The 59,030-nt window shown below is 25.7% G+C and overlaps 10 protein-coding genes across 15 annotated transcripts; 3 read left to right on the plus strand and 7 right to left on the minus strand.

Moving 5' to 3' along the window:
• Nucleotides 1-214: 214 nt before the first annotated feature.
• LOC107070697 (lipase 3) lies at nucleotides 215-2,974 on the minus strand. The gene is given in 8 exon segments (XM_015329133.2): nucleotides 215-663; nucleotides 735-962; nucleotides 1,048-1,206; nucleotides 1,300-1,530; nucleotides 1,532-1,541; nucleotides 1,600-1,714; nucleotides 1,821-2,001; nucleotides 2,546-2,974. Coding segments are annotated over 8 exon segments (1,236 nt in total). The 5' UTR covers nucleotides 2,708-2,974; the 3' UTR covers nucleotides 215-513.
• Nucleotides 2,975-3,409: 435 nt separating this feature from the next.
• rig (gem nuclear organelle associated protein rigor mortis) lies at nucleotides 3,410-9,207 on the plus strand. Its single transcript, XM_089176922.1, has 15 exons — nucleotides 3,410-3,651; nucleotides 3,984-4,311; nucleotides 4,389-5,083; nucleotides 5,164-5,419; nucleotides 5,511-5,757; nucleotides 5,819-5,885; nucleotides 5,967-6,348; nucleotides 6,455-6,773; nucleotides 6,838-7,071; nucleotides 7,135-7,282; nucleotides 7,388-7,645; nucleotides 7,708-7,918; nucleotides 7,986-8,192; nucleotides 8,261-8,681; nucleotides 8,765-9,207. The coding sequence occupies exons 2-15, from the start codon at nucleotides 4,003-4,005 to the stop codon at nucleotides 8,998-9,000; spliced, it is 3,990 nt and encodes a 1,329-aa protein (XP_089033048.1). The 5' UTR covers nucleotides 3,410-3,651; nucleotides 3,984-4,002; the 3' UTR covers nucleotides 9,001-9,207.
• Nup37 (nuclear pore complex protein Nup37) lies at nucleotides 9,199-10,592 on the minus strand. The gene is made up of 4 exons (XM_015329180.2): nucleotides 10,292-10,592; nucleotides 10,009-10,206; nucleotides 9,559-9,926; nucleotides 9,199-9,461 (listed from the first exon to the last, which is right to left on the minus strand). Exons 1-4 carry the CDS (start codon nucleotides 10,439-10,441, stop codon nucleotides 9,209-9,211), a joined length of 969 nt encoding a protein of 322 aa, XP_015184666.1. The 5' UTR covers nucleotides 10,442-10,592; the 3' UTR covers nucleotides 9,199-9,208.
• A 402-nt stretch (nucleotides 10,593-10,994) lies between these two features.
• Nucleotides 10,995-13,744, minus strand: Mcm10 (minichromosome maintenance 10 homolog). The gene has a single exon (XM_015329147.2). It carries the CDS (start codon nucleotides 13,275-13,277, stop codon nucleotides 11,175-11,177), a length of 2,103 nt encoding a protein of 700 aa, XP_015184633.2. The 5' UTR covers nucleotides 13,278-13,744; the 3' UTR covers nucleotides 10,995-11,174.
• A 501-nt stretch (nucleotides 13,745-14,245) lies between these two features.
• LOC107070698 (gamma-soluble NSF attachment protein) lies at nucleotides 14,246-16,611 on the minus strand. Of its 2 annotated transcripts, none has more exons than XM_089176921.1 (8): nucleotides 16,382-16,611; nucleotides 16,223-16,290; nucleotides 16,070-16,154; nucleotides 15,946-15,963; nucleotides 15,648-15,855; nucleotides 15,331-15,579; nucleotides 15,013-15,255; nucleotides 14,246-14,920 (listed from the first exon to the last, which is right to left on the minus strand). In XM_089176921.1, the coding sequence occupies exons 1-8, from the start codon at nucleotides 16,429-16,431 to the stop codon at nucleotides 14,669-14,671; spliced, it is 1,173 nt and encodes a 390-aa protein (XP_089033047.1). In that variant the 5' UTR covers nucleotides 16,432-16,611; the 3' UTR covers nucleotides 14,246-14,668. The 2 variants fall into 2 exon arrangements, with proteins under 2 accessions (XP_089033047.1, XP_089033046.1); XM_089176920.1 differs by having other exon boundaries at nucleotides 15,004-15,255; nucleotides 16,382-16,605.
• A 317-nt stretch (nucleotides 16,612-16,928) lies between these two features.
• Chrac-14 (DNA polymerase epsilon subunit 3 Chrac-14) lies at nucleotides 16,929-17,918 on the plus strand. Its single transcript, XM_015329148.2, has 2 exons — nucleotides 16,929-17,099; nucleotides 17,356-17,918. Exon 2 carries the CDS (start codon nucleotides 17,381-17,383, stop codon nucleotides 17,759-17,761), a length of 381 nt encoding a protein of 126 aa, XP_015184634.1. The 5' UTR covers nucleotides 16,929-17,099; nucleotides 17,356-17,380; the 3' UTR covers nucleotides 17,762-17,918.
• Nucleotides 17,919-19,269: 1,351 nt separating this feature from the next.
• Nucleotides 19,270-23,379, minus strand: LOC107070733 (E3 ubiquitin-protein ligase LRSAM1). Of its 4 annotated transcripts, none has more exons than XM_015329197.2 (13): nucleotides 23,045-23,379; nucleotides 22,269-22,330; nucleotides 21,748-22,161; nucleotides 21,645-21,674; nucleotides 21,316-21,417; nucleotides 21,129-21,237; nucleotides 20,877-21,038; nucleotides 20,705-20,804; nucleotides 20,390-20,633; nucleotides 20,187-20,312; nucleotides 19,911-20,105; nucleotides 19,632-19,835; nucleotides 19,270-19,542 (listed from the first exon to the last, which is right to left on the minus strand). In XM_015329197.2, exons 2-13 carry the CDS (start codon nucleotides 22,287-22,289, stop codon nucleotides 19,387-19,389), a joined length of 1,863 nt encoding a protein of 620 aa, XP_015184683.2. In that variant the 5' UTR covers nucleotides 22,290-22,330; nucleotides 23,045-23,379; the 3' UTR covers nucleotides 19,270-19,386. The 4 variants fall into 4 exon arrangements, with proteins under 4 accessions (XP_015184683.2, XP_015184681.2, XP_089033044.1 ...); XM_015329195.2 differs by having other exon boundaries at nucleotides 22,269-22,511; XM_089176918.1 differs by lacking the exon at nucleotides 21,645-21,674 and having other exon boundaries at nucleotides 21,787-22,161; nucleotides 22,269-22,511.
• A 948-nt stretch (nucleotides 23,380-24,327) lies between these two features.
• Nucleotides 24,328-32,257, minus strand: LOC107070699 (uncharacterized). Of its 2 annotated transcripts, XM_089176916.1 has the most exons (8): nucleotides 30,909-32,257; nucleotides 30,054-30,698; nucleotides 29,256-29,774; nucleotides 28,844-29,180; nucleotides 26,863-27,190; nucleotides 25,723-25,837; nucleotides 25,247-25,410; nucleotides 24,328-24,811 (listed from the first exon to the last, which is right to left on the minus strand). In XM_089176916.1, exons 1-8 carry the CDS (start codon nucleotides 31,092-31,094, stop codon nucleotides 24,760-24,762), a joined length of 2,346 nt encoding a protein of 781 aa, XP_089033042.1. In that variant the 5' UTR covers nucleotides 31,095-32,257; the 3' UTR covers nucleotides 24,328-24,759. The 2 variants fall into 2 exon arrangements, with proteins under 2 accessions (XP_089033042.1, XP_089033043.1); XM_089176917.1 differs by lacking the exons at nucleotides 24,328-24,811; nucleotides 25,723-25,837 and having other exon boundaries at nucleotides 25,245-25,410.
• A 186-nt stretch (nucleotides 32,258-32,443) lies between these two features.
• LOC107070701 (FIGNL1-interacting regulator of recombination and mitosis) lies at nucleotides 32,444-36,896 on the plus strand. Its single transcript, XM_089176915.1, has 13 exons — nucleotides 32,444-32,741; nucleotides 32,969-33,070; nucleotides 33,150-33,296; nucleotides 33,373-33,593; nucleotides 33,674-33,831; nucleotides 33,935-34,128; nucleotides 34,210-34,355; nucleotides 34,453-34,564; nucleotides 34,645-34,810; nucleotides 34,921-35,152; nucleotides 35,225-35,552; nucleotides 35,638-35,829; nucleotides 35,919-36,896. The coding sequence occupies exons 2-13, from the start codon at nucleotides 32,975-32,977 to the stop codon at nucleotides 36,522-36,524; spliced, it is 2,598 nt and encodes an 865-aa protein (XP_089033041.1). The 5' UTR covers nucleotides 32,444-32,741; nucleotides 32,969-32,974; the 3' UTR covers nucleotides 36,525-36,896.
• Nucleotides 36,675-56,281, minus strand: apolpp (retinoid- and fatty-acid binding glycoprotein apolipophorin). The gene is made up of 26 exons (XM_015329169.2): nucleotides 56,032-56,281; nucleotides 51,181-51,207; nucleotides 50,570-50,754; nucleotides 50,246-50,428; nucleotides 45,031-49,608; nucleotides 44,389-44,886; nucleotides 43,702-43,888; nucleotides 43,400-43,616; nucleotides 42,330-42,622; nucleotides 42,051-42,245; nucleotides 41,734-41,960; nucleotides 41,139-41,631; nucleotides 40,872-41,056; nucleotides 40,578-40,798; nucleotides 39,921-40,494; nucleotides 39,604-39,848; nucleotides 39,275-39,518; nucleotides 38,925-39,161; nucleotides 38,710-38,843; nucleotides 38,466-38,626; nucleotides 38,156-38,339; nucleotides 37,921-38,059; nucleotides 37,647-37,835; nucleotides 37,318-37,563; nucleotides 37,022-37,228; nucleotides 36,675-36,907 (listed from the first exon to the last, which is right to left on the minus strand). Exons 1-26 carry the CDS (start codon nucleotides 56,108-56,110, stop codon nucleotides 36,878-36,880), a joined length of 10,158 nt encoding a protein of 3,385 aa, XP_015184655.2. The 5' UTR covers nucleotides 56,111-56,281; the 3' UTR covers nucleotides 36,675-36,877.
• Nucleotides 56,282-59,030: the final 2,749 nt, after the last annotated feature.

Here is a 59,030-nt window from a genome sequence, read left to right on the forward strand (position 1 = left end):
ATTTGTTAAGAAAACAAAACAAAATATCTTCACATTGGAACTTACATATCAAATGAGAAAAGATTTATATTATATAATATCTTTGTCGAATAAAAAAAGGTATCGATTAAATGATGACAAAAGGGTCGGTAATTAATTTAAAGTGAAACTTTTCAGGGCGTTAATTGAGTGATTAATAAAAATGGGGGGATGATGACAAAGGAAACTTTGTCCATGCGAGTCTACGCGTTTTTATTGTTCTTTTTTTCTTGGATTAGTCATATCTTATCAATACGTTTCAATTCAAATTTTTAATTCAAAGATATAAATAATAATATCGTTAATCCGTAATAAAAATGATTAATAATTTACACATATATTTTCTACTATTTTAAATAATATTAAATATGATTGATTATTATATTGTATTGTACGAAATTTGTATAGTGAGTATTACATAGATTAAAATGTAAACATCAATACTTTTAATATCTAAGAATATGTACAATATTATTCTTATTCTATCCTTATACTCTAACTATCTTTCATTGCACGTAGTATTTTACTATAAACAAAGTTCGGGGCTTCTATAGCCCACAAAAAATCCATATGATTAAATTGTGTATATGGTATCTTGTATATATCGATGACATTATTTAATTCACTGTACAATCGCAGAACATCCTAAAGATAAAAAGAAAATTGACATAAGTATCTGAATACAGGTATTTATTATGTTATTAGGTGTTACGTACTTTAACACTTGCACACCAATCGTTGTTAGCATAAAACAATATTATTGGTACCGAAATTTTAGATGTATCATAATTGGGTGGCTCCGTGCTATTATAAATTTTTAAATTTTGTTCCGGCCCATAATCAAATTGCTGAAACTTTCCAGATTGAATTTCTTGTGCGAAATGCACTATTGTTTTAACCGAAGCACCAGCTGGTACATGTCCAAAAATTACCGGTATTAATGACTAAAATATAATACAAAAATATATAAATGTGTTTTAATTAATTTACTTAACGTTCAATGTGTATATAATTCATTATTCAACATACATAGTTGAATTGAGATTTATCAAATCCAAAAATGGCAAATAATATATTGCTGCACATTTTATGTTCCAAGTTATCAATATCACAACCATATTTGGCAAAATACTTTGTTAACTTATCATGAGGAAGAAATTCATCTTCCCCTAAAAAATGTATTACCGACTACAATTGAAACAAACAAAAAATTATTTCAATTCATAAAATGTAGAAAAATTTGCATTAAATTTCCAATATTAAAAAGAGGTAAGAAGTTACTTTTAAATCACGTGCGAAAGGAGCTAACAAACGTAGAGGACTTTTTATATGTTTCATGTAAGCAACTGGAGCAAGACTGAACATCATTTGAACTTTGCTAGCAATATCAGATCTCAATCTGGACATTACATAAAATGATGTTGTTCCCATAGAATGACCAATATAAGTTAAATTACTTTGTTTCAGATTTGTAATATACGATATCATCGCTGGTAAATCGTATATACCCATTTTCGTGCCAACTAATATAAAAAAATATTATTTAAAAAATATATATTTTTTTATTTTTTATGTATATACCTAAAATCCCAAAATTTGGCATCATTCGGTGACAAACTTTTATGTGCTCTTGAATAAGTGTTACCACGAAAATTACCAAGCCATACATCATATCCATAATCGGCTAATATAAAAGCTAAAAAATACAGTAAAAAGATATAAATAATAAGAACTCAGTGAAAAATTTGAATTTTATGGAATACAAATAGAAAATAATGTTTAAATTAAAATCGTTAATGTACCAAGACTTTTTCTTGGACCAGTTAATACCCAATCAGCAGAACTTGATAATAAACCATGTTGCAATAATATAGGATGTGATTTCAATTTTCCTGGTATTCGATGAAGCGTCAAAAGATAACCATCTTCAGTAGATATTGTATGTCCTTCGGAAGGATATCCTTCCATTCGTATAATTTCTGGCTGAGAAACAAAAACAATAATAAATGATTTAATTACAAAATATAATATATAAGCATGGTAACAAATGTAACATATTTTTCAATGTTAAATTATACAATTTTATATTGTATACAGTACAATTAAATAAATGTAAAATTAAATACTTGAATTTTTTTATATAAAAGTACAAATACAATTTAGATTAAAAAAAAAATGGAATTTGAAAAGCGACATCTATATACTTATCACAAGATTACTTTTTTTTCAAAGTAAATGTAAATATAAAAAATGTTAAAATATGATTGAAATTATATTTTTTTTTCTGATGATAAAATGTTGCCTTTGTTATCTCTTACTGATGAATTATTTATATATTATACATTCATTTCCTATAAATATAAATTATAGATAATAAAAATACATGTACAAGAGAAAAGATAAAAAAAAGTAATACATTTAAATATTAATCAAATAAATTGCTCCAATCACGAATAAGAAAATTTATCTTTTGTAGTTTATTGATCAAATTTATATGTAAGATAAATAAAAAGATATTTTTACTTACTGTACTAAGATCGACGTATGGATTATATGATTCATTATTTAAAACACTATTATTCAATGTCATAAACTTTTCAATCATTTGAACATTTGGAATATGCACCGAAGTTTTAACCTCAAAAATTAAAATGCAAATAATAAAAAGATATAAGTATATCGTCTTCATCTTAAATTCTTAATAAATTATTAAATGTTGCACTTGTTTCAATCAAAACTGATTATGAATCCTAACATAATCAATTGTTTCAAGATATAAATGGTATACATTTATATTATATAATTTTTAATAATTATTAAAAAGTAATACACATCAAATTATACCGGTAAAAATGTAAACAAATATTTATAGATTTAGTTTTTACTATAATACATTTATATCACTAAATAAATGTTTTCTTTCTTTATAATATACTTATATCTACTTGCATACTATGTTTATTATTCACCAAGTTCTCATGCGCAGTATCGAAAAATTCATTTTATTTTAATTATTAATTGTATTTATATAATAAAAGAAATTAATTTAATAAGTTCGATAAAAATTCATATTTAAATAATTTATATTTAAATAATATATTATACAATAATAATAAAATATACAACACAAATTCTTTGTGTTCTAATATGAACAATGAAATAATAACAAGAAAAATATATTGGCGCGAAAATCGTATTTTTTGTCTCTCTCTCTCTCTTTCTGTTTATTCGTTTCAAATATTAAATATGATCTTATTGACATTTTTTTACAATTAACAAATATATTATAAAATTGTATTGATTAAACTTAGTTTTATATAAAAAGAAAAGATACTACAGATATATATATATATATATATATATATATATATATATATGTTTATTCTACACTTGCAATTGTCAATTACTTTTTAATACTTTTATTAACAAATAAATTTCCACTAAAAATCAAAATATTTATTTACGATTTCATTTTTTTTTGTCATCATGTAAACATTAAATGTGTTTAAAATTTAGATATTGATACAGTCGTTAAGGAACTACCTAGGAATTATCTGACCACATCGTCCAGTAGATGAATAACACAAAAAATATTAAAATAATTAATTTTATTTGATTTATTTATTATATCAGGTATGTATTTAAAAAATTATTAATAATTATTATCATTTAATAACGCGGGAGGTATAAATGATGACAGTTTATATTACAAAGAAAAAGCCGCTTAACCTCAAAATTCCGTTAATTTAAAATACTGTTTTTTTTTTTCATAAGAATGTATGAAACAAACAAAGAAAAAAGTTTAATTATAATTCCTTTTTACTATGAATAATCATAATTTGATATTTAATTAATTCATTAGATAATATTGAAAATATAAAATATATAATAATTGTAAAGTAACAATGTAAGTAGATTATGAAATATTGAATTAAATAATTAATGACATTTTAATCTAATTTCAGATTATAAAGATAAAAGAAAATGAATGAAATAACTCTACCACCTTCTCCAAATTGGTACTTGAATAATATTTGTGCATGTTCCAAAGATGGTACTATTGCATGGGGATCTAACAATTCTATTGTAATTGCAAGACGTCAACAAAATAGCAAGATATTAAATTATTCTATTATTAAAGATGCTTATAAAGAAAGAATCAATGTATTATCTTTTTCACCCGAGTATGGAGAGGATAACAAAAATTTATTGGTATCTGGTGCTGATGAACATACAGTGAAGATATGGAATTTAGATAATAATTCAACAATAATGGCTTACTCATTTCCAAATGTATATATCTTATTGTTCTTATTTAAAAATTTAATTATTAATCAGCTTACCTACACCTCTTTAATTCTTTTTTTTAGACAAACCATACTGTTGTAGGAGTTGATTGGTGCATCAAAGATCCCAATATAATATATTGCATTAGTAATGATGGTATACTAATATCTTGGACTATACATTGCAATACTTGTATTGAAATACTAAGATTGCAGAAAGTTACAGTAACTTGCCTATCTACATGTCCACATGATTGTAATCTTATAGCAATAGGTTCTAAAACTGGATTGGTTTATATAGTCGATACACGAGGAACAGGCACTATACGATATAGATTAAGAGGTCATGATACAGAAATATGTAGTTTATCTTGGTGTCCTGTAGAACACAATATTCTAACTGATGAAAAGAATAAAGATTACCTCTTGGCTTCTGGTGGAAGGGATAAATCTATATTTTTATGGAGAGCTGGTGGAGATGGTAGATATGAATCAGAACTTACTCTGCCAAATTCATCATTTGAGTCTCGTTACACTCGAAATAAGTTGAATAAATATTCTTCTAATAATAATAGTAATTGGACTAGTGTCTGTTGGGCATCACCGACACTTTTACTTACTAGTTCATTTTGGGGAGAAATTCTTGCTTGGAATTTAAATACAATAGAGGATGCCAAACCTAAATTAGTTCATTCTCGTCACAATAGAGCAGTATTTTTTATTTGTAAAGAACCAAATATTAATAAAACTTCTGATGATAGTTCGGAAAATAATAATAGGTAAGTTAAATGAATCATTTTTAAATATAATTGTAAATTGATCTGATAGTAAAAATAAATTTGTATTTATAATTATTTAGTGTTACAGTATGGTCATCATCTTTAGATCGTAGGATTGTTTGTTGTAATATAAAAAAAGATTCTATAAAAATAAAGTATGATATTACTAGTCAAGGTGGATATGTCTATAGTATAGCTGCGTGTCCTTTAGAAACTTCACTAATTGCATTTGGTGTAGGCGATGCAATGTTACGCATTTGGAATTTATCCGAAGAACATAAAACTCTTTTTGATATTACTGTATTTTGGCAGAAGATAAAAGGCAGTATAAAATCTGTAAGTTTTTTTTTCGTATATCATATTATATGACCATATTTAATTATTTAAAAAATATTACGTAATAATATAGTAAACATATTCTATTTAGATTGCATGGCATCCAACAAAAGAAAACCTTGTAGCTTATGGAACTTCGGAAGGTCGTATTGGTGTACTTGATATAAGTAGTAATAAACCTCCAATTCTATACAGGAAATATTATACTAAAACAGTATATACATTACAATGGGGACCATATCATAACAGCGAAATTTATACTTTATATTCTTGTGGAGAACTCGACCTTATACATTATTCACCAAACCAACCAAGCCAAGGTAAAAATATAATTGTGATATATTTTTTTTCGAGTAATATTAATTTTTATTATTGTTTATAGAGCCAGTAGTCATATTTGAAAAAAATGCACCGAATTTTCATGGAACCCAAGTTATTCGATTTTAGCTGTAGCATTTAAAAATGGGTAAATGTTTCTAAAACTACAAATAAAAAGATTTATGCACTTCCATTATATATAAATTTGACTTTTCTTATTTTGTTTTAGGACAATTCGATTTTATAATCGAAAATTTGAAGAATGTGGTTATTTAAGTAGTACTATGAATTCATCAATATTTTCTTTCAAATGGCATCCTGATAGTACTACAACGGATTTGAACTTCTCTCATTTTAGAAATTATATGGCTGTAAGCTATGCTGATTGTTTTATAACAATACTTAATCTTTCAGATCTTGTTGAGAAAATAGATGAGGCAAACAGATCGCCAGAATTAATTGATGTTGTAAATGATAGTGAAATATCTTCAAAAGTTGTTGGCAAAGTATTTACTACATTAAATGGTCATAGCGAACAAATTGCTGATTGTGCATGGAATCCACATTTAAGTGGATATTTAGTTTCATGTAGTTATGATTGCACAGCACAGGTAATTTTATACATTACATATATTTCATAGGTTTACTTAGAAATAATAATTATATAAAGAGAGATTTTTGTATTTTTTATTATATTATTTTATATTATTATATTAGGTATGGAATGTTGACAAACAAGAAGTGATAGCAACATTTGTAAACCATCAGGGACCTGTCTATTCTTGTATGTGGAGTCCCATAGATCCAGATGTTATAATAACAGGATCAGCAGATTTAACATTACGTTTATGGAAAATATCATCTCAGTCAGTTGTAAAGCCTAAACAAAAGTCAAAAAAGAACACATCAGTTAAGATTAAACAAAGATTAAAGGAAAACAGTAACACAGGATCAAATAGTTCTAATGTTGAAAATATAAAAACTTCGGAAGTAACTACAGAACAGAAACCTTTAGAAACAGAAAAAAATCAAACAGGTATTAAATGAAGCTTATAGTGATATAAAATTATAAAATAATTATAACATATTTTATATTGTAGAGATATCAATGGCTACTACAAAAGAAGTAAATAAGAAAAGCAAAGAAAAAAAATCTTATTTTCCAATTCAATCAAAAGTAATGAACACTAAATTAGCTATTCTTAAATCCATCAAATCTCTTATTAAAGATGAAGACCATTTTTTAAATTTAGATTATAAAACAAAAGAAGCAACTACACAACCTACTTTACTTAGTGAAGAAGCAATTCTTTCCGAGATCTTTAATAGTGAAAGTGAGTATATCTTATAGACAAACTATTAAAATATATAGTTATATTTTTGATCGTTCTTTTCAGAATCTGTCCTTACTACTCAAAATAATCACATGGCGGTTACAGAGATGAGTATGTGGTATGGTAAACTTGAAGAAAATTTGGAAATTGCTGTTAAAGAGAAACGTCTTAATGATACTTTAGTTTCACTTTCGCCAAGTCTTTCAATGAAGTTAGTTGTGTTTATTTATTCGATTAAAAACAAATATCGAATTTTAATTAAAAATTTATTAATTTTGTAATTTTTATTAAAATATTTTATTCTTCTATATTTTAGGACATGGCGTACAATGTGTGAAGCATATGCAAATCAATTGATACTTGAATCAAATCCAACTAAAGCAGTATCATATCTACTTTGCATTCATAAAATTTACGAAGCTATAAATGTTTTCCAAGATGCAAAAATGTACAAAGAAGCTTATTGTCTTGCTAAATCTCAGTTGGATACTAACGATGAAATAATAACAAAAATATTAGAAAATTGGGCAACATACGAAAGTGGAAAAGGACATTTGGAAGGTGCAGCACATTGGTAAGTTAAATGAATTTGTTAATTTATTGTACACAACAATTATATACTATTATTAATTTCAGTTATGTAAAACTTGGATCTTACTCGGAAGCAGCTTCTTTATTAGCACGTAGAAAAGATGTTGACAGTTTAATAATAGCCTCTAAATTAGCATTGTTATCTGATGAAAATGTTTTAAGCAAATCATTAGCAGAACAAGCCTTAATAGAATCTTTAAAAAATTCAGCTGTATCTAATGCAAAATATATAATCGAAAGGTTTCCACAAGTGAAGGTAGAAGAATACATTTTATTGATATTTAATAATTATAATATATAATACGCATTATATAATTTTACAGTATTTAGAGGTGCTAATAAATGCGTATGAAATGTTAAAAAAGATAATTAACATAGATATAAATGAAAGTACAATTTGTACTTGGATAAAGGGTAAACTTGAATTTGATGTATTACAAGTTTTCGGAGATTATTGCGAACAATATAAAAATTATTACAATGACCTTTGTCAATATAACTTTAATCAAGTAATAGATAATCAACCAACTGTAAGTATAACAATGGAATAATTTTGATATTTAAAATGAAATAAATATGAATTTATTTTACATTTCAGTTGTGGATAAGTGCTAGTAGCGAGTTAGCAATGGCATTTATTTGTGATTCAACGGAAAAACGATTAACTCATTTGATTAATTTATACACTACTTTTTATAAATTTGAATTACAGCATCGTAATCATGGAAATTATTTTATTAAAGTACTTTTACATTTAGATACTAAAAGTCCTATAAAAAGTGATAGCATTTATGAACGAAAATATACCCTGTCCAAAAGCTTACGTGCTTATTTGTGCGTTGGACTTCTCAATTGGATTGTTGACAAGAAAAATAAAATATCTATAAATGATCAAAGTATTGAAATAATAGAGTTAATAGAAGATCTACTTGAAGATATTTTTGAAAAACAAACAGTGAGATTTTGGTTTCTAACTAGCGAAATCTCCAAATTAGAGACTCAAATATTTAACACTTTAGGTATAACTAATATGATAAAGTATTTTTTTGACATTACTTAATATATATTTTTAAATTTAATTTATTTTTTATTATTATTGTAGGTAAGAAGGAAAGATCGAGCGAAAGTTCAGCTATTGAAGATGAAACGGTTTTAATACAAAAACTTGATAGCATGAAAAACGAAAAGAAACAATTTATTAACGAACGTATAAATTCACCAAATCCTATTTTAGCATATACTAAAGCTAACGATTTAATAGATAAATTTCCCTCTGAAACCTTTATATCTACGTTTGCAGAGAAACTTGATAAGCTATGGACAAATGCTACGTCATAATAAGTATTAACAATATTTAAAAAGAAGAAAGAGACAAAATAAGGAAATAAATTTTAAAACATGTATATAAAAAATTTAATAAGTTATATTTTTTGTTTTAATATTACAAATATGGATTTATTTATTTTTATGTTTTTTATCTGAAAAAATACATTATAATTTGACTTTATATAAATATAAAAAATAACACTTCAATAATACATTTAATTTAATGAATTTTTATTTTCCAAAAATGTAGTTCTCTATCACTACCTGCACAAACATACGGATATTTATAATGCCAAGATAAACCTCCTACAATTTTAACTTTTCCATGTAATATAACTTGTTTTATCTTAAAGTTACTAACTTTTAACTGATTATCAGGTCTTCCAATACTTGCTACAATGTGCTCGTAAGCAGGAAAAAATTTAATTAAAAGACCACCTTCGATATAAAGTGTTCCAGATTCCAACGGTCGACTAAAATCATAAATATATATTTATAATGTTATTTATAATAATAATAATAATAATATAATCAAAATATGATCAATTAAATAAATAAAATCTTATTTACCTGGGTCTAGATACATCCCATAAAAGTAATTCTCCAGCTGCTAAAGATACAACTTTCAGTGGATTAGAACCCCAATCTGCAGAGGATAAAGGAAGTACTCCTGCATCAAGTGAAATAATTGCTTGCTGATTTCTAACATTGTACATATGAATTAATCCATTTTTTTCTGCAACCAACAACTTTCCAGATTCTTCGCTATGCCAGCATACACTCATTCCAGGTGATGTTAAGTGAAATGTTGAAACACATTTTTGATCTTCTTTAATAGCCCAAAGTTTACAAGTATGATCATCAGATGTTGATGCTAATAATTCACCCTCAGGTTCATAAGAAATTGAATTTATATAATCTATGTGTCCTTCTAAAATCTTAAATGAAAATAATTTATTTTATATAATTTGATTTATTATTATTTTTAATTATTTATTAAGTTTTTTTAGAAAAACGTACCTCATATGTATTAATATCATTTAAATTACTATTGTACAGTCGTATTCTAAAATCTGTACCGGCGACACAAAAAGTAAGAATTTTAGGAACGACACTTAAGGTTGTTTCTGGACTCCATGCAATAGCATTTGGTCTAGTGTCATGATGAAATGTTCTTATTAAATTATAAGCTATGTCTTCTACAGTATCATCTTCCTCCTACAACATTTAATAATTTATTAATTCCAAGAAATTATAATACAATGTCTAATACATACAAATAATTTATTTGATATTAGGATACCTGAAATTTGACTGTACCAACTATGATTTCTTCTTTCAAACCAATACAAATTAACTGCTGGGACCATTCATAAGGAGAAAATTCTACACAATAAATTTGACCAGATAAATTTAATTTAGCTGATGGCGGTGTATTAAATGTTTCATCCATTTTTCTATCATCAACTACAAACGATGTAAGTACACGCGTTAAAATTAAGCAGCATAACCTTAAAATTATAATGGTACTTTTCCCAAACAAAATATGATCATAGAAAAAGTACAATATAGATTGGTATAAGGTTCATATTTTTGTCTAAAACTTTGACGTGCATAACATAACCAAACTTTTTCATATGTTTAGAAGTAATTTGTTTTCAAATGAAAATATTTTTTTTCTATATGTGAATATTTAAATTAATAAAGTACAATAAATAATTGTTATATAATATTAACCTATAATATAGGTTTGATAATCGAGTGTGATAAAAGTCAATCGAAGTTGGTTGAAATAAACTCTTAAATTGACATATTTTTAATTGACATTATATTATGTGTATTTAACAAAAGATTTAATTAATATAATAATGTGTGTGTGTGTGTATGTTACATTATACTATATCAGTTTTCTGTATTATTTGTTTTTAATCTAATGATAAATTTACTTTAATATAACTATTTTCTATAAATTTAGTGTAACAGAGGAGAAATTAAAAAAACAAGACTTTTAATTAAATTAATATATTTATATCACGATGTTTAACATGTTTAAATATAAAATAGAGACTTGCATAATTGCATAAATATTATAAAAATATAAGAAATAACATTTCTGTGTATTTCTTGATAAATTTTGCAAATGTTTAAAATTGATATATTTGTTGATATGTTTTGAATTGAAACAATCATCCTAAGAATTTTTCTTCACCACCACGCACAGATAAACTTTCTTTAATAATATCAGTTTTTCTTTCATCCATCATTGCAGCTTGTAACCAATTTGAACCATTACATTTAGTACAACTAAACAGAGGTAATTTTTCAAGACTAACAGTTCTGTTACCACAATCTGAACATTTAAAGAATCTTTTAATAGCATCTATTACACGAAGTGGATGTTTTTGTTTTTTACATAATTCTGAACCTGAAAATGCAGTATATTTACATATTAAACATCTTACAGCTTTACATTCTACTTTAAAAGTTGATAACATCTTTTCTTCCATTTTTTCAATCATTTCTAATTTATTGAAATATTTTTCTTTTTCCTTTTCGTATGATTTTTCTATGAGATCAACATGATTAGATTTAGCTTCCATTAATTCTTTAAAATTATTTGGTAAATTATTAGCCTTTTTTGATTCTTGTTTTTCTTCTTTATGTTCATCAATTTCTCTTGGACGTTTGATACCCTTTCTTTCTTCCTTCGTCAAATTTATTTTATTTGGATCTTTGGGCTTAATTTTTCCATTTTGTTGTACCCATTTAATGGCATTTCTTTTTGCATTATCGATATGTCTTTTTGTTATTGGTTCAGAAAAATCTATCGTACCATTATTACAACCTGTTCCTAAGCGTGGAGATGATAATGCAGAAAGTCCTATATTTGCTGTTTTCTTTTCTTTACTTTCTGTAGTAGTTAAACTTTTATTTATGGTACTTTTAGGTTGCGAAGGTGAAGGTATTGATTCCATTCTTAATTGTTTATTACTATTCCAAGCTTTTAATTTATTTATTCGATCATTGTCTTTTATCATTTGATTACATTGCAATTCTACAGAAATACTTCCCTTTTTAATTTCTTTGCTTTTTTCAGTAAATTTAGATTTATCTAATTGCTTTTCGGATAATAAAGCTAAACGTTTTTGATCATTCGTACGCAATTTGTCACTTTCTTTTGCAAGTATTGGAACAAATTGTTGTTGCATACCATTACTATTCATAATCCTTGCAGTATTATTTTGAGATTTATTTTTAACAAAATCAGATGAAAATCCACGAATATTATTGTTAGATCCTAAATCTGCTCTGTTAGAACATTTTTTATATTCTTCTTTGACATGATACACACAATATTCACATCGGTTAGTATTTACAATAGCATTACATGGTTCACCATTTTTCTTATTTGACTTGCATTTACCCAAATCTTTAGATTTTCCAATGATCATAATCTTTTGTGGTGTATCAATACTCAATGTTGCTTGATCAAAGTTATCTTTAGATTCAAGTATATTTGGATTTAAAATTCCAATGACAGTACCAAGTGTAGTTTTCCAAAATGTTTTATAAGCAGAACTAAATAGAAAAAGTGTAATTGTATCCATGTTTTCAGATAAATCGCTAAGTTTCCATATACAATATGATGAACCCTTTTGTGAAGTTTTAGTAGGTGATTTACTAATTAATACACCAGCTATTACCCAATCGTTAGACAACAAACCAGATGATATAGATGCTTTTATTTTAGAAATAGTTATGGCTAATTTACCATTCATTTGTTCCTTCATTTGTTTAGAAGAAATAAGTGGACTAATAACTCTTATGCCAAAGAAAGGATCACTATAAATATTGTTTTGAATGAATGATGAATTAGTAGTACCTTTATCCAATGTAACATTTTTGTTAACAGAAAGTGATTTACTATCTTTTTCATACGTTGTAAAACTTTCTTTCTTTTTTGTTTCATTACTTTTTAATAAATGTTTTATATCACGTCCATATTCAGAATACTTTTGTTTTTCAAAATAACGTTTATCTTCGTCGTCCGAAGAATCAATATTATCACCAATAATTTCATTTATATTTCCAATATTATTTACCTTTTGATTATTATCACATTTATCATTTATTTTGTCAATTGATTTATCGTTAGATATAGAATCCAAAAAATTATATTCCAATTCTGTAATAGTTTTAGTTTTCGTAGATTCATTTTCTTCTTTATCGTTATCCGATAAAAGATCATTTAAAATATTAATTCCATCAGAATCATTGTCACTATCCATATTTGCACTTTTGATAAATTTTTAACAAATTGTAAACATCAAATTGAACGTGGTTATTCTATAGAAGAATTGTTAGTATTTGTGATAAATATAACTTTGTTTTTTTTTTTATATCGATCATATATTAAATAATGACCAATTTGTCTATTTTAATTATTATTGATAAATATATATTATCATATGTCAATCTAATTCATTCATAAAATACAAATTCATTCATGTAATGTGATGCACCGCACAACTTTCTTTATTACGTTTATTATGATTCACCCGCCAAATTACAAGCATGGTTCATATCTTATATAGATGGAAATCTTATTTAGTTTTCACATATTCATTATGTGAGAAAGTAATTTTATAACAAGTACCTATTGAAAGATTGAAAAAAATAACAATATATATTACATATATGTTTAGAAATATTCTAAATAATTATAAAGAATAATATTAAGTTATGTGACGATCAAACAACCAATCAGAAATTGTCATGGTGCACTTTAAATTAAATATATATTTTTTTAATTATTTTATATTATATATAAAATATATATTTTATATTAATATATTAGTTAAGAGTAGTTTTTTATAATTATTAATGTGCAAAAATACAACAAAGGATTATTGTGTCAAATATTATTTTCTTTATTTATAACTCTTTTGGCAAAAAAAACAATCATATTTAAACATAGTTGACAATCTGTAACATTATAAAATAACAAACATATAAATAATATTAAATAATATTATTAGAAATAGTCGAAGTTATAGTTATATAACATAGTAAATAATAATAAATGCAATATTTACAAAACTCGATTAAAAATATAAATAAAATTATATATATCTTTCTACAATAAAATTAATGTCTTTTCTCTTATAGAAGATTTAACAGAAGGCCTCATTAGTTTCAGATATAACGTGAGATTTATATAATATAGTAATTTTTTCTAATCTATAGTATAAAGCAATTTGTTTGCCTTCAAATATATTATATTTATTTTTGCTTAAAGCATTTGTGTTAATATATATATATCTATCATGTAATAACATAAATTCGTATTATTTCTGTTTAAATCTTTCTGAAGAAATAACATGCACACGCACATACATACATACGCACACAATATATATATATATATATATATATATGTATATGATAAATATTTATACTGCTGTTCCATCTTCTATATGGCCTGCAGAGCATATCTTAATTTTCAATACATTTAAGAATTGTACTCTTATATTACAAGCGTCGTCCGTCTTGTATATATTCGATTCATCTTTAACATTATATATTATTTAAATGGAATAATGTAAGAAATTATAGTTGAAATTAGGTTCTATGTATATGGAATCTGAAATAAGATTTTAGTATTTTATAAAGAAGGTGATCAACATAATCCATCTTCATAATCATCCGCATCTTCGTTTGTTTCCAAATTCTCCGAAGTTACATTAGATTTTTCATCTTCTACTTTATCTCGTATTTGTTCCGTTGTATCATTAGATGCAGCAGTAACAGTAGTAGCAGCAGCAGCAGTAGCAGCAACAGTAACAGTAGTAGCAGCAGCAGCAGTAGCAGCAACAGTAACAGTAGTAGCAGCAACAGTAACAGCAGCAGTAGCTGCAGCACCGTCATCTTTCTATTAAATGAAAATAATATATTATGTAAAAATATATGTTTAAAGGAAAATTATAAATGCAAATATATTTATCGTATATTTACAGAATTTACTTCAGCTTCAACTGTAGCTTGTCCAATTAATTTATTAGCATTAGGTGAAACATATGACTCAGCTGCATTTGCCCTTATACCTGCAGGTGGTACAGCATAGATTTGCTGTGGTAGAGGCAAACCTCTTGCAAGTTTAGCATATTCGACATCCATGTGTTTAATAAAAGGACTGTTTAAAGCAGATCTAGCTGCATCTGCATCTTCATTATCATATGCTTGTAAGAGCATCTCCAAAGTTTGAACCTATATTATAAATTGATGATGTTAGTTAATAAAGACAATTAGTAGATAAAAGATGACATTTATTTATAAAAATACCTCAGGCGCATCACAATAATTTCCCCATTCTTTAAATGCCTTTTCTGCAGCAACTTGATCACCACGTGCTAATTGTACCAATACCAATGCTACTGCCAAACGACCCACCGATGGCGTATAATCTATTTGTTGATGCATTCCTATTTCTCTGCGAATGGCATCCGCAGCTTGATCATACATTTGAAGTTTCACCATAAGTCTTCCTACCTTGCTCATATATTCAGCTGCTTGTCTTGGACTATCTTCACCCTTTAATCGAAAAAAGATATTTGTATATAAACTCTTAATATTAATTTTATATAATAAGTAATTTATACCATGACAATATCTGCTGCACGTTTAAATAATTCTAAAGCTTGTTCTGGTTGTGTTGATTCAATCAATTTTGCTGCTTTATCAAGTACATTAGCACCTGATTCAGGTGAACCATGTTGTTGATACAAAGAACAAGAACTGTGTGCAAGTTGTGGTACATCCGAAAGATTACCCATTTCTTTGCAAATTAATAAAGTTTGTTCTATACACCTGTAAAACGTATCTTGATGATTTCAAGCATGACATAATATTAATATTTTTCTTTAGATAAATTAGATAAATAAGACAATGAATATTTACCTTGCTGCATGAAACCATCTATTATATGATTCAGGATAATATAAATGCAATCAAATAAATATTAATACTAATGAATTATATTATAACATATACAGTGTAACAATATTGATTTATCAAAGGATACGATTTATTTTGTTTATAACAAGAAGAAGCTTTCATTAAACATTCCCTACATTGTTGATATGATTTGGCAATTCGAAAACAAGTAGCTAAAATAAATATTAAATAAATGTATTAATATGTTTAATCATTTGTGAAAGTTGATTAAATATTTTACCTGCATGTGTATACTCGTCAGCAGCATAATCGAAATCAGGTTTCCACTTCAATAAAGAAGTTTTTAAGCTATAACAATTATGTTAAAACAAACATTTTTTCTTTCATCTTGGAAATAAATTCTTGACATTTCTTTTTCATTATTTAATAATAATAATACCTTTTTTCAGCTTGCCGTATGTGAGCGTTGCCTTCTTCGATCTTTGACATTTTTCTCCAAATGATGTCAGTTGATAATCAACCTTTCTCTCTTCGATAAATTCTTTCCTTAAGGAATCGAGTGATGTTCGATTTTAGTATTACTTGTGATAGATATTTTTTGACAAGCTACTGTACAGACGAAAGAATCTTTTATTCCATAAAATTGATATTTACTAGGTAGAACAAGTACAAGTATAAAATCGTTTTCTTTCCTTCATTCAATATAACTGTCATCACGAGATGGCGCGTAGTTCCCATGCAGAAATTTTTTTTTATTGGTTTTCTTTTTGCAAACATATTAAATAAAACTATGATAAATCAATATACAAATTTTACACGATAATTTGATTTCATTAGTATTGTTATGTAATCATCAGTGAGAAAAGAAATGTTTTGTTTTTCTTTTGACAATTAATCAAAATAAATTTTATAAGTGACATCTAGCGGCGGATTATGGAATTTCTACAGTACATTCCTTATCCCTTCTATTTAATTCTCTTTAGTTTCGATTTTATGATCGAATTTTTGTGATTGTTTACTAAGATGTATTTTAGAGAAAAACAGCGGGAAAATAATATAAAAGTGTTTTATGAAATCTTATCTTTTATTAAAAGTATAGAAATTTCTGAAGAAGTGCATATGTGCAGAAACACACATCGTAACATTAAATATTGAAGGTAAATGCAACATACAGACATTCATTTAAATTTATACTTCCCAATGTATAATCATATATAACCTATACATAAGTGTTAACTTTAATAATATGTATGCACATGTAAATAAATATTAACGTGACGTTAAATAAATATCTCTACGCCATTAAAAATATATATTAATAATAATTCTCTTAAATTATTTTCTTTAAAAGAAATAATCTTAGAAGTAAACTCAGATTATTTAACTTTATTATTCTTTCTTTTCTTTACTCAGGCTTTTTATAGAAAAAAATAATCAAATGGCTGAACGATTAGAAGATTTAAATCTTCCTAATGCAGTTGTTACTAGGATTATAAAGGAAGCTTTGCCTGATGGAGTTACTATAGGAAAAGATGCAAGAACGGCTATTGCTAAAGCTTCATCAATTTTTATTTTATATTTAACGTCATCGGCCAACATAATAGCTAGAAAATCAAGTCATAAAACTATTAGTGGGGCAGATGTTTTACAAGCAATGGCAGATATAGAATTTGATCAGTTTGTAGATCCTTTGCAGGAATCTTTAGAAAATTTTAAAAGAACTCAAAAAGAAAAGAAAGATGCTACTAAGAAAAAGCAATCAAAGAAAGAGGAAGATGAAGTAATTGAAGACGAAGATGCTGGAAAGGATAATTTATAACATTGTTGAGAAATATAATGGTTTTGTATAAATATTTCTTGATAATATAAAGTCGAACGAGAAAAGTACAGATTTTTTATATCGTTTTATATTTATTATAACCACTATTATATAATAATTATCAAATATAACTGTATAATGTTCGCTTTTTCATAAATGTATTTATTATTCTTTCATCTTGAATAGATGATGGATAAAAGTATCACTTACATTTTATAATAACAATGATTTTTGTACATATTTTCTTTACTATATTATTTTTATAATGATAAATATCATTTTTCATTTTCTCGTTACAGTTTAATAGATCAATTTTGTGTATGACCATTATATACAAGCAAATCATATTCAAATGTCATAAGAAATGTTTATGATTACTGTGATGGTTGTTAATTTGTTCTTTTTTTTTTTTTTTATAAAAACGTCGCAAATATTTGTTTAAAAATATTTTATTCTATATTGTTTGACGTTATTATTAGATTAAATAAAATTTCAAAATTAATTTAAGAGTTGTTATTTTAGATTGAAATATTAAATTATCATTTATGGAACATGTAGAAATAAAATTATTTTAATTTAAAATCATATTTAATACAAAATTTATAATTTTTGTAATAGACTGAGATGATTAATAAACAAAAAATTTTAATTTATTTCAGTTCCATTGTACTTGGATTAAATGTAAAATTATATGCGAATTTTATTGCTTATTCTACAACCTCTTTATAGAAATTACTTAGAAAATTTAACTTGTATATTTATTTTGGTTATAGATAATGGGATGTATATTGATGATTGATATGTTTTGGTAATTTTTTTTTATATACAAAATCTAGTCTTATTATTTTAGCATGTTTTTTAAACACACAAAAAAAATTACTTTTCATATTACTTAATTATGTATGAACTTTTATTTTATAAATTGATTATTTGTAAACTTTTTTTAAATGAAGCATAAAATAATGAAATTTTATTTAATTTATTTAAAAGATTACTTTTAAATACCAACAATAGAATATAATTATATTTTATTTATTTTTTTATCAAATTGCTTTATGCAATCAATGTCAAAAAATTTTTCAATCGAATAACATAGATAAATTGTTATGTTGTATATATTTATATATACTAAGATTATTCTTTAAACAAAATAATTAGAATTGATCATTTTATTTAATAATATTTAATAATATTTAATAATATTTTAATAAAAGAAAAGATAATAATTCTTGAATTTTCATTTGAGTAATATGTTTGTTATTTGGCAAATTTTACCTATCATAATTATTCATATCTTAAGTCATTAAAAAGACATACGTATACGAATATGAAGCATTCATATTTTTTTTTTTTATTATGATTATGACTATAGATGCATTTATAAAAGGAACATTTTTATAAAGTTCATGCTAGTAGTATGTAAACGTGATCTAATTTTATTAATTAAATTAATGAAGTATGTTATAGAGAAATATGAAATGCATAATAAATAAATGGTCACATCTAAATATAATGATAAACATTAGTTATTATTAAAAATGTATATATTGTAATATATTTTTTGTTTGTATTATGTATATATATTACGCACTGTATCTTAAAAATAACAACCAGTAACTGGTATTCTAATCTTTTAAAAAAGGCATCTCATGGCTTATGGATTTAAAAATTTTCATTTTGCGTTCTATAGTACTTCGGCACATGGGACATTCCGATGAAACCATATTTGCACAATTAGAGCAACAACACAAATGTCCACATGGTAAAAAAATTACTTCACACTATAAAAATTAAAAATTAAAAATTAAAAATAATAAGAATAATTTATATAGCCATATAATCTAATGAAACAAATATTTATTGAACTCACCTGTAAATCAAGACAAACCACACATTCAGCAGTATTAATACTTTTTGCAATATCAAGTTCAGGTTGATTATAACTAGTAGAAGCTTCTTCAGGTGGTGCAGAAGGCAATGTTGGTGAATTATCTTCATTTATTTTCATTTCAGCTAAATAATTTTCAACAGCCATTTTTATAGCAGCACAATCTCGTTCGTTTGTTATACCAATCTAAAAAGTATACAAAATGTATTTAAATTGTTAATTTAACTATTAACAAAAATTATATTAATTATTTTTACGCACAGCTTTTAATTGTTCATCATTAATATTTGGTAATAACGATGGTAATGTAGCTAAAAAAGGTAGGCAGTGTAGTGCTCCTGCAATTGCAACATGTCGCACTAATGTAGGTTCTAGCATCTCTAATAAACCCTGAGGACGAGTTTCCATTAAAGAATGGTACTGCATTAACCAAAATTGACTGCTTCTTCTTAAATCCTTGAAGATAAATATAAAATTAAAAAAGAATAAAATAAATCAAATTAATAAATAAAAAATAAAAATGAAACAAATACTTACACTACTAGATCGTTTTTGTTCTATATGATTAATGGTTTCCAAAAGTTGATCTCTTCTATTTTTTTGTTGTTCTAATAAATCAAGAAGTATAGCACTTAATGCTACTCTTCGTTCAGAAATTTCATTCTAAAAATATATAATGATTTATGAATAAATAACAGTAAAGTTTATTATATAAGATATTATTTACTAAATCAACTTACAAGTTGTTGATTTATTTCTAATTTTCTTCTTTCTAATTCTATATTAGTTAACGCAGCTAATTGTGATTGAACCAAATTCACTTGTTGCATAATACTCCAAGAACGTGCATCACTGCGTTCTAATAAAGCTGCTACTGCGACTTTTTGTAGCACTTCATCTTGACGTATTTTGTCAATAAGTTCTTGTCTACTTTTTTCTTGATTTTGTACAATTTGTGCAAGATGATCATTCTGCCTTACTTCCCTGTAATTTTAAAATTGTAATAATAGAAAAAAATGTATATATTTATCGAAATTATTTTATGAAATACTAACAAAGATAATAGTGATTGTGCAGTATAATTTTTGTAATTAGTATGTTCTTCTAATTTTCTTGTCCTATATAATTCTTCTTCTAATAACTCTTCCATTGCCACTAAAAAGAAATATAATAAATATAAATACAATGATTAATATTATTCAATTATTAAATACACACAAAACTTACAGAGAGTATCCTTTGTACGAAACATGAATTGTTCTGAATGACATGACGATAATAATTGCATTTCTTCTTGTGCTTCTCGTTCTAATAATTCAGCTTGAGTTTGTCTTTCTTCTTCGCTATTTCTTAAAAATTCCTTTATTACATTATCAGCTTCTTTTTCAGCTAAAAATAAATTTTAGGTATTAGTTGAATCTTTTATTATTTTTATTATTAAATTTAAAAATAACAAAAAAATAAAACATTGATATATACCATTAGAAATGTAGGAAAGCAAACGTGCTCTATTAGTGTCTCTTTCTTTTTGTACTTTTTCTAATTTATGTTCGAACTGAGTTTGTTGTAGGGCTAAGTCTTTTAACAGCTAAAATTAAGAAAACAGAGAACACCTAAATAATTAAATTCAATTATCATTGTTATATACATAAATAAAAAAAAATACCTTTTGTTTATGAGCCTTTAACATAGATTGAACTTCAATTTCATATTCTTTTTGTTGTTTAATATTTCTTTCTACTTCTAATAATGCAAATTGACGTTGCTCCTGTAAATTAAATAATCTTATATAGTATAAAAATCTATGTACAAGCAATTATTACTATACACGTTTACTATTTGAATCAAATTAAAATAATCAATGATATAAAATATAAAAAACTTATAATCTTATACTTAACGAAATAAAAAATAATTATGTTAAATAATAAAACAATAAAAAGCAATGTGATACTGTTACAAAATAGTTTGAAACATAAAAATAGCTATGCATGCCTTTGTTTTTTCTAACTGCTGCAATTTTTCCTAAAAAACAAAAATGATATAACATTAAAACATGCATTACAACATAAAATGGCAAGCAGTCATCATGCAATACCTGTACATCACTATTCTTATCATAGTATATTGCTTGTACATTTTCCGAGCTTATGTCTCTGGACAAGTCATTGTCTGAAACCGAATCTTCAGGGGAATATTCAATTCCAGATTCATTTGCTAAAAATGCAATGATTACAATAGTACCCCCACTCAAAATATCTTCTGACGGATATGATAATTTTAATCCATCAATATTCAATGTTGTTATTAATTGTAGATAGCCCAGAGACTTAGGAAGTTTTTGAAGATGTTTATTGTAACTAATATCCAAATTAATAAGATGTTGAAGTTTACCAATAACTTCTGGTAATTGTTTCAAATTATTTCTTGATACATTTAAGATAGTTAATTTAGTTAAATGTGCTATTTCGTTGGGTAGTTTGCTTATATTATTTTCCTGTAGGTATAATTCCTAAAGTATAAATAAATAAAGAATTTTTTTGTTATCTATTAATGATACTATGTATATAATTATATTTAAATTGTATTCTTATTAAATTATAATATAATGATTAATACCTTGAGTGAAACAAGACACATAATGTCAGGAGGCAAATTGCTAAATTGATTTCCATGAAGATCTAAGACAGTAAGCAAAGATAAATCATTTAATGTACCTCCACCCGAAAGAGAAGACAACTTATTATGGTACATCCATAAGATTTTCTTCCTAAATACTTTGCATAATGAATAAATCCCAGGTGGCACAGTTTTTAGGGCACATTCAGAGATATCAAAAACAGGTTCTGGATTTTCCCTTGCCTATCATATATTTAATAAATATTATAATTATCATAATACATACATACATATATATAATAAATAAAACTTATAAATATTTGATTAAAAAAAAAGCTATAAAGAAAGAACAATAAAATTCAATGATAATCAAACTATTATTCTAAATAACATAATAAATTGACATTACACTGACAGATCAATACCATAGTAACAAACATTATGATTATTTTCAGTTAGATATAACAAAATCATGCGTCAAATCATGTGTTATTGACATCATATTTTGCATCGAGTGCATCGACAATTTTTCAACAATTATTTTCCATTTTTGCGTTAGAATATATAAGTTTTACTATATACTATATAATTCTAAGTAATTTGAAACAAATAATAAAATAATAGATAATAAAAGAGGGGCTGAAGGGGAGAAAGATCAAATCGATCGTGACAATTGACATTGTTGTGTAGTACAATAAAGAATCTATAGGTATATATATATATATATGTGTGTGTTTAAATTAACCTAAAAAAAAAGTCATATTGATAACACATACCAGATATAATTTATACTCAAGACGAGCTTTGTAATCCATATTAACTTTGCTCCCATGTTTATTTATCAGAGACATCATTAATCGAATGTGTCATGACAGTGATATGTGGCATATAATAAAATTTACATTGTCATCGGTTTGATTTCGTACGTCGTGACGTGATTTCGTTTCCTTTAGCGAACCATAAACGAATAAGACACGTATCATCTGTCAAAGCATTCTTACTGTTCACTGTATAACTTCGTATATTGCGTCTATCGCGAACAAGTACGTTAATTGGCAATGTAGTCATTTGCTGTTAGAGTTGACGGAACACGCACGGTACACCTCCCTGTCATACATCGAACCTAACACTTACTATACTTATATTATATCTAACTCTCGGACCAATCGTATGACATACTCTTCACAATCTACAGTAAGTTGCATAAAATGCATAGACTTTTAAATATATTTGTTAATAATATATTGTATATTATTTATATATTATATTTTAATATATGATTTAATTTAATTTAATTTAGTATGCAAATTTTGTTTAAATGCTTTTTCAATTTAATGCAAAACATGCAATGACTTTTTTAACTACATCTGTCAATAATACATTGTACATTATTATTATTATTATATTATATTATATTATATTATATTATATTATATTATATTATATTATATTATATTATATTATATTATATTATATTTTAACGTTTCTGATTTAATTTAATTTAATTTAATTTAGATATGCAAATTTTGTTTAAATGCATTTTTAATTTGATGCAGAAAATGCAACCAACTTTTAACTACGTTTGTTAATAATATATTGTTATTATTATTGTTATTATTATTATTATTATTATTATTATATTATTATATTAATATTATATAATATTTTAACATTTAAGATTTAATTTAATTTAATTTAGATATGCAAATTTTGTTTACATATATTTTTAATTTAATGCAGTAAATGCAATCAACTTTTAACTACGTTTGTCAATAATATATTGTTATTATTATTATTATTATTATTATTATTATATTATATTTTACCATTTAAGATTTAATTTAATTTAATTTAATTTAGATATGCAAATTTTGTTTAAATATATTTTTTATTTAATACAGTAAATGCAACCAACTTTTAACTACGTTTGTCAATAATATGTTGTTCATTACTATTATATTATATTTTAACTGTAATTTTTTTTTTAATTTAATTTAATTAATTTTCTTATTGTTTTTTTTTTTAATATTGGCTGTAAAAAAATAGGATACCACACATATTTCTATTTTTCCTACAATTATTTATTTACTAAATTTGATAATTCTTCCTTGTTCTATAACAGCATTAGCAAACAAATATCTTTGTGTTCTTATTTTTTTTTGTTCTTCTTTTTTCCTCTTTGTTTTCTTTAACTCTTTGTTTTTTTTAACGTTATACAAAAATTATAATAATCAAACCCTCTCTCTCTAACAGTTATATATATAACTGTTAGAGAGAGACATTATAATAAATAATATATATATATATATATATTATTTATTATAAACTGTTCAAGAGAGGTTTTGAAGATAGATACCATTCAGTAACAATTATCGCGATACTAACAATAAGGCAATAAATAAATATTCACAGATGGATGTAACAAGTGCTAAACAAAGCGATGGGAAGAGAAGAGGGACGGGGGGACATTTCAAAATGTTTTTTAAAAATTCTACGAACATTCTTTCTGTCGTAATCGATATTCTGTGGGTGTGAGCATTCCTCTGAAACAATATACGTATATATAAAGTATATAATATTCTATATATACATAAAAACACAGATGTGAGTTTTTATTTATTAAAAAATAAATTAAATCTTTATAAAATATGTTATTTTAAAAAATTATATTTACTCTTATCGGTCGTCAGGTTTTTATATTGATGATTTTCACTAATTTGTAAGTTTATAAATGGTTTTGGTAAATATTCAAACAAAATTGTTCAATATTATAAGAATAATTTATTTCATTAATTATAAATATGAATTAATTTAATATTATATTAATTATAATAATGAAATTATTTACTATTGAATTATTAATAACATATTTTTATTTGTAAATTACTTCCCACGTAATGCACAACCGATAAGAGTTAAATATAGCAAAACAAATAGAAATAATTAAAAAAAAAAGGAATAGTAATTTTATATGATACCTTAAAACAGTGTCGAATGAAACATTGACTCCTTTGTCACACATTCGTTTATAAAGGTGCCAACAATCTTTTTCTTTACTTGTTTGAAAACGTGGTTCAGTTTCTATTGGTATTATTGCATCTGAATTTTTTTCTTTCAAAGAAATCTCCGAGTTCGGATTGACCTTTTAATAAAAAGATAATTCAATGAATTATATAATTTATAATTTTTTTTTCAACATACGAGAGTTGTTCATTTATTAAATAAATTAACTCAACGATGTTCATAAATATATTCATTTTAAATATAAATAATCATTTTATATATCAATGAAGTGTTTTTTGACATTAAAATTTTAACAAAAAATTCTTAAAATTGAGTTAATTCATTTCAGCATGTAAAAATGAATCAAATACGTGTATTATATGAGTCATTTTTCTGAGTATTAATACATGACTCATTTATATGTGTATATATATGTTTATTATCCTCTCACATTTGGAAGTAAAAATTTATTAGAAATTGTTGATCGACGTGCAATTAATTGATCATCAGTTATTATTTCATTATCTTTTTTCATCTCTATCATCGTTGCTTTTTTATCAAGGACACTGTAAAAATATTATGTCATGTTAGAAGTTCTTTAAATTAATAATTGATTCTGTCTATTTATAGTATGAATAATACAAATTGATAAAAAAATTGATGAATAATAGATCATCAATAATAATCGATGAAAAAAAAGAAGAAAAAAAGAAAGAAAGAAATAATTTATTATTAATTTACATTGTAAATTATTCGAAGAAAGTGGAATAAAATGAGAGAATGGTCGTACCAGTATGTTACAACTCTTTTGATAACGTTATTTTGTAGTATATTATATCGACCCGGTTTTTTTCTCTCGACTATCGTAAATCATGGAATAATCAAAGCGTATTTCGTGACCTTTATGAAATATTAAAATGCGGATATCGTTGAAGAACCAACTTCATTATGGTTTAACCCACGCGCATATAATCTATGTGCACTTTAGTTGAAAGAAGGTGTGTACGCTCGAGTTGTAATATGCTTTTACTTTAACTTATAAATAATATTGTAAATAGGTGCAGATGTGTTAATGAAGTATATAACAAGCTATATAGATTAATTATAGTGATCTTATTTTTCTTCATTTTTTCTATTTAATTATTTTTATAATATATATATATATATATATATATATATTTATTTATTTATTTTATAATTTAATAATATATATTTTATTATATTTAATATATATTATTTTATACATATATATATATTTATTTATTTATTTATTATTATATTTTTATTATTTTATATATTTTATTATTTAATATTTATATTTATTGTTATTTATATATTTCTTTTTTCAAATTTTATTATCAACACTTAAATTTATATTTAAAATAAATTTGTTTAATAATTAAATTTAATGCAATTAAATAATAAAAATTTGTATAACTATTGTACAACAAATAATATGACAATGTATATTATACTTTATCAATTTTCTCTAATTTTTGTTTCGTGAAGTTAATCGATTTGGTAAATGAGTTGCTCATGTATATATATACTTTTTTTTATTTAGAAAAAAGAAAACAAGAAGAAGACTTACGATACTGTTGAAGTATTACGTATTCTATGCGACTTCTTTTTCATATCATCCACATTTCCGATTGGCACAGCTAGACTTCTCATATCATGGTCCATCAAAGGAACGCATAAAGATTCGCTTTCATCTTGGACAAATGAAAGCATGGGAAAAGCCGTTTTGATTTCGTTCGATTTCCAAAGCATCGATTCTTTGCACGTTCCGTATTCTCCTGATTCTTTTGAATCTTTTATGAAATGATTTTGCGTGATGGTAGTTTTTGTTTTGACACAATCAAATTGCATTTTTTCCAAAGGGTAATCCTCGTCCAATGAGTCTCTTAGAAAGGAAACTAGCATAAAAGAAATAAGTTATTTATTCGTTTAATTATTGTTTAATACGATTGTAAAATGTGTAAACATTACGATTAAAAAATATATTAGATTTTTATAAATTATTTTGCATATTGAGATTGTATTGAAATTGTTTTTTGCTAATTTTAATTTTGCTAATTAAAATTAATAATAATCTAAATTGCACATTAGAAATTATTTTCTGCTAATTTATAAATTTTGCTAAATAAAATTAATAATAATAATCTAAATTGTGTGCACATTAGAAATTGTTTAGCTTAGTTGATAAATTTGTTATACAATTTTCCACAAATAATCTTTTAAAATAATAAAAAAAAGATAATCGAAATAGTTATGTACTTTCTATTTAACTAGCCTAAACTAAAGCTTGAAAAAAAATAGTGACTGCAATTCATATATGTATAAAAGTTCAGAATTGTTATAAGAAGGTTCACACGAGATTTTTCGGGTTTTATTAGTTCATTTAAAACTCAAATAAAGTAATTATTAGAGGGGTTGATTGCACGTCGAGTTTCGATGAGATATTTTGCTCCATGAAGGGAGGTCCTTGAGGGTTAATAGGGTTGAGAAGAAGTTTGGTCGATTTAACATGTTCAATCGATTATAAGGATAGCACGAAGAAAGATAGACAACGCTTTATTATGAAGAAAACCTTTTCTCGATAATGCCGTTAGAAATGGCATCATAGACAGATACATACTGCAGTGTTATCTATGTTTATTACATAATCAATCTCATTGCTCGTAACAATCATAGATTCATTTTCAACTTGAAGATAATATGTGTCAGTTAATCGTATCTATCAAACATTAAATACAATTGATTGATAACTTTTGATTTGTTCAAAACTATGCCTACTATTAGATTCGTTCGTTTATAAATATGTTAAAAGAAATTTTGAGTTATATCAAATATTTCGACAGTTCTATTAAAAATATCGATTAGATATGGTCGCGTGAAAATTTTTCATTTACTATAGTAGAAGAGTAGAATTTAATTCATGCACGATAGAATGGTAAGCACAACGAACCAGCAAAAGAGAAGATAATTTATGGAATGTGTGCGTCGCGTGTCTCGCACCCTTTGTAATTTGTTCCTTTAATTATAGTTGCACGCCTTGCTTCATCGTAACGCTTACGTCTCATCGAATTCCTACCTGGCTTTTATCAGTTTATTACACCAATGTTGTTTTATAACATGCATTCCGAGTTTTAATGGATTCAATATTAAAAAATATAAACAAATTATAAGATATAGATACAAATAAGAAAATGTTATTTAAATCATTGGAAATTTGCAATATTTTTAATATGTTTTATTTTTTATAATTTTAATTTCGTGTATTATTTAACTCGTATTTTATTTTTTTAACTCCGCCTAGTTAATTTCTAGGTATCTAGATATTAACTAGCTGGTCCCAAGCCCAGATAAAGGAGAAGGGTTCGAGGGTGGGGTCTAGCAACCTACCCCCGGTAAAAAAAATTATTGTTTCCCGAATAAACAAAATAGCCACTTTTGGCTATTAAATTCGGGATAACAGGACGAAGTCCTAATTATAATAATAATATAATAATAATAATATTATTATTATTATTTTTATTCGCATTTAATGTACGATTTTTTAAACTTACCTGATTTTACAGGTTTCCTTATATTTCCTGGTATAGGTGTCGTCGAAGTTTTTATGATAGGCGTTGTAGATAATTTTTCACGTAACTGATTGATCAATTTAGCTTCATTAGGTGAATTTTCTAAATCACTGTCGCTTTCCGTCGAACTGACCAAAGAAACCATGGTAATAACGTCATTTGATTTCCCATCGCAATCTTTCATTGATAATCCACATCTACCACGTAAACCATTGCATTGTTCATCTTTGCAAGCTGATCCTAAACTGTGTTGTCGTTTTTTTATACTTTTAAGACGTTTTTTTAAAGGAGCTGATTTTATTGGACGAACGTATGATGGCTGAGGGACAAATCGGTATAATCAAATAATAAAAAAATTGATTAAATATATTATGAAAAATTGAATATTAATTACCTTCAACAAAATTTCTTTTTTTTTATCAACAACACAACCTTCCTCGTTAACTTTTCCCTTGTCGTTAATTTCATTAGGATTTTTTGCAATTGCATTATTAGAATCACAGTTCGTATCTATGACGATATTTACCTGAATACGAGATGAATTTCTTCCTTGTAACGGTGCCGAACTACTTCTTGATTTTCTATTAAATTTTTGATCGTTTAGATTTTTAATCGTATTTTTTGTTTCAATTTGTTTATTTTCCGTTGTTCTTTTACACGAAGTATTTCTTTGAATATCGGTATTATCGGTCGACATTTTGGATACAACAGTTTTATCAGTTTCCGTGTATAAAAATGCTCGATTAGTACCGTTTCGAAAATTAGTTCGTTTTTGTTTAGCCGAAGTTGCTTCGTTTTGAGATTTTGAGATATTTAATGTTGTAGTTTCTGACTTTAATGTTGGTAATTTGATATTATCGTCTGTTTCGATAGATACACTTTTTTCATTTTGTTTAGGTTGATCGACCAAAACCTAAAAGAAATTTTTATATACAATTTTTATATAATATTTATATATATTCATATAAAATATATAATTTTTTATATATTATATTATAGTATATATTTAGTTATATTACTATAGTTATATTATAGTATTTGTTTAAATATATATATATATATATATATATATATATATATATATATATATAATTATTTATTTAAAATATTAAATTATAAATAAATAATATGTAAAATATATATAATTATTTATATATATTTAATATTTAAACCATCGAATCAAAAGTTATACCTCGATCGTTCCTTTTAATGTCTCGTTAGTGTTACTTTCTATATATTTTATCATCTCGATTGGTTCGGTATAACAAACATCATTTTCAAGTTTAACCGAAGAAGTTTCAACAACTTTTAAATTGTTCTCGATAACCTTAGTCTTTTTAGATCTTTTTGTTTGTTCAATGTCCTTGTCCAAGTCCGTTCTACTTTCAAAAGAATCCGTACGTTTGATCGTTTGAATTTCACACGTATTATCGTAATAAGAATTATCCAAATTTTTATTATCGGTAATAATAGGACATCTATCATTTTCCGATGATCGTAGTATTTCATTTTTAGAAATTGATGATGGTGTTTGTGGTTCCGATATTATAGGACAATTCGATGATTCAGAATTGCATTGTTCTTCGTGTACACCATGTGCCAAATATATATCGATATTGGTTTTATTTTCTTCCCGATGTTTCCATGCAAGTCTTAATCTTTCAGTTAACTCTTGTCTCGAATAAAGTATCGATGCTTTTTCTTCATTTTCAATTATATTCCTGTTTCGAGATTTTTTCATGGTTGATTTTGACTTACCAGTAATTTGTCTTGCAACTACTTCTACCTGCTCGATATTATTATTTTCACGGTGTCGTTCGCCCCAAGCTATACGTACCTAGAAGATTTCAACAAAAACAATTTGTTAATTGCAATTGAATGAAAATATATTATTTATTAATTAATAGTTTGAATTAATAATAATATATACACAAAATATTTGATATTTTTAATGATTAATGATTATTATTATTATTATTATTATTATTATTATTATTATTATTATTATTATTATTATTATTTGATATTGAATGATTAAGAATAGGACCTTCGGTCTCGAAGATCCTGATCTCGAATTAGCACGACTTCTATCAGATCCAATAGGATCATTGTGAATCTTTGAAGATTGTTCGTCATCTGACGTTTTTTGTCGTCTCAATTGCCATCTTCGCGGTGTAGGTGGTTGCAATGAGAGTTGACGAACTCGTACAACCGATCTACGAATCTCTGACATTTTTACGTTTTTCTATATAAACAAAAAAATTTGTCAAATCTTTTCATTCGTAATATCTATTGAAAAATAATGAAATATATTTTTTTGTCTATTTATTTATTAAACGATACCTTTGGTAATTCGAACGATTAGGATTTTCCAAAAAAGATTGTTTCTTGAATTTTTCTTCACATACATATACATATAAATATATACATATATTAGTAACAATTAAATTATATTTACTATTTTTTTTTCTTTCATGCGAATGAACGAAAATATGATCGGATCATTCGCATCGTGTTCACAGCACGATCGAATGCCGACTGACGAGTTTCATCCATTGCCCTCTTCTACTATGATCGTTTTACCACTACTACTATTACTTTGCTCGTGATTCAGTAGTGAATTTCTACCACCCTCTCTCACCGAAAGGAAAAGGAGAAGGGTAGTCGAACGGTACGTTGCTTTTTTGTATTTCGTGCAACCTGGGGGTCGCGTTATATCCACAACGGCAATTACCTTGAACCCGCCCTCGTCTATATCTTCTACGGATTTTCCGTTGAGGTATTCGAACTCAAGAATCGATCCGTGTTTCATGATTCACGAACTTGCAACTAGAGTTAGGAGTCTCTTACAGAAGAGTTTAGAAACACGATATACATATATGCCATTTTTGTTTTTTTTTCAAGATCATTGTACTTAAAGATCTGTTTCAATTTTTACAAATTTATTTCATCCATTTTTTTTTCCTCCTATCTAGTTATTATATATTTCAATGATATTGTTTGATAATTACTAACATCGTTTATTTTAATATACTAATTTATCGATCTTTTAGATTTGATCATTTTATGTATGTGTGTGTGGACGTACGAATTTAAATTCGATTCTTTCATCAACAAATTGTTCCAAAGGTGCAAGACCTATTCTCCTATTGTCTGTGTGATATAGAATTCTCGAAATCATTAATAGAACACTCGAAGGTTTTGCCAGTAATTCAGGATTATTGATCAAAACTATTTCGTGATCTGGCAGCTTGTTGTCTGTAGTTGCCATGACATCACCCATCATACGAATCCACTTTTCTCTTCTGTCTTTCTGATTCTTACTGACACTGTGCCATACTTTCGATTAATATGGGCAGTTTACTTGAAGTCAAAGTTCTAATCATTAGATTGCATGTTAGAAGATTTAGTAGAACAATATTTTAATATTGATAAGAATATATTGATAATAATTTTTTAAATATATCATACGATTTAAATATTAATAATAAAACATAGTTTTATTATTATACAATAATAATTACAAATAAAATTCTATCGGGATTTAATATAAATTAATAGAATTACTCTATTAAATTTTATTTTGTATGTATATATTATAAATAGATTTTTATAAGTAAAATATACTCAAATAAATAAAAAATTTATTTTTTTTTTATTAAAAATATATGTCGATAATACAGTTGGGGAGGGGGTAGTAATTTCAAAAAGATTGGTGTCAATACTTAGCTGCCCTCTAGTTTCTAAACTTTGTATCATATTCTTTAAACCCTGATGCCATCTAGTACAACTATAAAATAACACGATGGACGTTAAGAATTGTTTGTATTGAATTCACTGTGTGAAGTAATTTCAAATTTAAAGTGTTGGTTAACAAACTGTAAGTTATTTTTATATTATTTATTAAAAACATATTTAATATTGTTTAATATTATCTATTAATACGTATATCGTTTAATATAATTATGTATAAAGTATGTAGAGGTTATGTCAATGTTTATATGTCAAATTATTACAATGTATATTTTACGAGTTATTTTGAAACGTCACGTATTTTTATAAATGTATTCTATTGATTGTTTTAAGAATAATTTATTAATTATTTAGAAAAATATGTCTGCTAAAGAATCAAATGAAGATCAATTAAATAATTCTATATTTACAACTACAAGAAATATGGAATTGGAATTTCTTAAATCACAATTAAAAATATCCTTTTAAAATTAAAATAATAGAATGTTTTTTTTTTTAAATAAGTATATACTTTCCTTAATTTATTTATTTATACGCTGCCTCATTGAGTTCAAATCCAACAATAAAAATAGAAGAATGGTTGCAATTGTTTGAGAAATGTTTGTCTATGTGCAAACAAGAGTTGTACGATGAAAATATTTTTAGTCAAATTTTACCAACGGTTCATTCTCTTCTATGTCAAGTAATTTTTTATTTGCATAAATTATATTGTAATTTAGCTTTTTGTAATAATAAAATAAGACATTTATACTTAACAGGTTTTCAAAATAATTAATATATTTTTAACAAGTACTACAGAATCAAACATTTTGAGTAATATAAAAGACAAATTATTTGATAGTAGTAATATATTGAATTTTTATAAAAAATCAATGGAATATTCATTTAGTTGTGGAAAAGTTTCCATTGAATATGTTAAATCGTTGTCTGAAACGTTACTTTCTTCTATAAATTTAATTTTTGAACATTGTCAGTCAAGGTAATTTATTAATACAGTAATATATTGTTTAATTTAATTAATATGATTAATTTTATATTATATTGCGAATTATTTTTCAGTTCAAATATTTATGGAAATTTGTTTAAAGATTTATCCACTGATTTAAAAAATCTTTTTCAAAAAACAAATGAAATTTTGAGTATATTTTTGACTGTATTAGATGATGTTATTATTTTTGACGTTAACGTAGAATCTGATATGACGTCATTAATAAACGGTATATAATTTTATATTATTATTTTTTTAAAGTTACAAATAATTGAACTTATTGTTAACATTATATTTTTTGACTAATTATTTTGTATTATCTTCTAATACAGTAATAACATTACTTGGTGCTGTTGCTGCAAATTTACAAAGTTTAGACATGAAATCTTTCGTTAAAGTAACAATGATTTTTGGTAAATTAAATATGACTTATATCTCTGATATTAAAAAAACATCTCCAGAAAAAATACTTATGTCATTTCAACAAATAACAGAGAAAACCAATCTTTTATATTCCACAGTTTTGGTAGTAATATTATCCTTTAAAAAATCTTTATTTTTTAAATTTAATTATAAAAATTTATTGATATATTTATTTTATAATTAGGATCCAAATAGTAACACGAAAGAATGGATATTAAGAAGTGCTTGTTTAATTGTAAACGTCATTATTAGATTGACATCAGCTTACAATGAATATTTAAATGATGATTTTCTCTTTACGTTGACTGAACTTTTATTGAAATTATATAGGTATATTAATTATTTAAATTTTTTCTCTCTCTTATATTATTCAAAAAAAAATATATCTCGTTAAAATAAAAAATAAATGTATGTTCGTTTGACCCAGGTGTATCGCTTTTTTAACAAAAAATATAACAAATGATACGCTGAAAAATGATATTTCATCAACAACAACGAATCTTCTTAATGCTCTATTGAAAACTAACAACTTTGATCAAGTTTGTTCAATTTTTTAAATTATTATCATTTAATGATAAATGAATTAATTTTTTTTTTAATTTATTAAACTATTTTATAGATTTATTTTCAATATGGAAGAAAAAAGGATGGTGATAAATTAGGTTTTCATTTATTAACACTTGCAATTTTGGAAACAATTAATAAAATTCCATATGATAAACATTGTATTTGGATGTTAGGAACACAATCGGTATTCGATATTGTTTTCACAAATTTTAATTATTGTAAGTGATTATTTTCTTTGTTTTCTTTGTTTTTTTTTTTTTTTTTTTTTAATAAGTCAATAATAATTCAGAATCGTTTGTTTTATAATTATTCATTTTTTTTTACGAAGTACAAGAAGAACTTTATACAGAAGAATTGCAATTCACGAGTAATTACAGTATCAATAAAAAACCATGTTCTAATGATCTTTATACAATAACTTTGATATCGATTAGTAAATTCATTGTTTCTATACCTTCCCAAAATTTCCATGTTGTTGAAAAAATATTATTAAAACATCTTTTGAGCGGATACTTTTGGAATTCTTTACTGAGTTCTGATGTTTGGTATCTCATAGGACGGTGAGCTATAATCATTTGGATATTTATTAAATATTTGCGTAGTTTGGAAAATATGATGATTTGTTTTTTTAGGTACAGTTCATCTGATTTATGTAGTTCTCACGTAAAATATTTAATGCGCACATATGCTGTTTTGATCGAACGTAACAATACTTTTGAAGTTTGTATTTTAAAAAATTTGATTAGCAGATTGTATAATTTACTACAAGAAAATGTAAAGCATTCTGTAGTAATCGAATTAGACGATATAGATACGTGTTTGTGGACACATTTTTCACAATTGTTACCTAATCAAACACGTATGGTAATAAGTAAACGTTTAGCTTTTAGAATTAATAATATTCAAGATTTAGTTAATAATTTTTTCGAAGAACCTAGTGAAAAACACTGGTATCAATTGGTAATAATAACTTGAATATTTTAATGATATATTATTTGATATTATTTATAAATTAGTACTATTATTTATATTATTTTGATCGTAGATGAAATTAATACCAGCAACAAATAAATTTAGTTCTACAATGGATACAAAAATGTTTAACGTTGTGTCCAAATTATGGGAATTTATTACAAATATCATCGAAGAATGCGAGTATAGATATTTATTTATATTATCTGATTTTTCCATGAGTATACTTGATGGTACTAAATACGAATTTTTTAATAAAGATTCGGTGTGTATATTTTTGTTATTTTTATATTTGAAAAAACAAGACTAAATTTCGATCTGTACGATTGGTTTATTTTTGTTTTTTTTTTACAGATCATTAATGCTATAAGTAATTTATCTTTGCACGCATTACCTCATGCTAAAATAAAAATAGCATATTATTTAGAAGATTTAATTGCAACATTTAAGAAGTACGAACCTAATAATGTGATTAACGGAGTTGTAAAGATACATTCCAGATTGTTGGAGGATGAAAACCCGTGGGTGTATCAAGAAAATCTCGAATGTTTCGATCGTTTTTCAAGTACATGTCTTAGCGAAGGACTTGTGGTAAAAATTGCGGATACCATTTCTGGAAAATCAAAAATTTGCGATTCCGTACCTGCATATCTGTCGCGCATGCAATATTACAAATTGCAAGATGTTCGAGATATTAAAGTTTATTTATTGTGTTTAATTAAATATTTCCTTAATGGAAGTACGAGGCATATTTGTATGAATTTCCAAGATTCCAAAAGAGATGTAAAGATACCAAGGATAGAAACAGAAACAATCAAATGTAATATTACATCTCAAGAACTGAATGAACGTGTAAATTCGATATGCGAGGAATTAAGAAATATTTTAAAAAGGAAGACTGATATCAATGAAGTTTCTTTGCGAAATTTGCGAACTGTTCTTACAAGACTTACAGAGTGAATCAAATGATGAAAAAACAAGTATTTTTCTCGTTTTAGAAGCTGAGCATAGTGAACATACTGTTGAACAGTATTAAAGCAATAGATTTCATAATCATTTCATTTTGTTCTCTTGTTACAGAAGGCTTTCTTAAAAGAAATAATGATACACTTGTTTAACAATTATAATATCGAATTTATTATGTTATAATGGTGTTTTAATGGTGCTTTGTCATTTTATATAAAATAGGTGTGAATCTTAAATGACACAATCTTATATATTACTAAATACATTAGTAACGGCTTAATAAGCAAATACATTACATTTTGATTAATTAATAATAATAATAGTCTCTACTATTATACGAGACAGATCTATCCCTTAACTCCACCCTTGGTGTGCCTCTGTAACAAGATAAATGAACATATAAATTATTCATTATATTAATAGTTTCATAAATTTTTGTATAAATTTGTATCATTGTAATATTTCTTTACTTTTATTAAAATTTTACATACCGTCAGAGGTTCCTTCTCTCTCTTGTTTACAACTTTGCAACGTGGACGAGCAAATGCTCCGTAAGATAGTTTGCACACGCAATCCTCTTCGATTTCAGTGTCCACAAGACCACTGGTAATTCTTCGAGCAACTACTTGAACGAACTGTTTTCTTTGATTTGGTTTAGCTTCCAAGAAATTGTTCGAATTAAATGCTGCTCCACCGGACTAATTATAACAAATGAGTTTTCATAAATTTATCATCAGAAATTGTAACAATATCAAATAAAAAAAAGAAATGTAAAACTTGTACTCACGGATGCAGCAAAGTCTGCACAAACATCGTTTGTTGATAAAACAAGGTTATTTCTAAGATCATTACTTCCTTCCATAGGTTTCTTTTTACTATCAGAGAAAGTATAAGCACTGTCATAATCATAACCAACGATATTCTTCTGTGGTTTTCCAGAAATAAGAATATCATTTAGGAATGACACGTGGTAATATTCTAATCCCAGATCACGATACACTTTTTGTCCAAGAAGTAAACGCAATTGCTGTAACTGTTAAGATTTTTTTTTTTTTAATTACATATAATTCAATATAATATAATTAAGAATGAATAATAGAATGAAAATAGACTTACTGAAATAAGTAGAGGACTCTTTTCACATGGACTGGTTATGACACCAACAACAGCTTTAACTGCTTCCGGTCTAAATTGATAATTTATTGCTTGTTCATAAGCTTCAGTTAATTTGAAAGTACCAAATTCAACGTCATATCTTTGCTCGAGATATTTGAATTTTTTAGTTAAATCTCCTTTTATAGCTTCCTAAAATTAATGAATACAAAGACAAATATGAGTGAGTAGTAGTTCAATAAAATTCATTCATGTTAAATAAGTTTAATTAACTTACTGGTAATGATATGATTGGGTTTTCTCCTTCGAATTTAATGTTCTTTACTTCACCTACGATGTTTGTGTTGCCGTCAGTTGTATAATGACGTGGCCAGTTCAAGTGTTCACCAAAACCAACGAGACCAATATGAACGTCACTATAAATTTATTTCATTTATTATTATTGTTTCCGTTTCTTTTTTTTTAATTTAAACTTGTAATTACATTTAAAGTGTATGATATTTAATACATACGTTAAGCCATGATGTTTCAATTCTTCTCTTAATTCACTCATAAGTGGTACGATCATATCCTTGAAAACTTTTTCATTTTGTACTGTCTCTTCTACTACGAAAATAATATCGGCTTCTTTCTTTGGTAACTTGACACTGAATTTTTCACCAACGGTCAATGAATTTGCGCCAACTTTACAGCTTACTGAAATAATAATAATTTGATTTATATTTTACGTTAATTAGTGTTTTGTAATTAATATAATAATAAATATTTTTATATAGAATTATTTTTAATTCTAGAAAAGTATAATAAAGAATTAAAAAATACCGCAATCAGTAGGCATGCTTATGCCAAAGACATTGTGCTCGTAACAGGCTACATAATATGCCATTGCAATCGAACATTTTCCTTCCTTAGAAGTACCAGCATTTACGATTTGATCGCAAGCATCCCGATAGATTTTCGGGTTAACTATTTTAAAGCAGGAGCTAAAACATTTAAATAAATATTTCAATAAAAATATATAAACATTTTTTGATTTTAATAAAAGAAATGAAACAATATATTATACCTTAATGGTGAAGTAGGTTTGGTGAAATATTCAGCACAAGCTGCAGTTGGTGCACCAGGTTTAACTGCAGTAACTGCTGGACAATCTCCTTTTAATTTGTAAGCATTTCCAAACTCACTCTCGTCTTGAGTAATCTAGAAATGTTACGGAATTTGAATGTGTATGTGTTATATATAATAATATTAAAAATAAAATGAATAATATGACAAAAGTACCTTTCCAGATGGCAAAGTAAAATCGTCATATGGTTCATTATTGCCATCACCAAGAAGTCCACGTAATTTGCCAAGGTAAAAGCCAGAAACTCGTATTGTACAAATCATAGGTGCTTTTCCATTACATATTACCCTTACACCGTAATCAGATTTTACATTAACTAATGGTTTGGTCAAGAAAGCATGTAAATTCTTTGTATTAGCAGGATAATCCGCGGGTTTGTTGTTTACCAAGATCTGTCAAATGTATATTTTTTTTTTTTAATATTGTTTTGTAAATAATGTAATAAATGATCAATAGATACATGTATGTATTTTATAAAACAATCATAAATATGTGAATTACTTACGTTTCCATTGCTTTTTAGGGTGATACTTTCTTTGGGTTCAGTAATAGTTACACTGACTAAAACTCCATTTTGGAAGTTTCCGATAACTGAGAAATTACCATCTTGCATGTCTTGTGCTAGAATATAATTGCATGTTCCAGGTAATGTCAAATGATTTCCATCGAATGTAAAGATGTGTCCTCCATCAATGACAGTTCCTGTTTTACTGAATGGCGGTACGATGTCATTTACATGCAAAGTAGGCCTGTACGAATATCATCATAAAAAATATATGTTACCTTATATAATTGGACAATGTCAAAATTATGAAACATCAATCTTGAACATACCTGTAGGTGTAGTAAACATCAAGAGGTGTTGGTAATTCACCGTTTCGCAAAACATTTAAGACTGAAATTTTCAATGAGGCAATACCAGGTAATTTACTTAAAAGACCCAAATTGATTGGTACATTAGTGTCGAAAATGTTTTTAACATTATAATAGAATGTTGGTGTTTCTATTAGATCTATTAAAGATTTAAGTACAGCAATGCCTTGTGTATAAATTTTATTCAAGTGTTGAGCATTGTCAGGCTGTAAAATCAAAAGAAAATAATGTTGTTTGTTTGTAAATATATGCAAAAATCAAATGATAATAATATTTACCTTTTGTCGTTTGATAATCATCATTACATAGTCGCATATTGAACTGAAGACATTTTTTAATTCTTCCGTTGGTAATCCTGCTTTTATCATGTTGCAAAACTCTTCAATAGAGTTTATTATTTGTTGCGGTACTTCGAAGTTTTTCACTTGATTATATTTCTCTTTTGCAATTTCATAAACAGGTAAAGCTTTAGCTTGATTGATGAGCAAAGTTGCAAATTCATTAAGATCCTTTTTGAGTTGTTCAGCTGCTTTAAATAATACTTTAGCAACACCTTGGAAAACTTCTGTTGCCATAACGATCAATTCTTTGATTTCCTTTTGGTGATCATTAATGACATTTAAAACAGTTTTTATATAAGCCGTGGCCACTTTAGCAGTTGCATCTAATACTTCAACGACTGCGTTGAAAATTTTCTTATAAGATTCTTTTATTTGTGGATAAGTTGCTTCCATTGCTTCAGTCAATTTAGAAATAACTATGTTGTATTGTTTAGAGAGTTCGTTAAATTGTTCAATAAATTTTTTAACAATTTCATTGGCAGCATTTATAAATGATCCAAAACGTTTGTTTCTATTTTTTTTAATCAAATACATTAGACAATGATATTATTTAAGCAACATTTAAAAAATATTAATCACACATGATTTACTTACATATTTGCTTGAATCTCTTGAATAGTTTGATCAGCATTGAGTTCGTTTTTAAATTTATTCAATTCACCAGAATAATAATCCAAAAGTGGTTTCAAATTTGGTTGAGCTTTTTTGGTATGTTCTAAAAGATCCTTCATTTCTGTTACAATTTCTTTACCTGTATCAGCTGTAACTGTTTTCACTTGTTGCGCTGTATCAACAATGACCTTTCTAATGTAATCCTATGTAAAAATAAAAACAAAATATAATAATTGCATAGATATATAACGTGTAAAAATATATTTATATATTAACCGCTATGTATTCAATATTATCTTTCTCATATCCAAAATCGGGTCTCAAAAATTTGTTTTCATCAAGGTGTACTAAAACGTGGAACAAATTTTTCTTTTCACCATTTTTATAGAAATTCGAATGAACTTCCGCAAGTTCTCCTAATACAACACGACCATTAGCAGTCAATTTGTCGTTAGGGTTGCCTGTAAAAATATGATTGTTTATACATTATATTTCTTTTTTTTTTTTAATGTTGATTATTAAAGTACTGAAATCGTAATTTACCCTTTTCGTAATTTACAAATTTGAAGTTGTTTAAATCGTTAATTTCAATGCTACCAATGTAATGCTTTTTGTCAAGGACCTTCGTTTCCATATCCATTTTTTGTAAATTTTTCGAATATTCCATTTTAACATCAGATCTAATGATCTCTCTACTGGGAAGAGTTATCAATAGATGTGCTTCATTTTCATTAGCAGAGAATAATTGTATGGTACTTCTTGGTTTTTGATTTATATCGGTGTACGATAATATAGAACCAGCTCCTATTTCATTCATTGACAAAACCAAATGTGTTTTATGTTCGATCTTCAGTTGTTGACCTTTGCTAATTACTTCAATTAATCCAGTTACATTATAGCCTTTTTCAATTGGTAATCGTACTATTTTAGCAATTAAATTAACTTTTTGCGATTTTTTTGCGAATACATCAATGTCGACACTAGCATCCAATAGATTTTGATCGTTGCTATGTAATTTACCTTTTATCAACATGTCCTATATATAAAAAGAATATGAAATATATTTAATATATTATCTAAGTATTGTGTGTGTGTGTTTTTTTTAACATATTAATTTATTATAATATAATAATTGTACCTTTGTCTGTGATGGATAGGTAAGTTTGGCTTCACCATTGATGGATAAACTAGATTTGTCAGCGTTAACATCACCGTTAATTGATAAACTTGTTTTTTCTGATGGACTATTCTTTCTATCTAAGAACGATGAAAGTACAAATTTGTAAGATCCAGTTGGTTTATTTTTCGGAAGATCCAATGTTGCAATAAGTGCCAGCTCACGAGTTGGTAAAGTTAAAATAGCAGCTGTAATTAAAAAAGGTTTGAATTTTTTACAAATGCAACTGATGTAAATATTGTATTTTAACAATGTTATAAAACCAAATATATTCTTACCAGCTTCCTTTGGATGAACATAAAGTTGATAAGTGTATTGTGATTTATCTTTAGTCGAATGCATGTATAAACTAGCTGTATGATCAAACATATCATTCAAATATTGAGTGTTAATTTGTAATCCAAATTCGGCAGGTATATTGAACTTTCTCAAATCGAATTCCACCGTTTGTTGTTGTTTCAGATAAGTTTTTTCTAGAAAAAAAAATTAATCATTTAATTATACAATGTTGTTTAAACATCAAATTATCGAATCTAACGATTCAAAACTAAACTCACTGTCTGTATCCAAAGTTGATTGAAGTTTGAAGTGTGCACAGTCCTTATTTTGTTCACAATAACTATTGAATACATGTAATTCTTTATTTGTTAGCTTAATTTCACCAACTATTGCTGATGGTCCGAAATTAGCATTAAGAACCATAGCCACGCCAGTTTCACCATCATGATCATGTGTCAATTGTTGATGAGTATATTTAAATGATGAGCTTCTAACATTGTCACCGATTTTCAAGCTACCGTTACCTTCTACAATTAGTTTGCCTCCTTCTTCACGTTTTTTGTAATTTGTACTGCGAAAATATAAAAATCTCAGTACACATCTGTAAAAGCATGTTCTTGTATAGGGTGTATCCGGACAAGTGGTTGATACAAACCGAGTGATTAAAAATATGAAAATAAATCATGGAAAAAAAGAGTAACATTATTTTAGTTTGAAGCTTCGTTTTCCAAAACAAAATTATTTATCAAAATTATTTAGAATAAAAGTACATTAAATTATCCTTCAAAACAATAAAACATTGTTTTTGTTTACTTATGTTTTCTTATTCTTTGCTTAATGAGATTATTATTCAAATGTTGCTTGCGAAATGTGTTTTTTGTCAAATTAACCCTTTGAGAATTTTAATATAAATATATTAAATATATAAATATTTCTATTTATATATTATTATTTAAAATTTATATATTTATTTATTTTATGTTTAGTTTGTCTTTGGTTGTCGAACTGTGAGAACAACCCAATACAATTTGATTATTATAAATAAAAATTTGTAAATCATCTCAACCAGATAAAAGGGTGATACAGAGGGACAAACCAAAGAGGTTCATTGGGTACATTCTTTTTTTTATAATTAATCTAATAATAATAAAATTAATTATTAAATTACAAATTTTCAAACACAATTTTCTTTTCCTAAATTAAATACCTCGGACATAAAAATGTTACTTCTTTATTATAATTTACAGTTAACACGTAAAGAATCACCTTCTGCATGGTTGTATTACCTGTTCGGATACACCTTATATTATTTTGATTATAAATAATAATAAGCAATGTTAATAAATACCTTCCAGTTACCAAATTTTTGCCATCACTGGTTACAGTGATGATAATCCTTTTCCCAGCTTTAGCAGTAGGTTTGTTAGCTATCTCAGCATGAATTTTACGTTCTTTTAATTTATCACTGTCCAGGTTGATATTAATTAAGAAATTATCAATACTTTCTAAGTTGACTCGTGCATCAGCCATAACAAATCCTACCGGTGTTTCAATCTTCCATTCACCTAAAGATCATAAAGAATTAAACAATGAAAATATCTTCATTCATTTTATTTTCAATCAAAAATTTGAATAGGTAAGTCAAATCACCTGTGTAATCGCTGTCACCGAGTTTCTGGAATTTGGATAATAATTCTGTCACGCCGCTTGGACATGTGAAGGTAATGTGAATCAATGGTGCAGTTCTAAGTTCTTGAATTTCAGTATTCAATGTATATTTTGAATCATCCAATTGCAAGGTGGCTTCAGTTTGTCTATTATTCTTTTCTGGTTTTGCCTAGAAATATTAATTTAATGAGATTATTATTCTAATGTTGCTTGCGAAATGTGTTTTTTGTCAAATGAACTCTTTAATATATTTAATATAAATATATTAAATATATTAAATATATAAATATTTCTATTTATATATTATTATTTAAAATTTATATATTTATTTATATAATTATAATTTATATAACCCTTTGGGAATTTAAGATAAATATATAAATATATATATAAGATAAATATATAAAATATGTAAATATTTCTATTTTGTAAAATTTATATATTTATTTATATTTTTTAATTGAAAGTTTATTGCAAAAATATATTTATATCATCAATATAAATATATTTCAAATAAAATATATTACTTTAACATTAATAATCCATATAGCAACAAATTCAATTTGTTATATAAATATGCATAAAAATCTTTAAATAATTCATTACTCCAAGGGTTTAATTAAATCCACCTCGATATTATTATAAATGAAATTTGTTCAAGGACATTACCTGATGGCTAAGTTGGAAATCGATATTTTTTAATTTGTCTAGAGTCGTCGTAGCTTTGGCCTTGAGTTCGATCATTGATAAATCGTAAGCACAAGCGTCATTAATTGTCAAAGTTCCACCCTTGTCACCATAATTCAATTTCATCGATAAAGAACCTTTCTGTATATTTTCTGATTCTGCGTTATTGAATGTATTTTCAATAGTTAATGTTGGATATTGAAGAACAGTCAAACTAATCTTTCCACCACCTTCATTGTTTTTACTATTACCCTTGTATTTCATTTGACTTTCCATCTTAATATTTTTATCATTGTTATAAGTAATATCGTAATTATTTGAATACTCAACAAGATTATTTTCTCCAAGATTTAATAACAAACTTTCAGATAAGTGTAATTTGAGATTTTGCAGTTTTTCAAATGGCAGTTTAACTTCACCTTTAAGGTCGTATTTGTAAGGTGTGTTTACATTGTTACCAACATGGTAATTAACATTAGCCTGTAAATTACTATATATATATATATATATATATATATATATATATATATATATATATATAATGTTTAGATAATTTTTTTAACTTTGTATTTAATTTTAAATGTAAAAAATAAGATTATAATATATTACAATTAATTAACTTACCGTAAGATCGAATACATTTCCAAGAGATGATTTGACATCAAACGCTCCACCGCCATTTTTATTGCAATCGCTTTTTATTCCAAAAGCAAATGGTTTATGCAGATACGATCCCGAATGTTTCAAATCAAGTTCTACGGTTTTTTTCGAATCATCTTCGAGATGATTAAGGGCTATATCGGATACCAAATCACGTCCTTCAAAACCAACGTAATTCGAATGTAATTTCCACATGAAAGTCATTTTATCCACGTTGAAATCTTTCAGATCTATAATATACTTCATTTTTTGTGACTTGTCACCTTTTTTAACGTAATCTGTAACTTCAGATTCCACATTGATATCATATTTGTTATCTTTATTGGCGGATACTCGTTTTCCAGACAAAACAATATGTCGTCCATTTGGTAAAGTGGTATCTGCATTGATCGTTAATTCACCATTATGTATTGTTCCTTTCAAATTACCTTTTACATTTAATTCTAATTTATACGTAAGAATTTCCAAGATATTTTTAGTGTCAACCGATGTCTCAGTTATGTCAGAAACCGATGATAATTTAATCCGTTTATTTGGATCTTTGTCTGCATCGTACAACAATTCAACGTTTCCTACATGTTTTGTACCGGATACGGTTAAATCACCAAGAGCTTTGATCTTACGATTGTATTTAGGAACATCGATCGTAATTTGTCCATTTCCTTTGCCATTATTATAATTATATTGTCCAACGACGATCAAATAATTCTTTACGTTCAAATTCAATTTTCCATTGGGATTTACACCAACGTGATTTTTCAAATAGAAGTCTAAATATTTGTTTCCAGCAATTGCAATGATTGCATGAGAATTAAAATCCTCCGGTTTAGCGTCAAGTGCCATATCAATTGTAACAACTTTACCATTTAGATTGACATCACCGTTCAATTGTAAAATAACAAGATTTCTATTTATTTCGTGTGTTATTTCACCATTGGCTTCATATTTACCACCTGGTGATAATTCGATAGAATTCTGGTACTTGCTTTTTTTATTGGTCTCAATGATCGTACGTTTTGATTTCAATTCGATTTTATTTTGCATAAGTTCAACTTCTAATTCAAAATCGTAATCGCCTGATTTAACCATATCGGTTTTTAATGACAATTCTGTACCCAATTTTAATTTTTCATATTTTATATCGAGTTCACCTTCTAATATTTTGTTAGTTACTTTTCCTTCCAATTCTAAAAGTCCATTTACAGCGGGATACGCCAGTTTAGTCGATCCGGATAATAGAAAATCATTTGCAATGAGATTGTAATCTAAATGTTGTTCCAAAGTAAAACGATTGGTTTGAGAATTTGGATCAGCACCGTGAATGAAAACAAATTTATGATCAAGTTTCTTTGGTTGTCTATTGTATTCCCATTTTGCATTGAATCCAATATTTGGATCTTTCGATGGTACAGCTGATAATTCTACCACGTAATTTCTCTCACCTAATCTAGCACTGTCCAATTTTAAAGCTAAATTCTCATCACCGTAACCAAGTTTTACGTCAAATGTAGCCTTGTTAGTTGTGGAAATAGCAAATCCATCGAGTGAAACAATCTTTTTGTTACCACCAATAACGACTACTTTATCAAACGTGTACTTTTTACCATCTTCATAGTTGTCAACACTTACAGCACCATCGATTTTGTATAATTGACCGCCGTTTCCACCCTTAACCGCCAACTTCGTAGATGATAATTTTTCGATATGTTCCGGTACTTTGTATTCTAATATAGGCTTGTATTTGTTGCCATTTGAAATGATTCCAACACGGAAGAAATAATCGTTAACATCGTGTTGAGCTTGAATCGATAATGTTTTTTCTTCGGGTTTATTTTTGAGGACAACTAAAGCTGAAGCCTTTTTGATAGGTGAATAGAGATCTACCTTGAAATATTTTTCCGGTTCTAGACTACCTTCTACCAACAAAGAAAGACGTCTGCTCACTTTACTGTTGGGTGTATCGAACAAAATTTCCAATGCACGTGCATTAGGTACCTTTGTGTTGTAATAAAGTTTAAAATAATAATTTTTAACATCATCGCTTTTAATGTTAATGGAAAATTTAGTTGGTCCACTTAACGGGAAGAATGGTTTAGTTTTAATCGATTCAAGATCGTTGTATGGGAGCTGAATACTTCCACATACGGTCAAACCCAAAATAGTTGATAATTGTTCGAAACAATCTTCATATTCTTTGCCTTTGTCAAATTCAAGGGATTTCAGATTTTCACCCTTTGGTCCAGACGTAAATAATACATCGCTAGATACGGATATTAGCTGTTGGTTCTTCTTAGGGACACCAAAGCTAACCTCAAACCCAGTACCGTCGATCACTTTGATGGACACGTCAGAAGCTGTATCGGTAACTAGGGTAGCAGCAATAACCACACCAGAATTTCTGTCTAATGCCTCGAGCATCATGCTACCGGTGATTCTGATTGATGCACTTGGTTCCAGAGAAATTCTTACAGCCGCGTTATCTGGGTCATGCAAAATAGTTGCCATATCTAATTTTCCTTTAGCTTTCATGTTAACAACACTTGTTCCTGTTACACCCAATGACAATGGTATACCTAAACCAGTTGGATAGATCAGTTCAGCGTCTAAGAACTGAAGATGATTTTGGAAGTTATAATCGAAGTCTTTAACAAGATCAAATCCTGTTTCGAAATTTTCAAAAATCTTGTCGATTAAATTCTTCGTTGTCAATGTTTGTGGATTGTCCTGATAACTCAAGTATGCGAGTTCTACGCCAAATAATTTCACGGACAAGTCAACGTTAAGATCTTCATCTACTTCGGTATTACGTAATTGTACATTTTTTGCAAATTTGTCTAATTCTCCTTGTTTAACTTCACGCTTATTACGTTTCAATTTTTCAAAACGTTGATAGACGTATTTTTTTATTTCGTCAACCTCTTCAACAGTTTCCTTGGCTGTCTTCAAATCGAGGGATTCTTCGCTGAATTCACCTTTAGGTCCAAAGTAATGTTCTATAATTCTGTCAAGATTTTCTACGCGCGTATCGAGTTCGAGGAAATTGAAGGATTGTCCAAATACTTCAGCGGTTAGATTCAAACTAGTTGAACGTGGTATATAACTATTTTGACTGTAAATTACGTTACTTTCAGCTGAGGAACCGATACCTAACGCGTCCATATTATAAGATACTTCATTGTTGAAAGAGAATTTACGAAAATCTTCTGGGAATTTGATGCGTGGTTTGATATGACCCAATAATTTTTTAGCAGCTTCCTTGTTAGGATCAGTCGATGCTCTTAAATTACGAAGATGACTGGTTATGAATGATCCAACTTGATTGACCGTTTCCTTGTTTAATATTTCTTCTATTTTGGTAGCAACCTGTGGACATGCGCAATTGACCAAAGCTAAATATATCTTTATTCTAATCTCACTGTCTTCATCATGATCACTCAATACATTCATAACTTGACTCTTCCATTTCATTGAGCAAGTATTTGACAATGCTTCAATAGCTGCAACACGTACACGATTACGCACTTGTTTGTCAGCAACGATGTTTGATAATTTTTGTAAGGTAGCATCATCCATGTATTTTGAATTTCCTAGTGCCTTTAAGTTAGAAATTATTTGATTCTCTTGAGCTCTATTTTTGGTCCTACCATTTCCTACTTTCTCACGAATCTTGTGTATAGCGTCTTTTACTACAGAAACATTTTCACATGAATGTTCTTGACAATATTTGCCAATCGTATGTCCAATACCAAGATAACCAATTCGTGGTAAATTGGGTTGATTCAAAAGTGACGTTACAGCTGTTATTGCTGGAAGATTGACGTGTCTTATCAACGGGAGACTGGTATAGAAGACAAAGTTTTGCACATTAGTTAATTGATGAGTTTTTACAAGTTCCACGGCCACTTCTGCTGCCTCCCCACTACCGGTACGGAATAATGCATCCAACAATATTTTCTTATCGGTAACTTTGTTAAAGCCTGCACCACCAGCATTAACCTTTTGATATACCGTAAGTATGTCCTTCTTGTTGCTCACACGAAGTACTTTGACAAGTTTGGCAAATTTCTCGGCTGCCTTTTCACTAACAACTTCACCCTTTTCCTCCGATACGGCTTTCAAAGCATTGCTAATTGCATCTACTGACGATTTAACTACCGGATGTGGTGCTTCGAAAATTATTGACTTAGGAATGGATACTGGTGCTGATGGATTGTCACCTTTCTCTCCTTTAAATGTTAAAGTTGTCTCAACTACAGTTTTTGCTCCAGCATTACCGTTACTAAATGGTTGGAATTTGTACGTTTCTGTGGACGATGCTTTGTTTAAGATACCCTGTTTAAAACGTTGTTCAATTTTTTGTTGAGATGCTAACAATGGCGTTGATTTGATGCCAGCCGATTTGTCGAATACTGACGTTATCAATCCTTGTCTAATATTTTCGCGATATGAACATTGCGAAAGATCTTTGTGTTTTTGTACGAGCAATGAATCACCTTCTCTTTGGAAAGTGAAGTCAGTGGGACAACTGCCAAATATATCGGTCTAAATGGAAAATAATAAATAACGAATAAATTAGAACGTAGAATTTGAAAATAAATGTTGGGTGATATTTGGAAATTTTTTTAATTGGTTAGGGATTTTACAAATTTGCTTTGTTTTTTCAATATGGCCGCGAATTGAAAGCCTAACCTTAAACGTGTTTATTTAATTTCGTTATAATTTTAAAATTAATTTACTGATTAGTTTTGAAAATCAATTATCCAATATTTTTATGTTAATTTCTAGGTATATATATAGGTATAATTTTTACGATTTATTATTTTTTCTTTAACTCTACGCATACATGCATACATCTAATAGGACCCTACCTATCCCTTTTTTTAATTCGATTAATCAAACGTTGTTATTATATTATATGGTCATTTAGTAGGATGAATTATTATCAAAATGTAATGCAATTCACGATCATCAAAATAAATTAAATAAGTTAATAATTTATATCTATGTCCTATCCATGTGCTGCAATACATGCACCATAATAATGATCAGTAATTTTGTTTTATCTTTGAATTAACGAGTCTCGTTAAATCGAATTATTAAGGTTTGTTAAAAGGAACATTTTTCTTATTAAAATATTTGTAAATAAAATGATAAATAATTTGTTAAATATGTACGTTACCTCATGATGAACACTTGAACCGGATTCAAGTTGAATAGCTGATTGGAACAAAGATACTACGGCTCTCTTGATGTTCAATGATGTTTGTGAATCATCTGGTTCAGCACAAATATCAGAATCAATGTGACCATGATGGTAATTGAACTGAATGGCGTGCTTTTGAAGATCTGGCAAAGATGCTGCCTGAAATTATATATTTTAACACTTTTTTAATTTTCATTTCTCATTTCAAAATGTGAGTATAAAAACGAATAATAATTTATGATTGTAAAATTTGTTGTTTAAATATTATTTTATAGTATTAAAATTTTAAAAGATTCTTACAGCATCATTCAAAAGAACGTCTTTAAGTTTTAATTGTAAAACACAATCAGGTTTAGCAGTAACTTCAACGATGGCTTTCAAATTGAGAGAACTGTCGCCTTTTGCATCGGTGACAGATGTTACAGATGTTCCTTCAAGACGATATATATAGGTATGTCCTTCTTGATATGCTTTTGGATATTGTCCTATAATTATTTATTAATAATAATTATTAATAATACGTTTTTTATGTATTCCAGATGGGTAATATTAAAGGGGACCGGAAAGTAATGTCATTTGTTTTTTAACATTAATCTCTTCACGACTTTTGGTCACATATGTGGAAGTTTCATTTTTTATAATTATAGTTAATGTTAATAATAAATTTAACAAAAATTTGATAACTTTAATTCCAATGTACAGTTAGAGAAAAAGAAAAAAACGTTAAATCATTTTTGTCCCGCCAAAAAATCTCCTCGAAGAGGTTAATTCAAACATGGCTGTTGAAGTACACAAGATTAGAGCTGATAATTGTATAAACAAAATATGTTGACATTTATATTAATGACACTACTTTTCTGGTCTTAACTTTTAAATATATTAAAAAAAGTATAATTTTAATATAAACTCACCACCGTGACAACCGAGATTGCATTTTTCTGAAACAAATGAAATTTTGATGCCATTTTAATATCATTCAGTTAGATTTATATCATAAAAAGAATATTAAAATATTTATTATAATATATAATATACAAATAGTATAAAAAAAACCTATAATATAATTTAAAAAAAAAATAAATAAATAAAATAAAAACGTAGTGGGTTTGTTTTGTTTGTTTACGATTGAAATCATGTGGAAATGTTTATGTTGATAGAGAGAGGGTCATTGTACTAATTTTAAATTGCATAGGAGAAACACTAGCGTAGTAAACTGATGACACACATATATATATAGATAGGAGTCATAAATTTACTTCTCAACGAGTTGTAAAGGGGAATTGTTTCCCGTTACTTTCTCAGCTTTAAAAGTCAACGTTGTTTTTTTTCTTATTTTCCTTTTGTTTTCCATTATCCGACCATATGTGCGAATTGATAATTTTATTTTAATTGTTTTATAGGATCGGGGGGTGATCATTGAAAGATCTTACCAACTGTTCAATACACAGTAGAATAAGAATTTTCTCGTTCATTGGTTAAGATAAATAGCAAAGTTTATTGATTAAAAATAAAAGAAGAAAAAAACAAAGAAAGCAAGAAATGAAAATTTATAAACAATCAATATCGATTCACCTCTTTGATTTTTTTTTTTGTTTTTATATGCATGTGAATATTCCGCATAATAATTTATTTTTATTTTTTTTCTGCGATAAACTTAAGGACAACTTTGATAAAATACAAATATACGCGTGATTTGTTGTTTCATTAAAGAAATGGTTGATGGAAACGTAATGGTTGATAAGGTTCGTTTGTTTTAAACATAAAATTATGTTTCTTTTGAAAATAAGATAGTAAAGTGAGATATTTTACAAATGTTTTAATAAATAATATATTATATTATATTCTATAAGAATTTTATATTTTTATATTATATTATAATATTAATAAAATATATATTAACATTTAATAATTATTAAGATAATTATTTATATGTAATATATTATATTATATTCTATAGGAATTTTATATTTTTATATTATATTATAATATTAATAAAATATATATTAATGTTTAATAATTATTATATTAATTATTGAAATAATTATTTATATATATAATGTATCATATTTTATATTCTAGAAGAATTTTTTTGTTTCTTTTTTCTTTCCAACTTCCCCCTCATTTAAAATTAATTTAAAAATTTGATTAAAGTTATTTTCGTGTATTATAAATAGAACGAGATAGAAACAAGATTTTTTAAATTCTTTTTTAAATAATTAACGATTGCTATGCAAAGAAAAAAGATCGTTATTTCTTTATAAATTTCTCATATGGTAATGTAAGATTTAAAAATTGCTTTCTTTTATGATTAGGTGATAATCGCTGTTGACTTATACCGCGACCCTAAAGTGATATGTCAATTGTATCTTCTTTATCCATATCACTTCGTTTACGAACTCATGTCTTCTGTAAACAACATATCTAGGAGATATAGTTATTTATTTTCTGTAAATCATATCTAGGAGAACAAGTTATTTATTTGCGAAAAAATTCTTTTCTGTTTTTTCATTTTTTATAATAAAAAAGATCATAATAAATTTTTATAAAATGATATAACTCGTCGTATATATATATATATATATATATATCATTTAATGTTAACATTAAATAATAAGTGTTGATGAATATTAAAAAAGAAAAAATGATAATATTATTTGTAAAATCTTCAATCAAGTTTTAGAAAATTTGTTATTTAATTTTTATCGTATAAATCTAATAGACAAATAAAAAACAAAAAAACAAAAAGAAACAAAATCATAACCGTGACGCATCCGTGGTGTATATATACTTCCTTAAAGCTTTTCATCATTTTATTCGAAGAAAAAATAATATTTTTTCGTATTTAACGAAGAAAAAATTTCTGACGTCTGCGAATGATTACAATTAAAAATACTTCACGATAAACTTGAACTATGATCATAACTCTTTCTCTTTTTTTTCTTTTTATTCTTTACACATACATGTATATATATATATTTTTAAATATATATATTTATATATATTTTTTTTTTTTTTTTCATTTCTGGAAACGTTGTTGTGTTAATTTTACAATCAAAGACAAAATTATAATGTAAACATTATTAAATATATTTTCTTTTTTGCTTTTGGTATCATCTCGTGATAATATATCGTATCATTTGTCAGGATATAATGAAGTATTTGATAAAAAAAAGAAAAATAGAAAAAAAAATAATGTTATCTCTTGATTTGGGTTTGACAGAGAGAAAGAGAAGAAAAATAGTTGGTTAAAACTCTGAATTCAAATTTCTTTATGCATATTAATAATTATAATAATAATATTCAATAATATACATAATATTACATAAAATATTACATATAATATTCAATAATATATATATATATTATTTTTGTTATATTATTTATATTATATATATTATATTTGATATTTAATTATATATATTATACTTATTATATTTTTGTTATATTATTATTATATAATAATTATATAATAATTATATATAATTTATAATATTAATTACATATTATAATATATAATAATAATTATATAATATTACTATTATATAAAATTATAGAATTACTATTATTAATATATATATATATATATATTTAATTTTTTATTTTTAATTATATAATTATAACTTTATATACTAAATGTAACACTATATATTAATATGAGAATCCAAATACATCATATAGTTGAGAAACCATAACAGGGTAATAACATATACATTATATATATCTAAACATTATATATTATATGCAAAATTATATATTAATATGAGAATTCAAATATATCATATAGTTGAAAAACCATAACGGGGTTACACATCTCTACTAAGTAATAAAAAGACTATTGGGAATTGACGATGGTAGGATGATAGCAGGGACATTAGATCAATTTACCAAACGTCCGGTCCAACCCTAGGGTCGTGTAATCACTTGAACGTTACAGACATCGTACTATGCAGTGATATACTTTACCAACATGCATTTATATATATATATATTTAATTTACTATTACTCCTTTAATTACTCCATAAAAATTACGTCCCGAAATTCATTTTATACAAAATTCATTTTATTCAATTCGTACCTTATTTATAAGGTATAATTTTTTTTCAAGGGTTTTTCAAAGTTCCTTTTCTTCATTTTTTAACATTTAATTTTTTACAATTAAAATCGAAATGTAATATATTTCATGTTTTCTGCGAATTATGATTTAACGTTTAATAAATTTATCAATGAATGATATTTGATTTATTTCGAATGATTTCGTCATAATGAGATGAGATATTAATTATGTTCTTCATTTTGTTTTTTTTTTTAGCTTCCCCCTCTGTCTACTTTTCCTTTCTCTTCTCTTCTTTTCTCTTCTCTACACTCTCGCCCCTTTATTAATTTAAGATATTATTCGTGATATTAGTATCGTTTAACTTTATCATCTCAATTTTGTTTAGATTATAATTTTACATTTCAACATCTTCGTGCTAAACTAATCTTTAACCTTAATATAAGAAGTGTAACCTTTTTATGATTCATCATAATTTTTCTGAACAGTATTCATTGATAATCTTTACAGTGAATTGATTTTTTTTCAAAATTCATTAAGAATATTTTTTTTTTATTATAATATATTTAATAATATTTTTTAATTAAACTTTAATATTAATTAAAATGAATATCGTTTAAAAATTTTGGACATTCTTTTTTTTATTTCGTATATTCTAGAAAAATGATTTAATTATAATAAAATTATATAAAAAAATATTTTTATGTTAATATTAAACATTTCCACGTGGTATCAAAAATGCATTTATCTTAGGGTGAATATTTATATTAGTATTGAATATATTTTAATAATATAAAAGAAATAAAATGTGCATATTAATTATTGTATTATATTATTTCAAGCATATATAGTAATGTTTATAGTTTTTCATAGGAATATTCTAGTATTACTTTTTGATAGAGTATATTATATATTTTAATGTGAATGCATTTAAAAGATCGAAATATTAATTACACGAATTTTGTAAAAAAAAAAAAAAAAAAAAAAATATCTTTGAGAAAGATATTGTTATAAATAATATATTAGGTAGGTTATCAAAAGTTCGTACGTTTATTGTATTATAAATTTGTTTATAAACTGTACAAAATATATATTTTTTTTAAATATATAATTTAATATATATAATTTATATTTATATTAATAATATAAAAAAAATACCACGCACGAATTTTTGGTTCTCCCTAATATATAAAATATAATATAATATATTATATATATACATAAATATAATTTATTTAATTTATCATATTACAATATAATAAATATAAAATAATATATTTAATATTATAATATTATATATATATATATATATTTATATAATTTAGAATAATAATATAATATATATTTATATAATATAATATAATAATATAATATATATTTATATAATTTAATATAGTAATATAATATATATTTATAGAATTTAAAATAATGTATATAATATATTAGTATAATATATATATTTATATAATTTAATAAAATATATATAATATATATATTAAAAAAATATATATAATCAAAAAATGTAATAAAACTCGTTAGAAAAATATAAGATTAACGTAATGCATTCACAAAAATAAAAATAACATCGACAAATATCAAATTAATAAATTAAACGAATCCAAGCTACTTTAAATTCATAATTTTCTATAGAAAAAAAATTATATATATACATATATATTATATTATTATAATATTGATTAATAAACTTACTAGCAGATGCCGAACTAAGGGATAATAGGACAAAACCAAAGATTAATATGGCCCTTAAGAGCCGTGGTGGATGTCCCATGATGTTTCCGCAGCCGATTTTTTGATTTATTCTCTCGTTTTCTGAACTTTTCCGTAAGTCCAGCACTTGAATAATTGTGTGAGATGAAAAATAGATGATTTTAAGAGAGAACGTGTGTAACACGTAGAGAGAAAGAGAAGTGGCCGCGAGATCACACAATAAAAGCTTCGGTAATTTTGTTCGTGCGTGCTTTTATGCTCTCGTACCTTCTATCAAACCAATACCTCCCCCGTCTTTCCGCCCTCTCAGCTACTTCCCCCTACCCCTTTCCTTAACCCACCCACTGTCCCCCCACCTTACTTCTCGGGGGCAAAGCGAGTTAACACGTCTAACCTTCGTACGTACCCTCTATTTCATTTACTCGCTCGACGAATAAGATAACGATGACGAATAAGAACAACGGGGGGAACCAACCAAGAAGAGGGGGTTGGTGGGGGTAATCAGGAAAGAGTTGCTCAGACACGATGAATAAATATAGTGGGGTAAGAGGAACTCGTGGGGAGGATATTATTCAAGAAAATTAAAAAATTTCATTTATTTACACAGAAATTGTTCTAGTGTAATATTATAGTTTGAGTCATTAAAATGGATACATATTTTATCATATTAATTCAAGATCAAAGATTTTTTTTAAACAATTTTTTTAACGATTAAATTATTATTTTTTATCTTTGTTATTATTTTTCTTCGAAATGTACTATTTTGTTACTTTTTACGTGCTATCAAAACATAGAAAATATAAATAGTTTAGTTATAGGTATAATATTGTATACTATAGACTTTTTATATTTAATTATTTATTAGTATACATTATTATTATAATAATTTATTTTTAATATAAATTTTTTTATTATTTAAAATAAATTTAATTTTAAAATTATAAAATGTTTATTATTATAAAATAAATAAATTAAATTGTTTATTTTACTATTTAAATACTATTTTTATAATATTACTTAATATTAAATATAATATTATAATATTTGAATATATATAAACTATTATAATAGTATAATATTAAATACTATTTAAATACTATTTAAATTATTGTTTATTTTATATTAGTAATTTATAATTATATTATTATTATTATTATTATTATTATTATTATTATATATTATATATAATTATTTTATTGTAAAATAATATATTATATTGTAAATTATATTTTATATAATATAATTTTTATATGTATATATATATATATATATATATATTATATTTTATATTAGTAATTTATAATTATATATTTGCTATTATATAATTTATTTTATATAATAGTTTATATATATTATGTTTCGTTTACATTTTATATAAATTTTAATGGAGTTATTTTTTTTTTTATACGAAACTTTATAATCTCGATCATATTTCATTTTTTATTAAAATATAAAAAAACGCAAAACTTTGAGATATTTTATTTGTTTTTTTGTACAAGTAAAAAACTGTAGTCGAACTTTTGGTAATTTTTGAAGCACTAGAAAGAAGAAGTTTTTTAATTGGAGCTACATTTCTCTAATTTTTAATATGAGATATTATACACGATTTAGTATTACTTTGGATTTTTTAAATTTGAATTTTTCTCATGGTATATTTTTTTATTACTTTATGGAAAAAAAAATTTTATATCAAATATGAATTGATTGTTCAAATAATAAAATAGAAAAAGATCAAACAAACATAGATTGTCGTGTAACAAGGCAATATAATCAAATCATTTGAAGTTATTTTTCTAATTTATTTTTCAAATTTATTTTTCAAAATTTGTTTTTCAAAAATTTAAATCAAAGTACAAAGTTTATAAAGAGAGAAATATTTTCTTATTTTATACTATATCGTTAGTCTTGAATTGACTTAAGTATAATAACAAGTTTAGTCGGGTAAACAGTTTAAAAATTGACATTAGGATATGGTAGAAGTTCAGAAGAAAACTTAATACATGAGAGCAAGAAAGAAAAAGAAAAAAAAAGAAAAAAAATTCTAAATATATTCTACGTTAAAATAGCTGCATGTTGATATCGTTGTTCAAACGCAAGCAAGCTATCTGACTTCACGGAGTTTGACCTGTCACCTCCCTCTTCTATATTGACATAAGGAAAAGTATCTATCTTTCCATTCCGTTCCTTTTTTCCCCTTTTTCCCCCTTTTTTCCCCTTTTTCCCCTTTATATATATATGTTCGTACATTCAACTACTGATATCACAATCGTACCTATTTGATAATTCAAAATTCAATCATCTAACGGTACGATAAAATAATTTATATTCGTTTCTCCGTTTAGAAAAAATGAAATTCAACAAAAAATTCATAAATAAAACATTGTTGTATATTTTTGAACTAGTTATGATAAGAAAATTCGATGAATATAAACGAGTTCGAGAAATTTCGATCGAATTGTTTCCACCATTTTTAAAAGAAGACAAAAAAATAATATTAAATATCATTCTTTAAATCAGAAAATTGTCAAACAATATATAATTTTTTTTTTTCATACGTGAAAGATAGTTTTTTTCTTTTTGTTTTAAATAAAAAGTATTTATGTTGGATAAAGAAAATGATCGAAGGAACCCTCACGTAGTATTTTGTAAGCTGTGAGTCAAATCAATGTCTCGGTCGATAACTGAAACAATGGAAAAGTTTGATAAATTTGTAGAACCAAAAAATTTACTCACGATAAAATTCATATTTGTTACTTGGAATATTCTAATATCTTTTTATCATTAATATTGTTTAAAAATAGATTAAATTATTATTTTTTAAATTAGTATTAATAACAATCACGAGTTCAAACAGATAGTTTGAGAGTGACAAGATTATTGAGAAATAATAGTTTTCCGGTAGTATGTAAATTTTTTTGAGGGAGTTCTTATCATTTATGTTATCCACGAAATATTTGAATTTAATTGATAATGTTATTATT

Source organism: Polistes dominula, unplaced genomic scaffold (genome assembly GCF_049000335.1).
Source record: "Polistes dominula isolate Pdom_NZ unplaced genomic scaffold, Pdom_raw_medaka contig_12, whole genome shotgun sequence".
Lineage (NCBI taxonomy): Eukaryota > Metazoa > Arthropoda > Insecta > Hymenoptera > Vespidae > Polistes > Polistes dominula.

Excerpts from the sequence above, each read along its gene's own strand:
- apolpp (XM_015329169.2), bottom strand. The coding sequence starts at position 56,110 with ATGGGACATCCACCACGGCTCTTAAGGGCCATATTAATCTTTGGTTTT. Across the intron at positions 43,617-43,701 it reads CGGTGACAGCGATTACACAG|GTGAATGGAAGATTGAAACA; the intron begins GTGATTTGACTT and ends TATGATCTTTAG. Across the intron at positions 38,060-38,155 it reads TTGAAACATCATGGCTTAAC|TGACGTTCATATTGGTCTCG; the intron begins GTATGTATTAAA and ends ATAAATTTATAG.
- LOC107070701 (XM_089176915.1), top strand. The coding sequence starts at position 32,975 with ATGTCTGCTAAAGAATCAAATGAAGATCAATTAAATAATTCTATATTT. Across the intron at positions 33,832-33,934 it reads TATGACGTCATTAATAAACG|TAATAACATTACTTGGTGCT; the intron begins GTATATAATTTT and ends CTTCTAATACAG. Across the intron at positions 35,153-35,224 it reads GTTTGGTATCTCATAGGACG|GTACAGTTCATCTGATTTAT; the intron begins GTGAGCTATAAT and ends TTGTTTTTTTAG.
- LOC107070733 (XM_015329195.2), bottom strand. The coding sequence starts at position 23,122 with ATGATGTCTCTGATAAATAAACATGGGAGCAAAGTTAATATGGATTAC. Across the intron at positions 20,805-20,876 it reads TCGTACAAAGGATACTCTCT|TGGCAATGGAAGAGTTATTA; the intron begins GTAAGTTTTGTG and ends ATTTCTTTTTAG. Across the intron at positions 20,106-20,186 it reads AACAAAAACGATCTAGTAGT|GATTTAAGAAGAAGCAGTCA; the intron begins GTAAGTATTTGT and ends TTTATCTTCAAG.
- Mcm10 (XM_015329147.2), bottom strand. The coding sequence starts at position 13,277 with ATGGATAGTGACAATGATTCTGATGGAATTAATATTTTAAATGATCTT.
- LOC107070699 (XM_089176916.1), bottom strand. The coding sequence starts at position 31,094 with ATGTCAGAGATTCGTAGATCGGTTGTACGAGTTCGTCAACTCTCATTG. Across the intron at positions 30,699-30,908 it reads CAGGATCTTCGAGACCGAAG|GTACGTATAGCTTGGGGCGA; the intron begins GTCCTATTCTTA and ends GAAATCTTCTAG. Across the intron at positions 29,181-29,255 it reads AAAAAGAAATTTTGTTGAAG|CCATCATACGTTCGTCCAAT; the intron begins GTAATTAATATT and ends TTTGTCCCTCAG.
- rig (XM_089176922.1), top strand. The coding sequence starts at position 4,003 with ATGAATGAAATAACTCTACCACCTTCTCCAAATTGGTACTTGAATAAT. Across the intron at positions 6,774-6,837 it reads AACAGAAAAAAATCAAACAG|AGATATCAATGGCTACTACA; the intron begins GTATTAAATGAA and ends TTTATATTGTAG. Across the intron at positions 7,919-7,985 it reads AAAGGTTTCCACAAGTGAAG|TATTTAGAGGTGCTAATAAA; the intron begins GTAGAAGAATAC and ends ATAATTTTACAG.
- LOC107070698 (XM_089176920.1), bottom strand. The coding sequence starts at position 16,431 with ATGTCAAAGATCGAAGAAGGCAACGCTCACATACGGCAAGCTGAAAAA. Across the intron at positions 15,580-15,647 it reads GTGCAGCAGATATTGTCATG|GGTGAAGATAGTCCAAGACA; the intron begins GTATAAATTACT and ends TTTCGATTAAAG. Across the intron at positions 14,921-15,003 it reads TTGAAGCTGAAGTAAATTCT|AAAGATGACGGTGCTGCAGC; the intron begins GTAAATATACGA and ends TTCATTTAATAG.
- Chrac-14 (XM_015329148.2), top strand. The coding sequence starts at position 17,381 with ATGGCTGAACGATTAGAAGATTTAAATCTTCCTAATGCAGTTGTTACT.
- Nup37 (XM_015329180.2), bottom strand. The coding sequence starts at position 10,441 with ATGGATGAAACATTTAATACACCGCCATCAGCTAAATTAAATTTATCT. Across the intron at positions 10,207-10,291 it reads TTGGTACAGTCAAATTTCAG|GAGGAAGATGATACTGTAGA; the intron begins GTATCCTAATAT and ends TAAATGTTGTAG. Across the intron at positions 9,927-10,008 it reads ATGATATTAATACATATGAG|ATTTTAGAAGGACACATAGA; the intron begins GTACGTTTTTCT and ends TTTTCATTTAAG.